At 38.5% G+C, this 72089-nt stretch overlaps 3 protein-coding genes across 3 annotated transcripts in view; 2 read left to right on the top strand and 1 right to left on the bottom strand.

The window, feature by feature from the left end:
- PIGR (polymeric immunoglobulin receptor) overlaps positions 1-3472 on the top strand; it is a 39762-nt gene extending 36290 nt beyond the window's left edge. Inside the window, exon 11 of the mRNA XM_074222545.1 lies at positions 234-3472. Within this exon, the coding sequence (XP_074078646.1) occupies positions 234-332 (99 nt within the window). The 3' untranslated portion in view covers positions 333-3472. The remainder of the gene's footprint in view (positions 1-233) is intronic.
- Positions 3473-12429: 8957 nt separating this feature from the next.
- FCMR (Fc mu receptor) lies at positions 12430-35694 on the top strand. Its single transcript, XM_074222544.1, has 10 exons — positions 12430-14690; positions 18738-19070; positions 20734-20832; positions 21578-21907; positions 23000-23101; positions 23896-24112; positions 25481-25608; positions 27291-27476; positions 29186-29241; positions 35398-35694. The coding sequence occupies exons 1-10, from the start codon at positions 14585-14587 to the stop codon at positions 35551-35553; spliced, it is 1713 nt and encodes a 570-aa protein (XP_074078645.1). The 5' UTR covers positions 12430-14584; the 3' UTR covers positions 35554-35694.
- A 2156-nt stretch (positions 35695-37850) lies between these two features.
- On the bottom strand, positions 37851-43363 carry LOC141511933 (interleukin-24-like). The gene is made up of 5 exons (XM_074220901.1): positions 43304-43363; positions 41349-41411; positions 39890-40048; positions 38586-38660; positions 37851-37937 (listed from the first exon to the last, which is right to left on the bottom strand). Exons 1-5 carry the CDS (start codon positions 43361-43363, stop codon positions 37851-37853), a joined length of 444 nt encoding a protein of 147 aa, XP_074077002.1.
- Between the last annotated feature and the right edge of the window lie 28726 nt (positions 43364-72089).

Below are 72089 nucleotides of genomic sequence, written 5' to 3'. Positions count from 1 at the left end.
CCCACTCCTCTCTGTCTCTATTCCTTCCCCCACCCCCTCACCTTCCATCAAGATTAGGGTAGAATAATGGGCAGAAAAACAACTACATTGGGTCTAATACAAAGATTAGGCAGAAAATGGTTGTGCCTCTCTGCACTTTGGAAACTGGGCAATGACTTCAATACTCCACTCTGCTCCCTCTCATTCTTGCCTCCCCATTACACAAAAAGATCTGAAACATGTTTCTTTCCCAGTCTTCCAAGGAAGAGGCAGATATGGCCTACACCGCCTTCCTGCTGCAGTCGAACAACATGGCCAATGAAATTCCCTTGGATGGTCCCAGTGATGCTTAACCGGATTTCTGTCTGCAACCTGTCTCCCATCATCCTCACTCTCTGACTCAATCAACCTATAGGGTCTCCAGGATCACCTATCAGTAATCCAGCACTCCCTCTGCTCCATGTGGTCTGCATATCTTCCTTCCTCACCTTCCTCTGACTTTATCTGCTTCCTACTCAAGGTTTATGGCTTGGTGACTCCAGGCTGGGGCTATTTTTTTCCCTCCTCACCTTTTTCTCTGAGATGGTAGAGAATCCAACAATTCATCAGCTTAGTTTCTGTTAAATTACTCCTTCCCATGTCCATGTGGAAAAGGAGGGAATTAAGAATTTGAAGGAATTGTTCTGCTTTTAGAGGGGCTGATAATTAAATCATTTCTCTGAACATCTACTCTGAATAAGCCAATGGAAACAAAGATCTTCCTTTCACACCAACATTTCACACTCAGTTGATTAAAAGGAATTTTTCCCCTCTCTTCTGTGGAACTTCATTCCCTAGAAGGTTGCTTCTCACAAGTCAAACCCTCACACTTTACTTACCCCCACACAATTCATATTTCTGTTCGGATTCAGGTAAATCTTGAATATTAGAGTTAGAAAGAACTTTAGGTATAAAGTCCACCCATAACATTTTACAGAAAAAGGAAACTGAGGTCCAATGAGAGACCTTTCCTAAGGGATGCAAAGCTGAGTGGTGACTAGAAGTTCCAGCTCTTTCCATTCTATCATTGCTGGAAAGAAGAGGGTGAGGGAGTAAGGTACATGTGCCACTTTAGAAAGAAGAAAAGAGAAGTGAGAACAGAGGCACTGAAAATACTATGGGATCTTCCCTGGGATTCTACTGTCCCTGGATATGGAACAAAGGAAGGGGTGGAGAAGGGCTAATGATTAGAGTGGGGAAGAGGATGATTTTCAATAAATGGTTTTGGGACTTTCCTTTGAACTCTCTAAGGAGAAGGAAATGACAAACCATTCCATCAGCTTTCCTAAGAGGACCCTAAATGGGGTCACAAAGAGTCAAGAGTCAGACACTACTGAAACCACTGAACAAGAACTAAAGGCAGAACCCATGGGGAGCAAGCTGATACTTCACTAATCCAAGCTACTGATTAAATATCATGATTGTCATTGTTCCAACTAAGATGGGCTCCTTCTCAAGACACTTATCTTTGTCAATCAGCAAAACAAAGCAAAACAAACCATTTGGGCAGTTAGGGGCCTTGGAATCAGGAAGAATCATTTTCATGATTTTCAAATCTGGTTTCAGACACTTACTAGTTGTGTGATCTTGGTCAACTCACTTAACCCTGTTGGCTCAGTTCCTTCATCTGTAAAATGATTTAGAGAAGGAAATGATAAAATACTCCAATATCTTCACCAAGAAAATCCCCAAATAGTGTCATAAAGAGTCATAACTGAAAACAGACATGTGTGAGGCAGTGGGGACATAAAAAGAAACAAAAAATAGTCCCTGCTCTTAAGAAACTCATTCACATTGACACTCCTAGAAGGGCCCTTGTGCTCTCCTCATTGCCCCTACAAATTCCTTTGCTATAGCTCCTCTATCCTTCAGGGCTGAATTTCTATAGTGCCTTCACAAGATTTCCAGTTCCCAGGGGCAGCTAGGTGATGCAGTGGATAGAGCACTAGCCCTGGAATCAGGAGGGACTTCAGTTCAAATCTGACCTCAGACACTTAATAATTGCATAGCTACGTGACCTTGGGTAAGTCACTTAACCCCATTGCCTTAAATAAATAAAAAGTTAAAAAATATTTCTAGTTTCCAAGGCCAAGAAAGAAGATATTCTAATTTACTCAAAATACATTCTGGGCACCCCCATTTTAAACTCATAAGACTCTGCTTGGAGTCCAATTAAATTGAGGCTGAATTAAGTTTTATTGAACTGAATGCTTCATGATCCCTAGTCAGTCAAGTCCTTTACATTTACAAGTTTCCATTATCCAAATTTTTTTCTTCTGGGACTAGGTTTCCTATGGGATAAGTAGAAGAGCCAAGAGTGTTATTTTATCCTTCTTCTACAAGAGGAACAGCAGTTTGCCTACAGTTGCACAAGAAGATAATGGTAGTGTTCTTTCCACTTCATCAGGGTGCATAAGTATCATATCTTTCACATTAATGGCTCTCATAGTGAACACCTGGCATCCAGGTAGCACAGGGAATATATTTTTGGACCTGGCATCAGTGAGTTCAAGTGCTCGCTCATATTCTTGCTAGGAGCATGACCCTGGGTCATGCTGGTCAAATCACTTAACATTTATCTATCTCAGTTTTCTTATCTGTAAAATGGGAATAATAATATCACCTATCTCCCAGGGTTGTTATAAGGCTCAAATGAGATAATATTTACAAAGTTTGGCCCATAGGAAGTGGCAGATATTCTTATTAGAGATAAAGCAGGACTAGAACCATTGTCAACCTTGATAGTCCCAACAGCCCCAATTCAATTCTACAAGCATTTGTTAAATTCCCCCTATGTATAAGAGACTGCATAGCAAAAGGAACTGGATCTTCAGTCTTATTGGTCTAAGGCACTCCTTATACCAGGATAAATTGGCATCTCTGAAACTTTTAGTCTTAGAGACTTTCTTAGATCAGTGAGACGTTAAGTGACTTTGCCTAATCGGTTTGGTCACACACTCAGCTTGTACCAGAAACAGAACCTGAAGTCAGGTTTTCTTCAAGCTTGACTCTCAATCCACTCCTCTATCCTACTACTCAGATTCTAGAACTACAACGTCTAAAACAAATGGTCTCTGCTCTCAGTCCCCAAGCTCTAGTGCTTGGACAAGATTTTCTACGAGTCTTACTTACGGCCTGGGTTTACATTCTATTAAGAGGAAAACAATCATTACACAAATGAGAATGATATAAGGTACAAGATGAAGATAGGAGGCCTTTCCTGGTCCTCCTCCCCAACCACCAACTAGACCCAGTTGCTAGTGTCATCCCTTCTAAGGTTATCCTCCATCTATTCTATAAACTATATCATATATCCCAATTCATATATGTTGTCATCTCCACTAGAATGTAAGCTCCTTTAGGACAGGAATTGTTTTACCTTTTTCATGGTATCCCCAATGATTAGTAGAAAGCCTGACACCTAATAAATGTTTAATAAATGATCATTAATTGATTGATGGATTGATAAAGGAAAAGAAAAGGTCTAGATTTATAAGAAACTTTGAGAAATTGAGAAATGCTTCTAACTGTCAGAGATGAAGGTAGGAAGGTGGGAGAGACTATTTTACTGAAATTGGGTGAGCTAAATAATAGAATTGAGGATCTCAGATATAAGACCCTGTCCCTCATCACCATTGCTGCCCCTGGAGTTTGAAGGTTCTGTCATTGAGATGAGCTATGGTCATACTCTGTACCAGGGCTACCCCTTTGTAAAATTGTGAAATAGATAAAATTTGATCCTTGGTTTCTGTCAGGGTAGGATGCAGCACTCATTACAAGCCATGTGATTCTCAGAATACCAGGGCACTTAGAAAAATGCTTCCCTATCCTGAAAAGTACAAAGAAGAAAGGCTTCCCTGGGCAGGTAGCTGACTCCTTTGGTAGAACTCCAGGTAGTATTTAGAGTTTCCAGGGTCTCAGTCATAAGTGGAATGTGTCTGCACTAGACTAAATGATTAGGCACTGAATTCTTTCCACAATCCATTTTTGTCTAATTGAATTAGAATAAACCAGGAAAATGCAGGACCTTGAGTCCATGTTATAGAAGAATCAGTTACAACCATTGGGCATGTTTACCCTGAAAAAAGAGAACAAGACTATGGGTATGAGCACTGTCTCCAAGAATCTGAAGGGATGACACATAAAAGAAGAATTAGGCTTGCTCTAAATTGGTCCCAGAGGGCAGAACCAGCAACAAAGGGTGGAAGAAGTGGATTTAAGTTTGATCTCAGGGGGAAACTTTCCAATAATAGAAGTTATCCAAAAGTGTAATAAGCTGCTTTAGAAAATGATGGACTCCCCCTCTTTACAGGTCTTCAAGAAGAAACTGGAAAACCATTTTGTTATGTTATAATGGGAGTTGTTATGGACTTGGATTGGATTGGATGCCTCTGAAAACCCTTTAAACTCTTAAATTCTATTATTTTGGGATGCAATGTGATTTTTAAATCTAAATTTCTGATTGGTACTTCACAGTTGCTGAGCAAGTTGATCATTTAACTACTGAATGTGCTAGACATAATAGATAGTACTCATCCTTGAACACCCACTGTAAGTCCCAGTCTTTCCACACTGCTACTTTAAGATGCTTGTGGTTTCAAGCATCTAGCCTCTACTTCTATTCTTTGCCACAAACCAGACAAGAGACCAGGTCTACAATTTGGAGATGGGGTGGCTATGTACAAAGAAACTGTACTTCAATTCTGCCCCAATCCCTAAAACTGGTCACAGAGGGGGGTGACTTTTTTTAGCCACAGAATCTCATGGAAGACTATCCACTAAGATTCATAAAATCATAGATTTGGAAGGGACTTAGGAGTCATCTGGTCCAGTGCCCTTCATTTTTTAGATCAGAAAACAGAAACTAAAACATTATACAGGTGGGGAAGTAGTGTAAGCCAGAATTCAAGCCGAAGTTTTCTAATACCATACACAACTCTTTTGCAGCACCATGATAGCCCATATACGCTCATAGAAGGAAAGAAAGACAAAAGTATTTATTGTCTACTGGATAGAACCAGCTCTATCCTGTGGATGACCAGAGCTGAACAGAGCAAGCTAGAGACAGGAGAGTCGTGGATGAAAAGCTTAATTTCAAAATGAAGAAAATTGCTTGCAAGCAGGGACACATGGACTGAGGCCCCACTCCCAATGGGGGGGGGGTCAATGGAGGACCCAAGGCATTGTGGGAGATTTCAAGGTTAACAAGTTTGATTCATAGTAGAACTTCACGATTGAAACGTGGACACTTGTCTAGTGCTTGTTCAAGCTCAGAGAACACCTGGTGCTAGTCAAAATAATCCAAGAGCAATATGATTTTGCCAGAGGGTGAGTTCATTCATAAGATCAGCACAAAGAATTGTTGTTATACCAAGCTCAGGATACAGTCTGCTAGCTGGATAAGCTCTGAAAAGGAGGGTGTCACCTAATATTTTTCTTTTCTTTTTCTATTTGGAAAGAAATGGGATGAAGTGACTCGTTCAAGGTCATACAGCTAACACGTATCAAGTGTCTGATATTGGATTTGAACTCAGGTCCTCCTGACTCCAGGGCTAGTGCTCTATCCACTCTGCCACCTAGCTATCCCATCTCCTAATATCTTGAAATTATTAAGTGCCAACAATGTGCCAAGCCCCTTCTATGTTTAGGCTATCCAAAATGCAGCCATGGGCCACATGCTGCCCCCAGTGCAATTTTATGTGACCCCTTGTGGGTTTATTAAATGCTTTTATAAACAAAGCTGAGCTACCCCAGAGCTCTCACTAAAGTGGCAAATCAAATATATTGAATATCTATAGTTTCAATGAAAAGTTTTAAAAGTAAGGCTGAACAGCCCTGTACTATGTCATCGTCCCCATTTTGTAGGCTAGCATTTGTTTTGCAAATATTATCTCATTTGATCCTCATGACAACTGTGGGAGATAGATGTTATTATTACATTTTACAATTGAGAGAACTGAGGCTAGTGAATAAGTGTTTGAAGCTGGATTCTAGATAAAATGCTTTATCATTTAGTGGAGAGAATAGCTAAGCTGACAAATTCATGGATTGTTGGGTGTTCATATAAGTATTGAGTTCCATATAACATGGCAGAATGCTAAACTTCAAATTATAAAGACCTGACATCAAATTCTGCCTCAAACACTTACTCTTTGGGTAATGCGACCCTGCGCAAGTCACAACTTCTATTTGTCCCAATTTCCTAAAGTATAAAATGAGAACAAAATTACCTTACGAGGTTCTCTAATGATGATGACAGTGATAATGATGTTGATTACAATGATGACAACCATCATGATGTGTTCACAAGGAGGAGAGGCAGCTTGGCATGATGGAAAGAGTACCAATCTTGAAAATGGGAAGACCTTGCTGCACATTGTTCCTGTGTGACCTTTTGTTTTCCCAGTTAACTCTTTTTTTTAGGGTTTTTTTTTTAGGTTTTTTGCAAGGCAAATGGGGCTAAGTGGCTTGCCCAAGGCCACACAGCTAGGTAATTATTAAGTATCTGAGACCGGATTTGAACCCAGGTACTCCTGACTCCAAGGCAGGTGCTTTATCCACTGCACCATGAAGTGCTCCCCCCACCCCAGTTAACTCTTAAAGTTAACTCTTTTTTTTTTAGCTTTTTTGCAAGGCAAACGAGGTTAAGTGGCTTGCCCAAGGCCACACAGCTAGGTAATTATTAAGTGTCTGAGTCCGGATTTGAACCCAGGTACTCCTGACTCCAAAGCCGGTGCTTTATCTACTACACCACTTAGCCGCCCCTAAAGTTAACTCTTAAAGACCACAAAGTACAGATGAATTGATGATCTTCATTTATGGTGGAAATTTTCATTCCAAAAGCTCAATATATCTATGGAGCAACAAGTGTGGACTATTCACAAGAAAAGAAGTAATTAACAGAAATATTAGTCTGGGTTCATAGTTAATTAAAATCATATTTTACAAATTAATACCAGTCAAATTGAATGGTTTCATGACTTTCTAATCTGACTAGATTTCTGAACTGACTTTCAATAGTTCTCTGGACCTTGGACTTTGCCCACATTCAGATGGACTCTCTTCTCCCTAGCGCTCTTTGTGCCAACATTGGGATTCATCCAGCCCAGGTCCCCTGGATAAAGTTCATTTATCTCTTATAAAACCTTCTGCCAAGCTTCAGCTTCCTCTTCTTAGTTGGCCTCTGGAGCTCCATCCCTACCTTCCTAATTAGTGACTCAACTCATTAAGTCATCCTTACAGTAGAAGAGAAACAGGAAGATATTTAGTCATTTCATTGTACACTTTATTTATCTTTCAATTTTTATCATTTCCCAATATACTTTTTCCTTTTACCCCCATTTTAAAGTCATCCCTTATAAAAAAAAAGAAAAAAGCAACATTTTGGGGCTAAGTTAAACAATGGATTAACCAAGTCTACAACTATATCCCACAGTGGGTTGGGAACTTTTTAAAAAGTATGCACTTTCCTCTCATTTTAAAAGATTAATTTCCTCCAAAGTACATGAAGATATATACTCCATTCATTAGACCCTCTGAGGTAGTTCCATGGAGGTCTTCTCCCATGTCCCTTGCCCTCTAGGGATACCGTCAAACCCATGATAAATTAGCTAGATTTTCCATTCACAAGCTAGAAGTAGACCTGGAAATCCCCCCAAAATTCTTCTTTATAGCTCAAGGTCCTTTGACTTTCCATCTGGGTAGCTTCTGGGGTTAAATTGCTCCTCTTACAGTGGCACACCAAGGTCAAAGGTCAAGAGAGTCCTCTTCTTCCCCTTATGACTACCTTTTGTTCTCCACTAAGCAGACTTAACCCTATGTGTAGGTTCTGTAGTATGGTTTTAACTAATAGTATGAATAATAATCATAACTATTCCTAGTTTTAAGGATCTTTATGGCTTATAAAACTTCTTCCACATTACAATCCTATAATTAACAAATGCTCATTGGATTGGACTGGGTTGGGTTGAGGCAGGCATATCAAGGCCCATTTTTCCTGTTTAATAAGATTAAGAGACAGGAGATTATTTTCTCAATCACAAATAATAGCAAATAACAAATAAATGAGGGAAATGGTATTGGAGATGGTATATTTCTCCTTTAATGAACCCCATGAAAGCTACTTCCAGATTCATGAGATGCCAGGATCAATATCTACTCAAAATTAATAACTCCAAGATCTCTTTCATGTGTTTCCTTTTTGAATCCTCAAGTATTACATGGAATTTTAGTGAGAATATCACAATTTGAATAAAATAAATAGTTTTGTAGTACCAAGAAGAAAATGTCAACTGTTAGGTTTTTTTTTTTTGCAAGGCAAATGGGGTTAAGTGGCTTGCCCCAGGCCACACAGCTAGGTAATTATTAAGTGTCTGAGACCGGCTTTCATGTGTTTCCTTTTTGAATCCTCAAGTATTACATGGAATTTTAGTGAGAATATCACAATTTGAATAAAATAAATAGTTTTGTAGTACCAAGAAGAAAATGTCAACTGTTAGGTTTTTTTTTTTGCAAGGCAAATGGGGTTAAGTGGCTTGCCCCAGGCCACACAGCTAGGTAATTATTAAGTGTCTGAGGTCGGATTTGAACCCAGGTACTCCTGACTCTAAGGCTGGTGCTTTATCCACTAGGCCACCTAGCCGCCCCCAAAATGGCAACTGTTAATAACTACTATATTGCTGCAGGGAGTTAGGGACATAGGAGATGTTGTGATTAGAAACAAATTTTGTGGAAGGAAAAATATTGTCTGTGCCTATCTGGGGAACTCTGCTATTCAAAGTGACTCCATTGCTGAAGGTGAATTTGTCAAGATGGGAGAGACCTCAGTTCATTCCCCTCCTCTAACTTCTGGTTTCCAGTCTACCTGACCTTGACCATCAATGGGTCAAGCTTATGTTGGTGTGACAAGTTGGACATAAAAGCCACACAACTTGGGACAAGAAAGACCTGCTTACAACTTGTCTATTGGAGAATACCTGGAGCCAGGTGCTAGACCACTCCCTAAGTGCCACCCTTGTCCAACCCACTATAGAAGTGCATTTTAAATCAACTGGAAGAGAAATACTATCTCTATCTCTTTCTTTCCAAGTTAGGTCATGTGCTCCCAGACTAGGCTCAATGGAGAACCATGAGCCTCTAAGCCAGCCCTTATAGCCATCTATCCTTTCCCTCTTAGCCAGGTCTCCTGGCTATTTCCTTTTCATTTTCTTTTCTTTCACTCAGACTTCCATAGCCTTTTGTTATTCTGCTCTCATGCAGCTTACAAACTACTTGCTACCTCTCCTGGAGGAGAAAAGATTTTACTCTGCATACTTTGCAGGCTTGTATAATAAATACTGAGCAGTTTTAATATCCCAGGGCTGTATGTGAATTCTTTCACCTTTCAAGGTCTCTCAGTCTTAAAATGGCAATACCAATCCCCCAGAAACAATATTACAAGGTCTAAACTAAGCCCTGGGGATTCAGAGAAAAAATAGTAACATACTCCTTACTCCCTTCTTATAGGGGAGAGAACTGGAGAACCATAGAAGGTTCAGAGGAAAGGCATTAATGAAGGGAAGAGGGAAGGAGAGGAAGACTGGAAAAGGCCTTCTGCAGAAGTTGAGATTTGATTTTAGTCTTGAAGGAAGTGATGGAAGGTAGAAGGTAGCAATGAGGAGGGAGAACATTCTAGGAATAAGGGGCAGCTAATGAAAAAGATACTCTGGTATCTTTGCCAAGAAAACCCCAAATGAGGTCATGAAGAACCAGATACAACTGAAAAATGACCAGACAAAAAGAGTATTGAACTTGATAATATCTATGCTTCTTTCCAGGGCTAAAGCAATGACCTTATCCCACTTCCTCTTCTTGTCTCATCTCTCAGATGACTTAGGCTATGAGATTTGGATTTCTAGTTGAGTCATTCCCAATCCAAGGTGACAGAGTACAGATGTGTAAGGTCTTGCCACAAATGAACACAAAGAGTTGTTTCCTGATGACTGATTTTGCTCTCACTTATTGTCACCAGGACAATAGAGTGGGAGTCTTCCCTGTGGGTGAGCTTGAGATCTCTGACCAATGGTAAGAGCTCAATCCAATTAATTGCCAAGCCAAGCATTAGCAGGACTTGTGAAACATCTGAAATGGTCGCCTCAATCCACAATATACCATCATGACAAAAGAGGAAATCAAATAATCCATAAAACCTCCAGTGGATACACAAGACACAACATTGTATTTTTTCTATCGATAGTAACCTTACCCAAAACTCTCTTCCAGTAACACATAGATGTATTTCTGAATACATATATGTTTGTATATGTGTATATATATATTTATGTGTGTAACATGAATGTATATTTATATATGTGTACCTACATGTGTATATATTCACATAGCTTTCTGGGTCATGGTGGGCCTCTGAGAAATTCCAGTAATAAATTCATTTCTCCTAATTCCACTATTTTCAGTGACATTACACTGCCCATCCTCATAGCACATCCCTTAAAATATATCCTCTACCTGCATGTGACATCACACTGCCCATCACAGTGCTTGACATTAATTCCTAAAATCTTAGCAATGGTAAACCAGTCTTTGGAGTTAAAGCTTTGCCCTCTCCTTAAGGATTAATCAATCAATCAACTAACATTTATTAGATGTTTGGTGACAAAAGAGGCAGGTAGGTAGTTCAGTGGATAGAGTACTGGGCTTGGATTCAGAAAGATCTAGCTTCCCATCTAGCCTCAGACACTTACTAACTGGGCAAGGCACTGCATTTTTGTGTCCCTCAGTTTCTTTAACAGTAAAATGAGAATAACATCAACTCCCAAGAATTGATGTGAGGATCAGAATAATATTTATGAAGATCTTGGTAAATCTTAAAGTGACATATAAATGTTAGCTATTATTACTATTTGCTTTTATTGGTAGTAATACAATGATATACCAGATATTGTGCTATGTATTGAAGATACAAAGATATTCATGAAATAGCCTCCCAAGGTTACATTCTCCAGGGGGAGAGACTATGTGCAGCACCTAAACATGTACATTTCATACTAGAAATCCCATTGAGATCTCAAACTCAATGTGACTAGAACAGAATTCAATTCCTTAGGGTTTGAGATCTTGATTTTGATAGAAGTTAATGAGAAAGCATAGGAATACCTGAGAAAAAGGATAGAAGACAAGATCTGGTGTCTGAGGGCTGCTAAAAAAGATAGAAGGGTACAGAAAAGGGACAAACTTCACCTGTCTTTGCCAAGGAAGACCCTTAATCCAGAATAATACTATTCCCACCTTGGGAGATAGCAAGAGAGAGAACATCCTGAATCTAGACTCAGAGATCCTGGCTTCATATCTTGACTCTGATGCTTTTGACCTGGGTGAGCTCAGAAAATACATTTCAAATCTTATTTCCTCATTTGTAAAAATGAAGGGACTGGACCAGATGACTCTTGTCTTACTCTTTTTCAGTCTATATAGAATCACAGAGCCATAGCTTTAAATTAGAAAGGATCTTGATTATAGCATCTTGAGGCTAGATTTAAGAGCTGGAAGCATCTAGTCCAGAGGTCATCTAGTCCAACCCCTTCATTTTACAGATGAGGAAACTGCAGTTCAGGCAGACTCAATGTCTTGCACAGAGATTGTCAAGGTCACATGACTAAAATGACAGCACTAGCATTCAAACCCAGGTCTTCTGATTCCAAATGTTGCATTTTTAATCCCTTGGGGACAGAGCAATGCCTAGGTCTGACCCTGACCAAAATATCTGACATCCCCTCATCTACTGACCTTGGATCTCTAGTTCTCCATAGCAAAGTCAAGATAACTGAGGCTTAAGTCACTATAGAGAAGGGACTAATGTTGTTTGTCTTTCATTCTCAAAGAAGACTCTGACATCAGAGAGGTGATGCTATGACAAACAACTAAATTGGATTTGAGTGAAGGGGTGCTGTGCTGAGTCATTTGGATTCAGTGGCCAGATATAGTTCAGGACAACTGGAGATGGCCCTGGATGTGAAACAATGAAGGCTAAGAGACTTGTCCGAGATCACACAGCTAGTAAGTGTCAAGGGTCTGAGGGAAGATTTGAACTCAGATCTTCCTGATCCTAGGGCTGGTGCTCTATTCACTCTAACACCTAGCATCATGGGTCTTAAATGTAGCTCCTACCCTCACTTGAACTCAGGCAGGGGCTCAAGATACACAAGGGAAAACTACTTCAGAGAGTGAGGCCTAAGGGTGTTGCTTCCTCTTCTGTGGTGAGGGGCAATGGGATGGGGGAGGGAAGTCTTAGGCAGGCACTTCCTTTGCACCTGCTCTGGGTCCTTCTCTAAAAAAATCATTGAGCCTCTACAATGTATGTTTTGATTTATTTAGACTAAGGCAGTGGGTGGGAGGGAACAGCAGACAAACATCTATCAATGACACCACCACGTAGAAGGCCTGAACACTGGACCCAACTCTAGCCTGGTCTTTGAAGAACTAAAGTCTCCCTCTGGCTCATGGAGTTTTGATAAGAAGTCACTGGACATTTACTACTTCCTCAGGAATATGGAAAGTTTCCTTTTGTGTGACCTTTTAAAAGTCTCAGGTACAACCTGAACTTTGTTTCCTCTTCTATAGAAAGAAGTTTAGAACTAGATGGTGATTGAAGTCCTTTCTTGGTTGGCTAGGTGGCTCCATTGTGCATAGAGCATCAATCCTGGAGTCAGATACTTACTAGTTGTGCGACCCTGGGCAAGTCACTTAATCCTGTTGCCTCAGTTTCCCCATTGGTAAAATGAGCTGGAGAAGGAAATACGGAAATAGCAATTCACTCCTATATCTCTTAGAAGAAAACACTCCCCCCCCCCAAAAAAAACTAAGTCACCAAGAGTCAGACACAACTGAACAATAACAACAACAACAACCAAAAAGTTCTTTCTAGACTCTCTGGGCCTATGAGTCATTCATTCTTTAATCAAAATAACAATGCCTGCATATTCACAGAATTTCCACATCTAAAATAACAATGAACAATGTTCCAAGCTCAGGAATTTAGTCTAGAATTTTGAGTCGGGCAACTGGGTTCAAATGCTAATTCTGATATCTCCCAACTATGTGCTATCATGGAAATTTACTGAATCTTCGATGCAAATATTTATACTACTTCCTTCCACCAATCAGATAATCATCTATAATTATTAATTATTATTTATCATAGTTATTAATTATTAGCAAAGAAACCACAATGTGCCAGCTCTGCCTAAGCAATAAGGAATTAGTGGCCTAGTTTCAAGAAGAGCAATGAGTCTGTTCAAATCCAGCCTTAGCTAGATCACTTGCCTTGCGCACCTTGGACAAGTCACTTATCCTGTTTATCTTAGTTTCTTTGACTGTAAAAATGGAAATAATAGCAACAACTATCTCACAGGTTATTGAGAGGAACAAATGAGATAATATTTGTAATAAAGCACTTAACATAATATCTAGCCTATAAAATGGGGATAATGATATAGTGATGTCATACAAATTCTTATTCACTTCTTCTTTTAACCTAGGGATATGCAAAAGAACAAAGGCATAATCCCTACTCTCAAGTAGTTTATAATCTATCTGAGGAGACAACATGAAAACAACTGTACGAGCAAGAAAAATACAAGACAATTAAAGATAATTTTATGGGGTGGGGATTGAAATTAAAGAGGAAGACTGGAAAATGCTTCTTGTAGATGGTGGAATTTTATCTAAGTTTTGTAAGACACCAGGGAAGCCAGAAGACAGAAATAAGGAAGGAAAGTTGTCTCACAGAGTTGTTAGTAAAATGAAAGTTTAATATAAATATATACTATTATTATCCGCACAACAAGCCTTGTGTCTACTTGGGGTAGCTATTCTTACTCTGATTTTAAGCTTGAGAAAACTGGGCCCCCAAGGAGGCTAAATGATTCAATTTGCAGTCATCCAGAATGTTGGTGCAGAGCCATGGTTAGAACTGTGGAAATATATTGAAAAGTTCCAAATGAAAATATTAAGAAATACATATTTTTCTAAAAAGTCTTTCCAGAGTTTGTCATTTAGCAAAATGTAGAAAAGGTCAAGAATGAGAAAATGAATGGAAAGACTGGTTAGCAAATGGTACCTTACCAACAAGACAGCAAGTCAAAGAGTCAGAATCAGGTTCTCAGATAATTCCAGAAGAGATAGGGTTTTGTACGTCAGTATCCAGTTGGATAGGAATAGATTCTGGGCCTAACAAGTATTGGACAATGAGGAAATGAGTTTAGGCCAGGTATGGAGTAGATGACCACTCGCTTGCCAAGTGTCTAAGCATCTGTAAAGCAATTCATGTTTCTCAGGGTAAAGGTGTTGAAGATCAGGTAAAAAAACATTATTACTAGAGACTACCACTTGCAATGAATTGACACTGTGCTCCTAGACCCTGTATTCATTCTTACTCCCCATTCAACCCCATGCGTGATTTTCTCTATGATCAGCTGATAGTTTTCTTTCTGCATGAAGGAGTTTGCACACAAGATTGTCTACTATTTCCTGGTTTCTGACCAGAAACATCGGTCTCAGAGAGTGAAAGTTTATGGGCTGTGTGTCTGCTCTCTCTATCCTGTCCAAGGGCTGGGATGGGATCTTTTCCTGCAAGGGAATCATGGATGTCTTCCTCTGGATAGTTTTCTTCTTACCAAGTAAGTGCTTCAGAGAAAGACAAGATCTTGGCTTTCTTCAGAACTTGAGGTGCAATAACAGAGGGTCCCCTCTTCTTTCTCTTTTAGATAACTTAGGAGGTAGCATAACTTTATGGATAGAATTAGAAAGACCAGGGCTCATAACTTGTTTCAGACAACTAACTAGTTATGTGACCCTGAGAGTAATTCACTTAATCTCTGTCTGCCTCATTTTCTTCATCTATGAAAGGATGAAAATGGACTTGATGACTGCTAAAGCCCTTTCTAATCTTAAATCTTAAAGATATTTTTTTCCACTCTTGAGAATTTGGCTTTCCTAATGAAATATTGTTGGTCAAAAATTTAAGAATTAACTCCAGTTTGACTTCTTGCCATTGTGATAGAAGTTTCTTGTCAACTGAAAGGTTTTCAGAACCTTAAGGAATTTAATGCTGGAATTTTAGGTGATAAAGATGGTTGATGAGGAAAAAGAAGATAATGTTAGTAGGGATTTGGGAATAGGGGTCTTCTCATATTCTTCAAATTAGAATAAATGACTTCTGAGGTTGCTTCCAGCTCTAAACTACTGATCTTGTGCCTTTCTACAATATAATATTCTATTTCACATGGAAAAAACCAGAGTGAGTTGAAAAGGAGAGCAATTTGACCTTAGCCTCGGGGTTAAAGAGGAGTATATAAAAGTAACGAGGAATATAAAAATAATTTTATATTTACAAGCATTTATTCTCTCTTTCTTCCAATGTTCCATCCCAAATTTTAAAAAATTGTAAAACTCAAAATCAAACAACACTAAAACTGTCCAGATAGGTAGTCTAGCAAAACTAAAGCCAACAGTGTCTGTATTCAAAACCATGTTTCATTCTGGATTTTAAGTCACTCTTTTTTTCTGGCAGGAGGTGGGCGATATATTTCTTCTTCAGTCTTATGGGCTAATGATTTATCATTGTATTCATTTGAGTTCTTAAGTTTTTTAAAAATATTTTTCATTTGTATAAATTGTTCACTTAGTTCTGTTCCCTTCTCTCTTTATCACATCATAGGGGTCTTCCCAATTTCCTCTGAATTGTCCATTTTATCATTTCTTATGGCACAATATTATTGCATTAAACCCACATATTATAATTTAGTTAACTATTGTTCAACAGTCAACATCCCTTTAGTTTCCAAATTAGGGTTACTAATATAAAGAGTTGCTGTGAAAAATAATGAGGCCATTAGTGGAGAGCTATTTTTTTCTCCTTACCTTACATAACACATCTTTTCTGCCATTATTTCCTCTTTCACTCCTTACATGAAGAGTTGGTCCTTCTCTTTGACATGATCTTCTACTTGAATATATTTGATGCCCTGTCCCCTTTATCATACCCACACATTTATCTTCAATCTCTCTATCTACTGATTGCTTCCCTACTGCCAACAAACATACTCATGTTTCACTCATCTATTAAAACACTCTCTTTTCATCTATCCATCCCTGATAGCTAGGCCTATTACATCTCTCTCTTCCCTTTTGTGGCTAAACTAAGAAGACCATCTACAAAAGACATCTCCACTTCCACTGTTTTCTTAACCGGCTTCCAGTTTCATCATTCAACTGCAAATGCTCTCTCCAGAGTTACTAATGAACTCTTAATTTAGTAAATAGTTAATAAAAAAGTGAATAGTAAGTACTTAATGAATGTTTATTGATTGATTGACAAATCTTTTGGTTTTTTCCTTAATCCTCATCCTAGACCTCTCTGTGACCTTTGAGGTTTATCCTGATAACCTCTCCTCTCTAGGTTTCTGTGACACTATTCTCTCCTGGTTTTCTTTCAATTTACCTAATCTGACTGCTCCTTTCAATCTCCTTAGACCTGGTCCTTCCCCCCCTTCTTTCCCTACTATTTCAATTGGTGGATTTTATTATCAACTCTATGCTGATTATTCTCCATTCTACTTTTCCAGCCTTAACCTCCTGGCTGATTTTCAGTCTCTTATTTCCAGTTGTCTATTTGATATCTCAAACTTAAAGTCTGGTAGATATCTTAAACTCATTGTATTCATAATTGAACTCAATATTCTTTTCTCCAAAACCCTTATCTCTTCCAAACTTCCCTATTACAATGGAGAGGGGCAGGTAGGTGGTGCAGAGGATAGAGCACTGTCCTTGGAGTTAGGAGGACAGGAGTTCAAATCTGACCTCAGACATTTGAGACTTATTAACTCTGTGACTTTGGGCAAGTCACTTAACCCAGATTGCTTCACATCCAGGATCATCTCCAGCCGTTCTGATTCATATTTGGTCACTAAATCCAGATGACTCTGGAGGAGAAAGTGAAACTGATTTAGCACAGCAACCCCTCACTTAAAATCCAATTCATATGCTTGTTATGGCATCAGTACATGATATCATGGTCTTCTTCAAGAATGAAGGACAAACATCATCATTACTATGGAAAGTACTATCATCCTCTCAATTACCTAGGTTCACAATGTAAGGGTTCTCCCCAAATTCTCACTCTACCTTATTCCTTATATCTAAACTGTTGCCAAAGACAGTTGATTTTACCTTTGCAACACATCTCATATATGACCCTTCTCTCCTATGATCCTATAATCTCCTATATTGCCATAGTCCAGGTTGGTCTCTCTTCCAAAAGTCTTTCCCTACTCCAGTCAGCTTCCATTCAGCTGGCAATATGATCTTCCTACAAGTCACTCTATCTCCCAATTCCAGGTATTATCACTTACTATTCCCCCATGTCTAGATACTCTCCATCATCATCACCTCCTGGTTTTTCTGGTTTATTTCACAGCTACACCAAAAATTCATTAGTACACTTGTTTTCCCATAATACTTCCACTTCCTCATTTATCAATCTGATGGGTAGGAAATAGAGACTCAGAATTACTTAAATTTATATTTCTTTAATTATTGGTGATATAGATTTTTTTAATATTACCATTGATAATTTGATTAGTTATTTCTTCTTTTGAAGGAGTCCTTAATTTAGCATAAAACTACTCATATTCAGCTATGTTATATACATGATGAATATGTGTGTGTGTGTTTATAGCATAGTTTATTGACTTTGGAGTCAGGAACACCCAAATTTAAATCCAGCCTCTAATACATAATAGCTATGTGGTCCAGGACAAGTCAAATAAACTCAGTTTTTAATTTAAATTCCAGTTTGAACAAAATCACACTTCCACCAGTTGTCTTCTTTCCACAGTCCCTGTAAGAAATGCAATTTTTCTCTTTGCCAATGTGATGATTATGAGGTAGGACCTTAGATTTTCTTTGATTTGTATTTCTTCTATTATTATTTTATCTATTTAGAGTATTCTTTTTTATATGGTTGGTGATAGTTTAGATTTCTTTGAAAATTGTTCAACTACATTCATTTTTTAAAAATTTCTCTTTTCCTATTTCATGATTTTCTTTCTTTTCCCTTAATCCTAATTACTCATACTGAACATGACTATTCTGTAAAAATGTTAAACACAAATGTGTATGAATAATATTTACCTGCCTATTCACCACTGAGGGGAGGGGGATGGGAAGGAATAGTGGAATGAAATTGTGCAATTTAAAAATATGCATTTGCATGTGGATGAATGTTGAAAAACTTTTATAACATGCAATTTGAAAAATAAAATAAAATATCCATTAGAAAAGAAAACTATCTGCTCACATCCTTTGTGCATTATTGTTGAGTTTAAATAGTATTCTACAGAAAGGTTATTGATTTTTTGAGAATCATTTTATATCCTGATACTTTATCAATTATTTAGTATCATAATTATTAATAATTCATTTTTAGTTTGGTCTTGAACTCTAAATATCATCTCACATTCATCATCATGTCATTTTCAAATATAGACTTTAATTATTATGTTTGTATTTATTCCATGGAACTTCTTCTTTGGAGTGCATTCTTCTTTGGGGTGAATTTCAGAAAGGTTCTACACTCCCAAGATTAATGTCTGGGCCTCTATGGGGCAGGACTGAGCTTGTGGTAAAACTAATACTTTCTTTATACTAATTGCCTTTCCCTGCAGTCTCAAAGGCTCTGATGCCCTTCAGAGAAATGGAGTTGTTTGGAGCACTGGGAGGATCCATTAACATCTGGTGTCCAATGAAGGGGTCATCAGAGAGGTATTATCTCTGTCGGAAGACAGAGTCCAAACTGTGCTCCACCATAGTGTCAACTACATCATTTGTGGCAGAAGACTATAAGGGCAGAGTCTCACTGAAGCTGCTCCCAGAAGAGAAAGTGTTCTTGGTAGAGATGAGGAAGTTGACTGAAAAAGACAATGGCAACTATGCTTGTGGGATGGGCAAGCGTACAGACAGAGGAAAGACCCTGAAAGTGGTTCTCACAATCTTTGATGGTAGGTGTCCTGGCTGGTTAGAACTCTGGTCTCTTTAAGAAAGAGAACAGTATCTCCTTTCCCACTTGGAAGTGTGAGGGCAACCAAATACTTGAATGAATTTCCTCATTCTTAGGGAGGGGAGCTAGGTGGCATAGTGGATAAAGCACCGGCCCTGGAGTCAGGAGTACCTGTTAAGTCTCAGACACTTAATAATTACCTAGCTGTGTGGCCTTGGGCAAGCCACTTAACCCTGTTTGCCTTGCAAAAAAAAAAAAAAAACCTAAAAAAAAAAGAATTTCCTCATTCTTCCAGATCAATGTTTCTGATGGATTCTCCAAGCTTCAGCCAGAAACAAATGGGGAATCTGGATGGTTGAAAATCACAGATAATCCACAAATACTATATCAGCTACCAGTTTCATTTTGTTCATAAGGAGCAAAGCATATCCCCCTCTCTCTCCTCTCTTTCTTTCTTTCCTTCTTTCTTTCTTTTTCTTTCCTTCTTTCCTTCCTTTGTTTCTTTCCACCCTCACTTCTTTCCTTCCCTTTCTTTCTTTCTTTCTTTCTTTCTTTCTTTCTTTCTTTCTTTCTTCCTTCCTTCCTTCCTTCCTTTCTTTCTTTCTTTCTTTCTTTCTTTCTTTCTTTCTTTCTTTCTTTCTTTCTTCCTTTCTTCCTTCCTTCCTTCCTTCCTTCCTTCCTTCCTTCCTTCCTTCCTTCCTTCCTCCTTCCTCAATTCCTCCCTCCCTCCCTCCCTCTTTTTTTCTTTCTTTTCTCTCTCCCCCTTCCTTCTTCCTTTTCTTCCTTCCTTATCTCTCTCTTCCCTCCATCCCCATTCCCATGCCTCCTTTCCCTCCTCTTTTTTAACTCATCTTTTTAGGGAAAGGCAAGTAAATAGGGAGCTGAACAAAGATGAGGTTCAGGAGGAAGAAGAGGAGGTAGAGGGGGATAGAGAGAAGAAAAGGGGGGAAAGGAGAGAAAAGAAGGGGAAATGAAGAGCAAGAAAAAGAATTCAGAGGAAGAAAAGGTCCAGAAGAGGATTTAACATGGGGGGGAGGGAGAAAAACAGAGGAAAAGATGAAGGAAGTGGTGAATTTAAGGAAAGAAAAGAAAAAAAAAATAAAAGGAGAGAGGAGAAAAGAAAGAAATGGATGAGAAGAGAATCCAGAAAAAAATACTATAATCCACAATCTAGACAATTAATCTCTAGAAAGTATAATTAGTGAATGGAGGGAGAGGAAGTGAAGAAAACACAGCAAGAAAAAAAGGATCACAAATCTGGTTCATTATTTTAGAATTTTGCCAATATGGATTTCATTTGTGTCCTGTGTCTCTTCTAACACCCCAATCCCATCCTGTCTTCTTCACTTCTGTTGAGAGCTGTTTGTTGATCAGCAGGAACTCCTCTAATCAATAGCCCTCCCTGTGATCTATTCCATTTTGTAAGGGATCCCCTTCCAAGAAGCCTCTTTCCTTATCCAGTTCCTTTTCTTCTGACCCTATCTTTCCTCCTAGTATATTTCTTTAGTTTCAGTAGGTTTCGCTCCACCCCCCTATCCTCTAACTCCCTCTTCTCATCCCCTGCCCTTCCTTCCAGATTCCCTTCCTTTCTCCCAGTGGAAATAAACAGACTTCATTCTCAAGTTGCCAATTTTCATTTTGCTCTCCTTTTTTCCCCACTACAGACTATGACCCATTTTGGGAGGAGACTGACTTCTATGAATTTCCACCTCCCTGGTTACAGAGACCTGATGAGTTTCTTTCTTCTTTGCCCACCACCCAAGGTCAGGTTTGTTAATATTAGGGGAATGGAGGGAGAAAGGAAGAGAATGAGATTGAATAAAGATGGGTAAAGGAAAGGAGAAGAAAAAGGGTAAGAGGAAGCAGGATTGAAGAGGCTTAAGACAGAGGAGGGGAAGGAGGCATGGTAATGGGGATGGGAGGAAAGAAAGAGAAGGAAGGAAGAAAGGGAGGAGGAAGGGAGGGAAGAGAGAAAAGATGGAAGAGAAAGAAAGAAAGAGAGAGAGAGAGAGAGAGAGAGAGAGAGAGAGAGAGAGTGAGAGAGAAAGGAAGGAAAAAGAATGTTGTAGTTTCATTCATATAAGTCCTAGGAGTGTCTTGGTAGATGGACTCTCAGATACTTTATTCATTCTGCAGATAATCTGAATGTGATTTCTTTTTTCTATATTTTATTGTTATGTTTAGTATTCTACAGAAAGGTTATTGATTTTTTGAGAATCACTTTATATCCTGATATTAATCAATTATTAATAACCTTAGTTCATTTTTGATTTAGTCTTGAACTCTAAATATCATTTGCATTCATCATCATGTCATTTTCAAATATGGACTTTAATTATTATGTTTTCATTTATTCTAAGCCACTTCTTCTTTGGAGTGAATTCTTCCTTGGGGTGAATTACAGAAAGAAGCCTAAACTCCCAAGATTAATGTCTGGGTTTCTGAGAGGAAGAACTGAGCTCGTGGTAAAATTAATTCTTTCTTTACACTAATTCCTTTTCCCTGCAGTCTCAACGACTCTGATGCCCCTCAGAGAAATAAAGTTGTTTGGAGCACTGGGAGGATCCATCAACATCAGGTGTCCAATGAAGAGGTCATCAGAGAGGTATTATCTCTGTCGGGAGACAGAGTCCAAACTGTGCTCCACCGTAGTGTCTACATCATTTGTGGCAGAGGACTATAAGGGCAGAGTCTCACTGAAGCTGCTCCCAGAAGAGAAAGTGTTCTTGGTAGAGATGAGGAAGTTGACTGAAAAAGACAATGGCAACTATGCTTGTGGGATGGGCAAGCGTACAGACAGAGGAAAGACCCTGAAAGTGGTTCTCACAATCTTTGATGGTAGGTGTCCTGGCTGGTTAGAACCCTGATCTCTTAAGAAAAATATTAAAAGTGTGAGGGCAACCAAATGCTTGGATGAGCCTCCTTATTCTTCCAGACCAGCACTTCTGACCACTTCTCTGAGTTGCAGCCAGAAACAAATGGAGAATCTGGATGGTTGAAAATCACAGATAATCCACAAATACTATTTCAGCTACCAGTTTCACTTCATTCATAAGGAGCAAAGCATATCCCCTTTACTGCTTTACTCATTTTCTTGGGGAAAGAGAAGTAAATAGGGAAGTGGACAAAAGTTAATGAAGAGGATGAGGTTGAGGAGAAAGAAGAGGAGGTAGAGGGAAATAGGGAGAAGAAAAGTAGGAGAGAAGAGAAGGGGGGCAAAAAGAAGAGCAAGAAAAGAAAATCAGAGGAGGAAGAGGTCCAGAAGAAAATTTAACATGGGGGAAGGGAGAAGTCAGAGGAAAAGATGAAGTAATGTCTTTAAGGAAAGAGAAAGAAGAAAAGAAAAGAAGAGAGAAGAAGAGAGAGAAAAAATAGGAGTAGGAGAAGATAATGCAGAAAATACTACAATTTATAGTCTAGATAATTAGCCCTTAAAAATATAATTGATGGTTATAGTGGGAGAAGAAGAGAAGGAAGCATAACAGAAAAAAGTAGAAGAAAAATATCCCATATCTGACTCATATATTAGATTATGCCAATTGTAGGTTTCATTTATGTCCCACAACTCTTCTATCATCCCAGTCCCCTCCTGTCTTCCTCACTTCTGTTAAGAGAGGTTTGATGATCAGAGGGAACTCCCCCAATCAACAACCCTCCCTGTATTCTATACCATCTTGTAAGAGATTTCCTTCCAGAAAGCCTCTTTCCTTGTCCAGTTCTTTTTCTTCTGACCCTGACTTTCCTCCTTGGACATTTCTTTAGTTTCAGCAGGTTTCACCCCCCCCCACACACACACACAGTATCTTCTAACTCACTCTTTCCATCCCCTGCCCTACCTCTCAGATCACCTTCCTTTTTTCTACCCAAAATAAACAGGCTTTATTCTCAGGTTCCCATTTCTCACTCTGTTTTCCTTTTATCCCACTACAGATTATGGCCCATTTGGGGAGGAGTTTGATTTCTATGAACACTTGCCACCTCCCTGGTTTCGGATACCTGATGAGGATCCTTCTTTTTTGTCTACCACCCAAGGTCCGGTTTGTTAATCCCAGGGGAATAGGAGGGAGGGAGGAAGAGAGTGGGGATGGATAGAGACAGAGGAAGGAGAAGAGAATAAAAAAGTTAAGAGGAAGTAGGAGAGGAGAGAGGAGGGCTGAAATAGAGAAGGGGAAGGAGACATGGGAATGGGAACGGGATGGAAAAATGAATGTAGGGAGAGAAGATGGTGAAAGGAAAAGTAGGGGATAAGAACTAAGGGAAATGATAAAAATGTGGGGAAGAGGGAAAGGAGTAGAAATTAAGAAGAGGCAAGGAGGAAGAGAAAAGGAAAGCAGCAGGAAAGAAGAAAGTAGTAAAAGGGACTAGAAAAAGTAGACTTGCACTCTCCCAATTTCAAGATCTTGTAGGGATCAGGAGAAGCAGAAGCATTGTTTCTCAAAGGGGCCTGTAAGAGACAGTTGAAGCATTGATAGATCTTTCCCTTACATAATGATAGCCATCTCCCTTAACCCTCCTGTTCATTGTTCACATTTCATAACCAGTCATTCCCTAATTGCAGTGACTAGATATCAACACTAGGGGGTGGTGAGTGAGCGAATTAGGAGCACCTTCAGCAAATGGTGTTGTTACTTTGAATGAATGATTGAGCAGAACAAAATAAGGACAGACATGTCCAATCTGGACCTGTGTCCTTTCCTGCTTCTCCCAGTCCCCTACAGAAATCATTTGTGGCTCTCCAAGGATCTATAATTAGACTTTTGTGCCATTGGACCTAGCATGTAAAAATAGCATGCTTCCAACTCACTGTCATTTCCTTCATCTCCCAGCACCAAGTACTTCAGCACCAAGAACCCAGCCAAGGCAAACCCAACCACCCTTGGAATCTTCTCCCACCAACCCTTTCCTGCCTCAGAGAACCACTTTAGTAGCACCAGTCTCCTCCCAGACCTCCTTATCCTCAGTGGTCAAGACTCTACTTCTAAGTAGATTACTCAAACCCTCTACTGTCAGTTATTCTCATCACACCAAACTCCGGGGTGAAAGGTAAGCCCTGACAGTGCTTCTGAAAGCAGGGTTGGGGCCCTATGTGATTTGGGAAACATCATAGAAAGATCCCTTCACCTGTTCCAGTGTTTCACCCTCTCCCACAAAGTTCACTCTGTTAAAACTGTCTCCAGAAGGTCACCATTGAACAGGGAGCAAAATGATGATGACTAATGATTTACATTTGAACCCACTTCATCATTAATAAAAATTATATTTCTTGTTCCCTAAAAGAGTGCCTAGAAGAGACTGAGGGTAGGACCAATTTCCTTGGGTGGGAAGGAAAGAAATATCTACCATGTGACAGGCACTGTGTTAAGCACTTTACAAATATTGTCTCAAACATTATTTCCTTGAAATAGATCTGGGAGGGAGGTGCCATTATAGCAACCATTTCATAGTTGAGGAAACTGAGACATATAGGTGAAGTATCATACAACTAGTAAGTGTCTGAGGTCACATTTGAACTCTAGTCTTCCTTAGTCAGGCATGATGTTCTATCCATTGTACAACCTAGCCGTCTCTGGGTGGAGAGGAGAAAGGAAGGTCAAAAATAGCAGAATGTCAGAGATAGAAGAAAACTTAGCTTTCCAGAAGGGCTCTCCAAAGAAAAGAAAGGCATAATATGACTCCAAGAATGACAAAGCTTTACCCCAAAGGCCCTATGATCAACCATTCAGAGGGTGGGAAAATGGGTCAAATTCCATCCCTTCCAGGTTAGCAAAACATGGAATCTCTCTCCAAATCAACCAAGCTAATCTTCTACTCCATTCCTTCCCTCTGCTCCTTGAGTTCCCAATCTTATCTCTTCTAAGACAGCCACTCAGGGCAATTATAACCTAATCCCAAACTGGGTACCAATCATAGCAGGAAGGCAGACTCCATTCTGTCCCCCACTAGCACAGCCACAAAGAAAAATATTTTGATGGGGGACAAGTTCAAAAAAAGCATGAAGACCACTGATCAAGGACTTTTTCAAAGATGGAAACTAAAGCCCAGAAATAAGAAATGATTTGCATAGGGTCACATTAGGAGAATTTAGCAGAACTGAAGTTGAAATCTAGGTCATTTGATTCCAAATTAAGTACTCTTTCCATTCCACCAGGTCAAGGCTGTCTAGAATTGGTGAGATGTATCAGTGGGGGAACACTGGGCAAAAAAGGTGATCAATGAGAGTAAACATATCACAGAAGGTTTCTGACTATTGGATTATGTAGAGATTATGGGAATAGTGGGGGGGGGGTGAAATTCTACCCTGTAAAAAACTCTTAATAATTGTTCTTAGGTCTTAATGACATCCAATATTCATTGTTTAAACCATCTGCTTCTCAATAGTCTCTTATCTACCACTTTTCCTATTCCCTCCAGTGCCTCCTACTTTTCATCATCTGTGAAGAAGGATGGGGGCTTTCACATGCTAATCCTTTCCACTCTGGGAATTCTCTTCATGATACTGCTAGGCATGGTGTTGGGAAGATCACTGCAAAAGAGGAGAGGTAAGAATTCAAATCTGATTCCTGAGGGAGGCAGAGTTGTAGCGCCTGAAGACACATTAGAGTACCTTCTTCCTAGTCAAGGAGTTATGATGGATCTGAATTTACTATTTATTACGTGTCAGGCTAATTTCTAAGGATTGAAAGACAAAAATAAGCTAATTCTTCTCAAGTATCTTACCTTCTAGAGTGAAACTATATATATATATATATATATATATACATATATATATATATATATATATATATATATATATATATGAACTCTAAATCCAAGGAATTTAGGAACTTTGGAAAGAAGCAAAGCAATGATGAGAGGATGATGGTAGGGAGATACCCAGAAAAACAGAAGATTGAATTTTGAAGGAAACTTGGGTGAAAGGGATAAAGGGAGGCAAAAACTGGAGGAATTAGCCAGAAAAGGAAGAAGGAAGAAAAATTACCTTCTGAATCTCCCCTACTTTTTCCACCTTTTACCATACTGAAAGGGACCCCAGATTAGTAAAGGGGCTCTTAATCTTCTTTGTCATTAACCCCTTTGACAATCTGAGGAAGCTTATAGACTGCTTCTCAGAATGACTTTTCAAAATGGATAAAATTGGCAGGATTCCAAGGGAACTATATTAAAATGAATTATCAGAATATTTTTGAAAATAAGTTCACAAATCTCAAGTTAAGATTGGTACAACAATGGGTCTATCCTCAATGGCCTTTTGGTTTGGTAAGATCTGACAGAGCTTGTGTTCTGTCCTTTGAAACCTCTGATCCACCTCCTGGTCTTGCTGAGGCAGTGGAAGAGGTTTTTGGTGGGAGAGGTGACTATAGTGGGCATTATTATATGTCAAAATCCTTAGATGGAATAAAACAAAATGCACAGAGAAGGTCTGAGGGAGGCTTGATGAAGAATGAGCATTTGAGTTAACTAAAGTTCCTTGATGTGTGTCATGGACAAACATGTCCATGAATTTCTTTGCGAGTCATGGAGCCCTTTGACAATTTCTTGATGTCTATAGAAATTTTTCATAATAATGTTTTTAAATACTTAAAATAAAATATGTAAGATTACAAAGGAAATAAATCATATTGAAATAAAGATGCAATTTTTCCTATCTAAATTCATAGACACCCTGAAATTTATCCATGCATTGCCATAGATCCCAGTCTGCTCTAAAGCTTGGGTGAGAAATCAGCATACTGCGGTCAAGTTCCTTTTCATATATACCCCTACCTTGTACAACTGTGTTCAAATGGGTTGAGCAAGGCCAAAGGAGGAAGGAATTTGTAGAATCTGAGGTTGACTTTATTTCTGATTATCCCCATTCCTTAAGAGCCCTTGGAAGACAATGGGAGAAGAGATTGGCATCATCAACTCTTAAACATCTACCAGCATGAGCAAGGCCTGTCAGCCATTTACCTGAGATAAGGCCAAATGGTTAAGATCCTTCTTAGGAAGGGATGTCTAGAGACTTCCAAAGCTATTGATCTCTTTTCCTCTTTCTCCTCTGGTAAATGGGCTCAAATTTTAACTCTGTTACTTGAAATCATTTTGGCCATGGGTAAGTCATTTAACTTCTCTGGACCTCAGTTTCCTCCTTTGTAACATGAAGGAGTTGAACTAGATATTCAACTTAGTCCAAGAGACTAAGTTCTAGTTCTATGACCCTTTGATCTTTCTTCCTGAGAAGCTCTTTCCAAGAGGATCAACAGACTGACTATGAGGATGGGTGCTCTGGAGGCCTCCCAGAGAGTTCATCCCCACCTGCACCGTTCCCATCAGAGGCGCCCCCACCGGCCTGTCCCTAATAGACTTCGTTCTCAACTCAACATCTATAGCGCCTGCCCACGACAAATTCAAACACCTGATCATAATGGTAAGAAGGGATGGGAGGACAATTTTAATGCCCATGGTAAATAGAGTGAAATTTGGTCAAGAAGAAAGGAAGGAGAGCCTGGAACAATAGACTCTGTGGGGACTGGGGAGGTTGCCATTAGGGGAAAGAAAGAAAGTAGGACAGGGCTGAACAAGTGATGAACTCCACTGGGATCATTCATAAAGAAAGTAGGGAGGAAATATTGGTAGTTTCCCATTTATTTTATATTATTTTACTTTACTTATTTAATTTTAAATTAATAAACACCAAATAAAGAGGCAATTAGAAAGAGACAGAGAAAGACTTTTCATATACAAAGTAGAACAGAAAAAGGATTATGTAAAATATAGTAATAAATATTGTATAATATATGTAATAATAATAATAATAATGAATTGATATATAACACTGATAAAATACTTTAAGGTTTGCTTTGTACAAATATCCCATTTGACCCTCACAATAACCCTTCATTTTAAAAAGATGCTTCAATGACCCTCATGTATTTCTTTTCTTCCTTTTACTATACTATCATAGTCTCTCCTTTCACATCCAAATTCCTTACTCTAAATGAAATGATAACTGCATATTTTAATTAAGTTTCCAGTTAGGATGCTGAGAATTTTATATTATACATATTATAGTGGACAGAGAGTCAATGTCTGGACCAGGAAGACCTAGGTTCTGGTCCTATCTCTGACACATTGTAGAGATGTGACCCTGAGCAAGTCACCTTCAGTGAGCTAGATAAATAATGCTATTAGATCATAAGTTACAAAGAAAGCTTCATTTTGCAATGGTATAAGTATTTCCTCCTCCAGGAATCCTGTATAAGCATAAAATAGCAGCTGCATTATCCTTCTCTCACCAGGTGCTTAGATGAGTTCTTTCTATACTGGAGGAAAATGGCTACCAGTCCTTTGATCTTTAGTGTACTGGGATGAAGTGTACTTGCTCAGTCTGCTCTAATTAAAGTTCTTACAGAAACATCTCACGATAATAGAGGTTAGTTAGGAACAGGTGAAAATGAAGAGAAGTGTAGACAGTTCCCATGTCAGAAATTCAACCTCTATGCTGCTTAACTCTATCTTCCATCTACCTCAGACTCCATTGAAGTTCTCCTTCTGGTGCCTTGGCTTTATTTGGCAATTAACAAGAATTTAGAAAAAAGAGATTGGGGCAGCTAGGTGGTGCAGTTCAGGGAGGCTAGGTGGTGCAGTGGATAGAGCACCAGCCCTGGAGTCAGGAGTACCTGAGTTCAAATCCGATCTCAGACACTTAATTATCTAGCTGTGTGGCCTTGGGCAAGCCACTTAACCCCATTGCCTTGCAAAAACCTTAAAAAAAAAGAGATTGATGTAAGGGTTACACAAATTTAAAAGAGCTACAAAAATGGAAGCAGTATTATTATTATTATTAATGATTTAAGTGTCTCCCAAATGCCAAACATACTAAATGTTAAAGCTACAAAGATAAAAATGAAACATTTTCTGCCCTCAGGAAATTACATATCCATGCACATGCTCATACATACATATTCATGCACACAGTGGACCCCAAGAAACTCTTTCTGCTGTCATCTACTTCATTCCCTTATGAGCTAATAAAGTTTTATCCCAACACAGATTTGGGAGGAGGGACTGGCAAGAGTCAGGAGCAATCAAGAGATGGAGTAGACATTTCCTCATTTCTATTCCATTTTCCTCTAGGTGAGCAAACATCTACCAGAAACCCTGAAATTGCAGAACCTTCTACAACTACCCAGGTGAGCTCTTTACCTTCTCTGCTAATGCTTTGCACCAACAGAGAGCCAACATATCCTTTATCTCATAGAATCTTCACAACTTTATTAGGCAGGTTTTTTTTGTTTGTTTCTCTTACACTTAGACTTTTCTTAAGCTAGTAAATGCCAATTGTTGGGATGTTAATATTTGTAAAGTGCTTAGCACAGTGACTAACATATAGTAGATGACATATAAATACTAAATAAAAATCACTCTTATTAAGCATTAATTTTGAAAATTGGAAGGGACTTCCATGATCATTTAGTCTACACCATATTGGAAAGAATCCTACTCCAACACCTCTGATAAGTAAAGGGCTCATTCAAGCTCTTTTTGAGCTTGGGCTGCCTCAGGAATTGGTAAGTTCTCCTATAGGAGAACTTACCAATTCCTGAGGCAGCCCATTCCACCTATTGAGGGAGCTCTATTAGGTCTGGAGTGAGGCCTTGTTGAGTCCTTTTCATGGCTGTTTATCCACCTAACTGTCACTTGTTCCAAGAAGCTGCAGCATATGCAGCAGCCACACCCCAATAAACCTCCTCTGCAGACAAGCCAAATCAGGTTAAGATAATCCTCAAATGCATCAGTGATCTATGGGGCTATCTATTCTAAACATGTGAAGTCTTCCCATGGCAGAAATGGGGATGACAATAATTTATTCCAATGACCATGAAGATATCAGAGGCACTGTGGAGGTTGATCAGGCATCAAAGACACCAAGGTCTGCATCCTGGGTCATCACCAGTTGTCCTGACATTTGTCAGACTTTGGAAGAGAGAGGGAGGCTGAAGACTTTGTGCAACTGCCTTGGTTAAATCCAACTCATGAGCAAGTCAAGTCATCAACCCAAGATATTCTTCTTCAAAAATGAAGGATGAACATGAACAATGGCTCTGATTAATTGTTGGGGAGTTGCTGGGTTTTGTTTTTTTGTTTTTCTTGATGTCAAGGTTCTATTTGTCTATCTAAAATTTTTCTTCATTCTTTTTGGCTTTTTCCTCTGGGGACAAACAAGACTAATCAAAAAGACATCCAGCCACGATATGCAGGTGAACTGGTAGTAAATAGAAATGAAGAGGGTCTACAACCTTTAGCATATCTAGAAGTCATGTAGACAGCTCTTGATATTTCCAACTCAAGGCTATTTGAACCTTTCTTTCTTCTCTCCCAGACCACTATGTCTGGTGCCTTTGTTCTATATGGCAACCAATCCACAAGCATTTCTATAATGAGACAATATAAGGTTCTGCTCAAACTTTAAAGATATCCTTAGATGCCTGAAGACAACAAGCATGTCAGATTCAGTGTCCTTGACAGGTTATCTTGCCATCCTGTATCTTAGAAAACTGTCCAATCAGAAGCCTCAGAGCCAGAGCACCCACATATTCCACATGAGAAAACTGAGGCCCAGAGAAGTGATTTGCCCAAGATTACACATTAAATTCATGGCAGACATAGTATTTAAACCTGGTTCTCCTGATGCCTACCTAGACCAGTTTACTGAGTTTTCAAATATTCTCTCTCCTGGTCCTCATAGCAACCCTGGGAGTCAGTTGCTAATATTACCCTCATTTAACAGCTGAGGAAACTAAGGTAGATGAGATAAAGTGACTTGCCAAGGGTCAAAAGGCTTACTTACTCAATGAATTCAGAAACTAGAGGATGTCAAGTTAAAAGTAAATCTGCTCCACTCTCTTACCAGGGCTGGAGGTTGCCTGTCCCTCCCATAGACTATTCACACTGACTAAGGAAGTGTGAAGTGAGTATTCCACTCCCTTCCTGCTGGGATTCAATGAATAGTATTCCTACCTTGATTGGATGCCCAAGTCTGTCCTCACCTTGAGCTCATATACAGGCTGACTCAGGCAAAATGACCAAGTGAAATTTTTTCTTCAAGCACTCCTACCTCTCTTTATCTCTACCTCTACTCTTACTTTATTCCAATGTTACTGCCCTTTATACTGAACAGAGACCTTCCATTTTGGGACCTTCTGTAGTCCATCCTTCTCTACATGGTCCCTGGGATATTAAAACGTATGATTCCTTAATACTAGAACCTTTGGGAGCCATAACTAAACTGACTTATGGAAGTATAGGGACAGCTAGGTGGTACAGTGGACAGAACATCCAGTGGACCTAAGTTCAAACCTGACCTCAAATTTAACCTGGTTTGTCTCAGTTTCTTCCTTTGTAAAATGAATTGGGAAAAGGAAATGGCAAACCACTCCATCATCTCTATCAAAAAGACCCCCAAAATGAGGTAACAAAAAGTGGGACACAACTGAACAGCAACAAATTAAATTGTGAATGACTAATAACTGAAAATGTTTGTGAACCCAAGGGAAATTTGCATTTTTAAAGAGGATATCTCCTAACACAAAGACTGTCATAGACCAGTGGAGAGCATTTTTGAACAGGGGGATTGCCTTGGCTGGCCCTCCAGATCACCTCATTTACTGGACACCTGTTTGTTCTATTTACACATGAGGCAGACCCTACTGGGAGCTGTCCGGAAACTGAAAGAATGAACAGAAACAGTTTGATCTGTATTTGCATACATCTGTTGACCTCTTTAGTGTGTTGGCTCTGGATCCAAAGCCAGATTCTACCACTTATTACTAATGTGATCTCTATCACTTTATGTCTTTTTACCTCAGCTTTCTGCTTGTACTCAATGACCTCTGAAGTCTCTTCTAGCTTTAAACCTATATTCCCATCATCTCTTAAACTTATAAAATCTTAGACCAGAAAGGTTTTGATGAACTGACCTCCTTAGTTTTCAGAAGAAGAAATTGAGGTCCAGAAAAATAAAAGTCTTCCCAGAAATCACATACAAAGGTGATGGCAGAACAGAATCTGAACTTGGGTCTCTTGGGTCCTAGTGTTCTTGCCTCTCTTTTCAGAGTTTGTGAATGTCCTGGATTTAGTGTATCTGAGTTGATTTCCAAACTTCCAAGAGTTGAAGCTGTTTCTTCTCTCATCCCTAATGGGCTGACTCTTGGCTTCTGGTTAGATTCTCCCTACAGTAGTCTCAAATTGATCATGTGCTCCTATAGTTACCTGGGAATAAGTCAGGCCTTTGTTCCCTCCTTCTTTTCTCTTTCTTACATTGTCTGTCCACAACCAACAAAGAGGAAACACCCATGAAAACCAGGCACAGATTCAACTTGAAAGAAGAAAAGTCACCTGATTTTCATTGTGGTTGATATGTTTCTTTTCTTTTCTAAAATTCTATCTTTTGTTTTGCTGTCACCCCTATTTCCCAATATATCCCTCCCCTGATCTCTCCCAAAGAGCCATTCCAAGTAACCAGAGGACTGTTAGTAGACTTTTATCAACTGACTTTCTAGTATAGAAATGTACATATGATTTGCTTTTAATTTAAATCTACCTTATCAATATTTTCCCCATAACTTTCTTGAGGCTAAATGGACAACAAAACAAAAAACTAACCCATGGTTTGTAGCATTTGCCAATTTCTAAGGTATAAATGCTCACAAGAAAATTTAACAACCAGTTCTCGTGAGTCAGAACAAGTTGGTTCCAGCATATTCCTCCTTCAATCAAAGAATAATAAAAGAGAAGAAAACAGTTCAGCAAAACTAACCAATACATCAACCAAATTTGATATTATATTTGACATTCATAATACCTCATTGTCTCCATTTCTGTGAAGAAGGGAGAGAGGTACACCCTCATTATCTTTTCTGTGGTCAAGTTTGATCAATGTAATTTTACAGCATTCTCTTTTGAGTATTTTCTTATGAGCACATTTCTAGCACACTGAGGCTAGTGGTTTTCTTAAGGTAATTCAACTTCTTAGGGAATCTCCTGACTCATCCTGGAAAACCAATATAAATTCTCTTTGTAAAAAGGTGTGATATGTTCTCAGTGCTCCAGGGAGCTCCCTAAGTAGAAGTTGTCCATGATGACTACTTCCAGGAAGCAAAGAAAAGCTCCAAACTAAAGGGATTACTAGCAGAATAATCTCTGAGGCAACCACTGCCCAAAATATGTAACACCCAACTGAGATGGGAATAACTAATACATTCCCTCAAATCCATTGTGTAATTCATGATGAGAAAATAATACAGGAAGTCATTAAGACAAATTCACTTGATAGGGAGGGAGAATTAGCTAACTATATTGTCTTTTAGAAGCTAGAATTCATCATTGGAAGAGGCCTCAGAGGTGATTTAGTTCAACCCATGAGATTTGGGATCCCAGGTTCCTTCTAGGTGGTAAAATTAATAAAACGTTGGGCCTGGAGATTTGATTTCAAGTGTAGACTCAGAAACTTGCTAGTTGTGTTACTTGGGTAAATTGTTTAATTTGTCTTTTCCTTAGTTTCCTCATCTTTAAAAAGAGAATAGTAACAGTACTCAACACTAACAGATAATAACAACCCAGTGTTTTTGTAAAGATCCAATGAGATAAGATTAGTAAAGTACTTAGCATATTCTCTGGCACATAGTAGACTATATAAATGCTAGTTTATTAATTATATGCCCCTGAGCAAACTCTTAATCACCCCAGTCTAGTTACAGTTCTGTCCCAGATATATATGTATTTGCATATCCTGGGAACAGTTTAAAGGGAAACACACATGTGATGAAAAAGATACTATCTATTAATTATAGTTTCCCAAACATCAACATCATCATCATCATCATCATCATTGTCATCATCATTGTCATCATTATCTTGACTTTCACTTTTCTATAAACTTCTCCAGTACCTGACAGGTAACAGGTGCATAACCCACACTTGTTGCTTGATTGATCTATAGAAGCACAAGTCTTGCCCATGGCTGGATTGTTGAGTACCTTACCTGTAAGGAATTCACACTGATTCCATCCTTTGGGACCTGACATTCTAAAGAACTCTTAGGCAATCCAATCCAATAAACATTTATTAAGTGCCTATTGAGCCTCTATATGTTGCAAGTGGCTAGAGCTATAGACCTAGAATCAGGAAGACTCATCTCTTGAGTTCAAATCCAGTCTCAGACACGTACTTGCTCTCTTACTCTTGACAAGTCACTTAACCCTGTTTGCTTTAGTTCTTCATATCTAAAATGAGCTGGACAAGGAAATGGCAAACCACTCCACTACCTTTGCCAAGAAAATCTCAAAGAGGGTCATGAAGAATCAAACATAACTGAAAAATCAGCTGAACAATAATAATAACAAAAAACTCCTACTTTATTTCCAAGAGAGAAATGCTGTCTTTTCTTTCTATCTCTCCCAGGGTCTCTGAAGCCCCCTGAAGCTATCATTGAGTCTTTGGCGGGAATGAATATCTGAATAGCTCATTTCCTAACACACTATACCATATCATAGGAAAGGCGGGGTCTGACTCAGTCCAATTTCCTAATCACTCCCCTAGAAGATAGATATTTGAATCATGTGTCATGTAATACAGCCCTGAAGGGATAACTCTTTCTTTGACTCTTGTGTCTAACAGTCTATTTAGAAACCAGGCTCCTTTTAAGGCAATCTCCTCCCTGATTGGGTTTATATGTTTTCTGGATTCCCAGAGTAGGATAACTTTCTCTGAAGCAGATGCTGGAAATCCCCAGGATATCACTGAGCAGAGAAGTCAATGAAAGCTCCTCATTTTCTGGAATTAGTCAAGCATTCAACAAAAATTTATTAAGTGCTTCATATGTATTAGGCTAAGCCCTGGAAATATCATATATGCCCACACAAACTCACATACACATACACGCACACAAGCAAAAAGAGTTCCTTCCCTTAAGGAGTTTGTGTTCTAATAGGGGAGAGTACATATGTATACAGAATAGAAGGACACTAGCTCTAGAAGAAGGTACTAGCTGTAGGATGGGGAAAGTCTTCCTACAAGAGATGTCTTTATTTTTTTTTTATCACTTAAGGCAGTGGGGTTAAGTGACTTGCCCAAGTTCACACAGCTAGTATCTGAGGTCTGATTTGAACTCAGGTTCTATTGACACTAGGGCCTGTGCTCTATCCACTTTGCCACCTAACTGCCTCAAGAGATTTCTTTAAATGGTAAAAAAATTCATAGTTCATGGCCATGTACTCTATTGCCCTCTAGGAAAACTGAACCTCTGTCTTCCTACTCAATCTAAGTCATAGTTCTTTGGTTGCTCTCAGGTTTCTAAGATTGTCCAGCTCCAGGCACCAGTCCCCATGAAGAATGAAAACATGAACACCTATCACTTGTGTCTTGCTGAACCAGAAGACTCTGATTCCCATGACTACATCAATGTTTCCTGCTCATCTCAACTACCCAGCTGCCTTCAACCCTAGGATTCTAAGCCAACAAGGTTCTACTCCTGGAACATCCCCTATGCCCAACCCTGATGGAGACAAGAGTTCTATCTTCCCTGAGCATGCCTCATTCATACCCAAAGCTTTTCCTACTCAACTCTGAATGTCACTTTGCTTCCAGGGAGGTTGGCAGTTAATAAACAATTATTAATTGTCTACTCTTCTTGGAATTGCGCTAAATTCTAGAAATATATACATACATACATATATATAAACATATATATATATGTATATATATATATATAGTCAGTCAGGGAGGGGATGAGGATGATGAAGGAGATCAAAGTAGTATAACCCCATGGAAAATGAAGAGATACTTGGTCAGGGCACCCTCCTTAAATGAAGGTTTTGGGAAGAGTTCTTCTCTCCATCCTCCATTCAGAGAAATTCTAGGGGTAGAAGGGACAGATAAGGTATGAGAACTGCTGAGAAGTTCTTATTAATGGATCCTTTCTCCAGACTTTGGGTTTCTCCAAACTGAGTCCAACCTTGGAAATTCCCCTCCCTACCTTAATCATAATCTCTTTGGCTCAGTTGACCCCCTCATATTATAACTTGAATATAGCTCATGTTCAGGTCTCTACAGATATAGGTAAAAAGGGGCTCCAGATCCTATATAGTAACAAGGAATATTTGGATCCAAACCAATTTTATTCTGCCTCCACAATCAAAGCAGAAAATGAATAAAAGATTCTGAATAGCCCATAAATGATGGGTTTCTCCCCACTCTCTGGTGGGTCCAATCTTCCCTCAGGGTCCTATTCACTCTCCCAGGTTCATACTGCCACTCTATTAACTGTAGAACCATCAAAAAAAATATGAACTAACTTGAGTATGTTAAGCAGGCAAGTTTTCGCTATGTCCCCCGAACCCCTCTACTCACCCAGGCACACATACATATATACAAACAAATATATTCTGAGTCATAATTTTTACCCCAGAGACTCAAAAAAAAATTCAGCCTTTAGAGTGTTCTGTTATTGTTGTTTAGTCAAGTCTGACCCTTTGTGATCCCATTTGGGGTTTTCTTGGCAGAGATGTTAGAGCAGTTTATTGGAGTAGTTTACTATTTCCTTCTCCAGATGAGGAACCTGAGGCCAACAGGGTAAAGTGACTTATCCAGGCTCACCTCAGCTAGTGAGTGTCTGAGGATGAAGTTTAAACTTAAATCTTCCTGACTTCAGGTCAAATGCTCTGTAGTCTATGGCATCACTCAGCTTCAGGACCATGGATCATTAAATCGGGCCTGTGTCATGATAATGTGAGAACAAGAAAGTGTTTTAGAGATCATCTAGTGCTCATCCAATTTATTTATTTTATAGGGAAAGAAAAAGGGAAGATGGGCCGGAACACATGATTTAAATATTTGAAGGTCTGTCAAAAAGAAGAGAGGCTAGAATCCAATTGAGAACAATGCAATGTAAGAAGTGTGCTAAGTGTCTAGCAGCTACAAGACTGGACCCCTAGGTGGCGCCAAAGTGCACTATTAGTTGAGTTCCCATAACAATGAAAGCTGGAGGAGTTGGGGCAGAGAAGAAAGAGAAGAAGAGGGGGAGTATGACATGGATTAGGATGATGAAGATGACATTAAGGAGGAGAAAGAGGGAGAGAGGAGGAGGAGGATGAAGAGGAGGAGGAGGAGGAGGAGGAGGAGGAGGAGGAGGAGGAGGAAGACAATGAAGAGGAGGAGCAGCAACAGGAGGGGAAAAAAAGAGTCACACCTTCAGTTTAATTCAATATTTATTGAGCAACTCCCTTGGATCCCCCAGCACTGTACCAGAAAATACAGGGGACACAAGAGAAATAATTAATCCATAGATCTGAGATCCAATTTGAAAGGGACCTCAGATATCATCTAATTCAACCCCCTCTTTTTATAGGTGAGAAAATAGATCCAGGGAAGTTAAGTGACTTGCCTAAGGTCACACAGGTGCTAAGAATCAGAGGTGGATTTAGTCCTCATATAATCCATACATATAAATAAACGGGGCTTACAATCTCCTCATATAAATAAAAATAAGTTATTAAATACATCTGGAATAAATACAGTTTACACTTAGTTAGTGCTTTGTCATCTGCTTTGAGAATTATTCACAGCAATTTAGTATGGCCTCCCTGAATAGACTAGTTGAATTGTAAAAATTGGAATGTAGAGATCCAGGAGCAGTTCAAGCATAGGATATCAAGGGCAAGAAGAAATGATACATAGAAAAACTACTGGAAGTGACACATGATTGAAATGGTGAGGAATGTTAGGTAGCAGATGAGTTGTAGCCTCAATGAGGACGGAAGTCTGTCTTCATCCAGCCAAAGAGAATGTCCAATTCTCCCACAGCCTTTGTCAGTCCCACTTCTGGGTTCAACTAAAGAACAAGAGAAATTAGGTATAATTAGCCGAGAAGAGTGGGTGGTGCTGACTGCTAAGTTCTGTTCTGAATCTTGTTCTCTCCATCTATAAATAAAGGAATTGGACCACTCTAGCTAAAGGATACCCTTGCAACTCTTAAATGCTGTCTATGAAATGAGAGATGACAAGGCCTGGAGGAAGAAAAAAAGAACTGGGAAGAACCACAAAATAATCAAGTGTAATAATAGCCTATCAACTGGGAAAGAGATGGTAGATGAGACAATCACACCCTGTGGAACCCATGATAAATATAAATCAAATGCACCACCCATTACCCTTCTGATAAATCCTGGTATAGATTTGAAGTTGAAGAATCTGGGTTTGAATTCTGCCTAATATTTTCCAGATATGTGGCCTTTGGCAAATCCCATATTTAACTCAGTAGACCTCATTCTTCTTTCCTATAAAACAAGGGTGCTAGACTAACTCTGGACCTAATTTTATGATTTCATGTATATCTTGCAATGATACTAAGGTTCCGCCTGCTCTGAGCTCTATTAATAAGCTTTTCATTTCACAGAGGCTGATCAACATCTAACTACCAGGCTACCAAATCCTGGTTTCTTTCTCTATACCCTCCCTTCAGTTCCCCATTCAAGCTTACTTTTTCAAATTCTTGCTTGAATATGCAAAACTTGCCTTTGGAACACTCAACCGCAGACAGCCTTTTCTGTACCTTCTGGATAAAAAGAACAATAAAATTGGAGTCAGTCCTCAAGTCTCTTCTCCCTCAGTCCTAGAGAAGGCCACTCTTTTGGATGGAAGCCAACCAATACATTCTTTGGGGCGGGGGGGGGGGGGGGGGGGGCAATGGGGTTAAGAGACTTGCCCAAGGTTGCACAGCTAGTATCAAATGTCTGAGACCAAATTTGAACTCAGGTGAATTGAGTTCACCCTGGAATTCACTGACTCTAGGGCCAGTGTTCTATCCACACTGCCACCTAGTTGCCCCAACAAACAGGTTCTTAAAAACACACAATGAATGGTATTGTGGTCTCTGTTCTCAGTGCTTTTCTGAACAAGAAGTTTCTTAAAGATGCCACCTCCAGAAGCAGTGTGATACATTGGAAAGGATACTGTTTTAGTTCAGAAAGACTGATTGAAATCTTGATTCTAGTGCTTACTCCATATGAAACCTTGGGCTAATCATATATATTCCCCAAATCTCATTTTTCTTGCCTATAAATTAAGTGACATAGTGACACAATTGGATTAGATGACTGGCCTGGCGTCAAAGGATCTGAGTTCAAATCTAACCTCAGACATTTATTAATTGTATGACCCCGAGCAAGTCCCTTAATCTCTGCCTGCCTCAGTTTTCTCAACTATAAAATACGAATACTTATTTTACCACATCCCTGGGTTGTTGAGGGCTCAAATGAAAAAAAATTTTGTAAAGCACTTAGCTCAATGTTCATCTCAGAGTAGGTATTTAACAAATCCTTGATCTCATTCTCGCCCCCACCCCCCTAACCCCAGCATTAGAATGCAAGCTCTTCTTTGAGGGTAGAAATTGGATTTTTTTTGTTTGTATTTGTGTCCTCAGCATATAGTATAATGTCTGGAATATAATCAATGCTTAACAAATGCTCCTTCTCTCCCTCCCTTTCTCCCTCTGTCTCTGTCTGCCTGTCTGTCTGTCTGTCTGCCTGTCTGTCTGCCTCTCTCTCTGTCTCTCTCTCTGTGTGTCTCTCTCTCTCTCTCTCTCCCTCCCTCTGCCTCTCCCTCTCTCCCAATCTAGCTATATGCCCTTTGTAGAGTGAGTGCTGAACAGGGGAAGAAGTGAGACCAACTCCTCTCTGTCCAAGGTACTGTACCCACTAAACACCAGGTAGTTGTTTGTGTCAATGACAGTCTGGAGAAATAGGTACACTTGACCCCTATCCCCTAGCCCATGGCCTCACTCACACAATGATGAAGGTTCTGAAGAACAACCATGAATCTGTTGGCCAAAGTACTGAGTTGTTTTGAGATCCCAAGTTCCTCTGCCTTTGTACAGTACTCTTTGAAAATGTTGCTCAAATAAAAATCCACTAGGCAGTAGTGGAGGTGATAGCGTTCAGCACACTGGGGAAAGAAGGATGATTAATGCCAAGGTTCTCCATTCTACATTTTTTGGTCCCGAATGTTTTTCCCTCTTCAGGTCATTTCTATCCCCATATCCATTAGATTGGATAGTAATTGCATCATATAAAGCAAGAGATGTGGAAAGAGGACATCTGAATCTTGAAGGCCCATGATAATCTTCTCTATCCAAGGAGAGGAAGCTCAGGGAAATATTTGGGGGTGTTGTCATTTTTGAGTGTGTAACTGAAGAAATAAGTGAAAGATGAGAGAGAGAGAAAGTATGGAGAAGAAAAAGCTTTCATTATCCTTGCATTCTCTCAAAGGTCCAGTACTTTGTACATTGTCAGCATTTAACAATATGAGAACTAGTCACATAAAGCGATAGAAAAATTTTATTATAATTTCACTCTGAAATAGTTTTCACTTTATCTATTTTCTTTGGCTTATACATTTTTAAAAATGCACTATTAAGGGGTAGCTAGGTTGCACAGTGGATAGAACACAAGCCCTAGAGTCAGGAGGACCTGACTTCAAATTCAACCTCAGACACTTAATAATTACCTAACTGTGTGACCTTGAGCAAGTCATTTAACCCCCATTGCCTTGCAAAAACTAGAAAAAAAGAGGAAGAAAATGTATTATTAATTGATGTGGCTTGTTTCTTTGAGGCATTCTCAAATTTTAGCCTTTCTATCAATAAATGTTTGTTGTATAATGAATTAAGAGAGGATGAAAGAGGTGATCAAAAGAGAAAGAAGGAAGTGATAAAGGAGGAAAAAGGAGGAGACAATAAGTTTCTTGAGGATGGGGACTATGTCTCATTCATCTTTCATGTATTTCCATAGTATCAATAACAATGCTTTGCACATTAATGTTCATTGAATGAATGAGTGAATGAATGAATTGATGGAGAAAAGAAGGACCAGAATGAAGAAAGAAGTGATAGAGGAAGTGGAAAAGAGTTTGGGATCATGATCCAAAGCAGGCACAAGGGTTGTCTATATTGAAAAAGATGAAGGGACAAGTTAAGATCATTTTCTAGATGATGTGGGTAGGATGTTTGTGGGCCTGAGTTCCTATCTGGGTCAACTTCAGTGATTGAATTCTTCAATCTCTGCTCTATCTGTAAAAAGTTCATTTTCAAAAAAGTTCAGGTGATGACTCTTCAAAAGACAGATCAACCTCTCCTGCACCCCCAAGTCAGCCTGATGTATACCAGAACCATGAAGACAAACCCTGGGCAAAGAAATGTGATGACTACTCCATCCTTCCCACTCTCCATCTTGAATGACCCATTTACCGAGGCATTCCGGTGAAGCTTCTGCTGCAGCAGCCTTATGTCTGTATTGTGGTCCATGGGTTGCTTAAAGAACAGAAAGAGAAAGTCATGTTGGAGAGAGTAAATAGGGTAGGGCCCAAATTTGTAAACAATTTGCCATACTCTTTCAGCAGTTAATATGCTACTCAACACATCCAATGGAGAGAGGTTGATCTAAGAAAGGGAAAGCCTATGATTCATATCATGAGTAGGAAGTCTGAAGGGGCTTTTCTTGTGTTTGCTAATACAAAAGACAATTGCTTCTGGAAAATGAAATAATGAGGTGATTTCTGACCCTGAGCAGAATCTATCGAACATTTCTCCACTATTTCCCTATTGATCTAGAGTGAAAGATCCTAGAATCATTCAGTTTTGAACTGAAAGAAGCTTCAAAGGTCATCTAGACCAAAGTCTTCATTTGTGTTTGGAACTACCTGAATTTTCTGAATCTTCATTCCCATTTTTGCTATGTTTCTGACTCTCAGGACTTTACCATTATGCCTCCATCATCCTTCCTTCAACTCTTGGAACATTCTCAACCTGAAACGTGCTTCAGACTCTCTAGCTTCCTTCTGCCAATGATAACTTCTTAAAAAGACCTCGATTATGGGTCAAACCCAAGTGGCCATGCTTCATTCCCTCTTAACTCTGCTACTGACTCTCTAGACTTTGTCACCATATCTTGTCATTGCTACCTTCCTAATCTTTCACCCCTTGAACTTTGCAGTTCTCTTTTGTGTTGTCATCCTCAGTTAGAATATAAGCTCCCTAAGGGTAGGATCTGCCTTCTTTGTCCTGTATTGCTATCCCCAAATAGTACAGGGCCTGATTCATTTTAATTTTAATAAATATTTAACACCTTGATATGCCTGACCTACTTCCAGCTCATGGAGATTTCATTGACCCATTCTTTGATGAGAACATCTTAACTTTGTAGGTTATTAGAACTGAAAGGGATTGTAGAAACTACCTCCTTGACCAATATGATCCTTTTACAGATGAAGATACTAATATGGAAGACTTTGCCCAAAATCTCACAATTAGTGATGGAGTTGAGACAGCCTAGTCCAGTGTCTTTTCTATGACATCACATTTCCTCTCCCTTCCTTAGTATTTCCCATTGATCCCCCAATCAGTGCTACTTTTTTCCCTACCCCAAGTGTTTATATTTTTATTTAATACTTTCAACTAACTCCCTGGAAGCTCAGGAGAAATGTACACTTAGATTTTGACATATACTCATGGTTTTTGTACATCTCAGGTTAGCCACCCCCATCTTTTCTTGACTCATAATTTAACTGCATAAGAAGGCAGGAAGCAGCATGAATCTAAGAAAACAGTGAGATCCTAGGGAATTGAAAATGGTACTGTACTCCCTATCCTCCTCCAACAACTTCTTCTTAAGTAACTAAAGCCTAGAAAATCTGGCTCCAGTCCTTTTGTGTTCTTCTTATATCAACATAGCTCATAGAATGGTAGATTTAAAACAGAATCCATCTAGTCTTTAATTAGGCAATTGGGGAAACTGGGGTCCAGTTAATGGTTGAACGATTTGTCCAACGTCATACAGTATCAGAAACATGCTTTGAAAACAGGTCATCTGAGAGTGGAACCAATTATTTTTCTACTATGTGACTGAGCAAGTCACTTAGATTCTCTCTGCTTCAGTCTCCTCAAATATAAAATGTGGTTAATAATAAAACCTAACTCCTAAGGCAGTTGCAAGATCAAATGAGATAAAATTTGTAAAGCACTTAGCACAGTGATTTAATAAATTCTTATTCCCATCCTCTTTTCCCCTACCACATCAGCCCTGTTAGGCTGGGGATAGTCCCTTTGCTTACCACAATGTGTATTATTTCCTGGACAGAGCTCCCTAAGTCTTGAAGAGTCCTCCTATGTAACTGACAGGATCTCCGGTGGCATTCTCCTCCAACCTCTGTACTCCACAGAAAGATGAGCAGAAACAGGGAAGAAGAGAAGACAACCATCTGCATTCCTTCCTTATGCTCTAGGGAAATAAAGTATTCCTGTCAAGATCAGAGGGAGATGTCGTGGTGTGATTGAGGCTATCATTCAATACCTTCCACTAGTGAAATCAGGGAAAAAAGCTCCAAAGATGTAGGATCTTTAGTCCCTGGAACTGGAGCCTACCAAAGGTACCATCAAGACTACACAGAAGCCACCACTATGGGAAATCTTTATGATGAGGAAGTCTAGAGCAGTGTGTCCCAAATTTGATCACTTGGTGATTGAACTTATGAGTTCTCTGAGGCCCATCCCCCCCTTTCTTTCCCCCTCCCCTGCCCCAGAGTCATAACTAGGCAAATTGATACCTAGAGCAATGAACACAAAATTACCTTCAAGTCAAGTTTTTGAGAATTATATAAGTAACTAGGAGAGAAATTTAAGTCCCTTCTATGAAGAAACATAAACCTTGGACTACGTGAGTTTAGTTATAGTGAGATGGAAGAACAGTTGAGCTTGGGCCAGTGAGGTGCTCATGTGGATTAGTGGACGAAGTGGGTAAGGAAAAAGGAAAAGTTTATCTTTAGCTTCCTATTTTAACTATTTGTTCATGCTAAAACTGTACTAATAGTCTTTTTTTTTCCTGTGATGCTGAAGGAATGCATGAACTTTAAACACCTAAATTTGGGTATCCTGGGACAAAGCCCTAGTCATTCCATCCTGATTTTAGCTTTTTTTCCCTTCAATCCTTAGTTCATCAATCTGTCTCCATAACTGAAACTCTCAGCCATTGTATGATGTACTTCCATGAAGAGATCTAATCCTAAGGGCCATTGAAGCCTGGATAAAGTGAATATTTGCCCCTTTAACTTGCAACTCCAAGACAAACCATTTCTTTAAGGTATGTTGATGGATGCCTTCTTATAGAAGACACTGGAAGCTAGGTGGTGCAGTGAATAGAGAACTGGACTTGGAGTCAGAAGGATAGGAGTTTGAATCTAGCCTCAGACACTTATTTACTAGCTGTGTGATCTTAACCCTGATTGCCTCTCATCCAGGACCATCTCTAGTTGTCCTGATCCATATCTGGCCACTGAACTCAGATGGCTCTGGAGGAGAAAGTGAGGCCAGTGACTTAGCACAGCTCCCCCTCACTCAAATCCAATTCATGTGCTTGTCATGGCATCACCTCCCTGATGTCATAGTCTTCTTTGAGGATGAAGGACAAACCTCATTATAAGACACTCTAATACTTTATTCACCACATGCTTGATCAAGTCTTGTCTATGAATACATTTTGCTCTCCTCCCTCTTTTCTTTACCATAATTGTTCTTATCCTCTTACTTTTATCACCATTCTATTTTCTGTGTGACAATGGCAAGTTACTTTCCGCTCTCAGTCTTGTTTCCTCATATATAAAATAAGGGAATTGAATGGATCTTATCTCTAAAGTTCCTTCTATCTCTAGATTTATGATCCTATGACCTCCCCTGGTTTAAAAAAAAAAGTAACATGGCACACAAAATCATTAAAAGATGTATATTGAGAAATAGAGATCTTGAGGCTTGAAATCTAAAGTGGGTTTCAGGTCCCTTGGTCTCTCACCCATGGCTCTACCTACAAGTACATCTTTTTCCTTCTCTAAAGATTTATTTTCCTCAACTCTTACATAGAGAGAATCATTCCTACTAGGGTCTCTGAAAGCAGGTACTGAAGCTTTAGCTTTTCTAGAACCCTCATACAGTGCTCAAGTAGACAGTAAATAGCTAACAAATGGGTTTTTTTTTTAAAATTTCTCTTATTTCTTCATCCGTAAAATGGGTATGTTCCAGTAATATCTACCTTAAATGCTTATGGGGAAGTTCAAATAAGATAATGTATAGAGAACACTTTGCCAAGTTTAAAGAGTCATCAAAATTCCACATTAAAAACAATCCTGCCTTTGAGAGCATTGGGAGAAGTTAAAAAGAAAAAAAAAGAATTCTCTGTCAGAGAATAGGAATGGGTAAGAATGTAAGGATTACATACCCCTACTGCCACCCTGACTCAGTCTAGACTCCAACAATCAGTTTTCCAGGAAAGAAAGGAAGAAGCCGAATTTTCAGATGAGTCATATTAAGCTTTCCCATTAAAATTTACCTCTTTTAATAAAGTACAAGAGAAGGACTGAAATTGTTAACAGAACAGAACATAGAATCATAATCTTTCTGCTGGAAGGTATTTTGGGGATCACTTTAGTCCAACCCCTTCACTTTACAGATGGGAAAATTGAGACCCAGAGAGATAAAATGATTTGACCAAAGCTACCTGGTAATAGGAGATAAAGATCAGCCTTGAACTCTTTTGTTGTCTTTGGACTCTAAATCTAATGAACCTCCTGCTACATGATACAATCTCCAATCTCTAAAGCCAGGTAAAAATACAAATCATTTTCTCCCACTCTCAAAAGCAGAGGAGAGTTTTTGAATATCCAGTCTTCAATCTTGGCAGAATGATCATATACATAAAGATGTGTGTATGTGTGTGTGTGGATGTGTAAATACATATGTATTTATAGATAGATGTGTGTGTGTGTATATATATATATATATACACATATGTGTGTATGAGTATATATACATACCTCTCTATACATATAATATATATATATATATATATATTATATGTAACAGTCATGAGTATCTCATATAGACTAGATCTGCACAGGTCATTGGGTCCTTTACCTCACAACCCCCTCAAATATTACCCTTTTCCCTTCTCTCCAAAATCAATTCATGATCTCTTTACTCTCCTATTTTGGGTAAAGTTTCCTCCAGCACCATGCTAGGTTGAATGTTTCTATGTAATACCTTTGATTAGATGCTTCTTAATTTCATTATATCCATAATTGCCCAGCTGTGGATAACAATGGAAGCAAAGTCAATGGAACTGTTGCTTTTCCCCTAAAGTAAAATATTCACCAAGGAAAATAATGCCCATTCCTTACCTTGAACTTGGAGAAAGTGGGACTCAAAAGCTTAGTGTCAAACCAACTCTGAGAATCTGTGATTCTCTGTGACCTTCGCTGTCTGATTTTATAGAGGAGGAAGGACGAGCACTTTTCGTGGTGGGTACCTTTGTACCTATCAGGGATGTATCAGTAGGTTGGAATTCTCACCTAGGCCAATTGAGAAGTCCTTTCAGGAGTTTGTGTGTGCATATTTGTGTGACTATTAGTTTGGGGGTGGGAAGAGGGGTGTGTGGGGAGAAAGGTCTCTCAATCATGATTAATTGGAAAATTACTTCACCACCTAGTAAGTTCTCACTTCCAGGCACCTGGGGCATATTATTTTTTCTTTTACAGTAGTGCAATAGGGGAGGGCTCTGAATAGGCAGGATATCCAGGAAATTGTTCATGTTCAGGGTTTGAGAAGACAAAAAAAGACTTTAGTTCCAATATATCTCTGAAGTCATCTATATGGTCTTTGCCATCATGGAGGAGGATTAGGGGAAGTCACTGGTCACAGGCTCATAGATTTAGAGCTAAAGGGACCATATTGATAAACTAAACTCATCCCCTCATTTTACGGTGGAAACAGAGTTCAAGAGATTTTAAGTGACTCATACAAGGTTATACTGCTATTACATGACAAAGGATCAGCATCTAGAACTTTCCATTACAAACCCAGTGTCCTTTTGTTATAAAAACATTGCCTCTATCCAATTCCCTCTTTTTATAGATGACACATTTGTGGCCCAGTGTGGTTAAGGCTTAATTCCTGTTACTCCCTTAATCCACTCTCCAAAATTGTCTGCTATTCCCTGAACTCATTATACCATCTCCCACCTCCATACTCTTTTTTGCCCAGACTGTACATCATTCCTGGAATACTTCCTCATCACATCCCTCTTTTAGTTTCTTGATCTTGCAAAAGTCAGTTCATGAGCAAGCTTCTATGGGGAATTTTTTTTCTTATCTTATCAGTTATTAATGTTTTCTTTTCTTGGCAGAAGGGTAGAAGGGATGAAGATGAAGATGAATAATTCCAGTGAATTTTGGATTGAGAGGTTTAGTTGCTTCCAGGCTAGTGTCTGCTGGTCCAGTTTTGAATGTCTACAAAGGATGGTATAGGATGATTCAGTGGAGATCTCATGTCATGAGAGATCTGGTTCCTATATGCCCAACAGGACTACTATAAAATTCAACCATTCTATTGATACTGGATCAGGGATTGGGGTAGCCTACTTTAGTGCCCATTTTCTTGTCTTCAAAACCCTTCAGATCAAGATTATTGGAATATAACTTATCCATATTCCCATAGTTCAATTTCTGAAGTAGGGGTGCAGGAGTGGGGAAGAGAAGTTTATGTAAAATTTGGCTAGTACATGTGCTTCAAGAAGACAGAGGGCCCACTGACTCCCAATAGACAACCCCAAAACCCTTAACTGACATAGTGAATTTAAGCAGCAACACAGTAGATAGAATGATCATTTATTAAGCACTTACTTCATGCCACGACTGTACCAAGCACTGGAGATAAAAAAACAGAAAAGAGAACTATCCCTACCCTTAAGGAGCTTACATTCTAATGAGGGGAAGTAATACTTAAAAGAGAACTGGAAAGTAAATTGGATGAGAAGATGTTGACTAGTGGGCAAAGGTACTGGGAAGAGGTATAAATATCCAGAAAGTGACAGGAAGGAAACAAAGAGTGTAGTAAGCATGGATGGTCTGGGTGGTCCATATCGGAGACCAACTAATCAGAGAAGGCCACAGGGCTAGGAGCATCTTCAGAGTGAAGATAGGTCAGCCATGCCTACTGACTCCTGGATCCCAAATATTCATCTTGAATCATTCCTCTCTTCCGGATACTGTCCAACTGTCTTTCTTCATACCTTGTTACTTTCTTCCTACAGCAACTTAGATTTTACTACTTACCTATGTGACTCTGAGCAAGTGAAGCCTCCTCCCTGCACCTCAGTGTTCTTTGCCAGGACTTCAAAGACTCTTCAAAGAAAAAGCCAATGAGCTTTTTCATCTATAAAGTGAGGAGTCCGATTAGATGACTTCTAAGTTCAGTTTCAGAGCTTCCAGCTCAGGATTTGTCATCCAATGAAATTTTAATTCTTTCCCTGAACCTGGTATATTTGTTTTAGGAAAAGTTCAGTTTAGTTTCCTTCTTCCTTTCTTTCCATAGAGGGAAATCTCAATGCCTTTTTTCTTTTGCTTGGGGGTGCAGTAGATAAAGCACTAGTCCTGGAGTCAGGAGGACCTGAGCTCAAATCCAGCTTCATACACTTGACATTTAACTAACTATGTGACCTTGGGTAAATCACATCCAGGACCATCTGCAGTTGTCCTTATTTATATCCACTAATGGATAAAGACGGTTCCCAAAGAGAAAATGAGGTTGGTCATACCCCCTCACTTAAATCCAATTTCATTTGCCTGTCATGGCATTACCTCCCTGATGTCCTGCTTTTCTTTAAGAACAAAGGACAAAAACATCTTTTGCATCTCTTGCATAAGCTGAGAGGAGGATGGGGAAGAGAGAAAAATTCAACTCTTGATGAAACTCTATTTTAAGCTATTGTATATTACTTCAATATCCATCTCTGTGTTCTATATAATTTGATACTGCTAATAAATAACATGTTCATTAATACTGAACTGTTAAAACCCGTGAGTTACAATGATCTGTAATACTGTGTGACCTTGGGCAAGCCCATTGCCTTGAAAAACTCAAAAAAAGAGATTTAGGAAAATATGAAAGGGAAAAATTGTGACTGAAGCTAATGGAGAAGAAAGTAGCAAGAGATAAATGAATGCTCGTTGATTGATCAAACATTTCACTCATTACTGGAATCACTTTGCACAATTTTTCTTTTTTTTTTTTAGTTTTTTTTTTATAAGGCAATGGGGTTAAGTGGCTTGTCCAAGGCCACCCAGCTAGGTAATTATTAAGTGTCTGAGGCCAGATTTGAACTGAGGTACTCCTGACTCCAGGGCCGGTGCTTTATCCACTGCACCACCTAGCTGCCTCTCTTTGTGTAGTTCTTTCAGCTTCTGTACTTTGGGTTGTACCAATACTGTTCCCTGATATATTCTTCCAAACATCATTACCTGTTAAAATATTATTCTATCTTTAAAAATTATATCAAATACTTCTGTTTTGTTTAGTGATCCTATTTGGGGTTTTCTGGGCAAAGATCCTGGAATAATTTGCCATTTCCTTCTCCAGTTCATTTTACAGATGAGGAAACTGAGAATAGCAGGGTTAAGTGACTTGCTCAAGGTCATACATCTAAGTAAGTATCTGAGGCCAGATATGATTTCAAGAAGATGAGTCTTCCTGATTCCAGTTCAGGCTGAAAACTTTGTTCAGTGCAAAATGTGCAAAATGGTTCCACCTAACTAACATTTATCAAGTGCTACCTCTTTCTTATGAGTCTCTCCCTCCTCTAAATTCTCCTAATGCTTTATAAACCTAAAGCACTATTCTAAAGGTTTGTTATTATTGTTATTAGCAAATATTCCTTATGACAACTATGACAAGTTACTGTGCCCAGACAGCTGGGCAAAGTATTTATGTAAATTTATTTTGCTTGACTGTTTTTCTTTATTCAAGAATGGGCATCCAGTAATAATTAGATAGATGGGGAATATACCTGGAAATGGTTGTGATAGCAAAACTGCATCAATAAAAATTATTTTTTAAATATTCATAGCCTCCCTGTTTGTGGTGGCAAAGAATTGGAAATTAAGTGAACGTCCTTCAGTTGGGGAATGGCTTAACAACCTGTGGTATTTGTATGTGATGGAATACTATTGTTTTATTAGAAACCAGGATGGATGGGAATTCAGGGAAGCCTGGAAGGATTTACATGAACTGATGCTGAGTGAGATGAGCAGAACCAGAAAAACATTGTACACCCTAACAGCAACATGGGGGTGATGAACAACATTGATGGACTTGCTCATTCCATCAGTGCAACAACCAGGGACAATTTGGTGCTGTCTGCGAAGGAGAATACCATCTGTATCCAGAGAAAGAATTGTAGACTTCAAACAAAGACCAAAGACCTTCAAATTAGAAAAAAAAACCCGTTATCTTATTATGTAATTTTGCTATCTCTTATACTTTATTTCTCTCCCTTAAGGATATGATTACTCTCTCATCACATTCAACTTAGATCAATGTATACCATGGAACCAATGTAAAGACCAACAGACTGCCTTCTGTGGGGGGTGGGGGAAGGAAACAAGAATGGGGGAAAAAATTCTAAAACTCAAAATCAATAAAATCTTTCTTAAAAAAAAGGAGGTACAATACAGGTAACTGAGAGTAATCCTGGTAACTACTCTCAACTATTATAAGAATTCTAATGCTAGGGAGAAGTAGTTGTTTGAAGCTAGCAGGTCTAAACTTGCACTGAATTCTTGAGAATGCTTGGATAAGAGGTGGGTGTAACAGACTCATGTGTGATGCTTATAGTCCAAGGGATGGAGTTCTTTAAATCAATCTTGCTTTCAATTTCTGTCCTCCAGCTCAGGGTCAACCACTAAGGTAGTCAGATCCCTGCTTGGACTTGGACTGAGATAACACTGCCTGGTACCAGACTCAGATCTGTTTCTGAAAAAAAAATCACCCAAGTTTTTTTTTTTTTTCCAGAGCATCAGCAGAGCACAAAGCAACCAAAGAAGAGAAGGTTGGGTGACTAGGTGGCACAGTGGATAGAGCACTGGCCCTGGAATCAAGAGTACCTGGGTTCAAATCCAGCCTCAGACACTTAATAATTAGCTAGCTGTGTGGCCTTGGGCAAGCCATTTAACCCCATTGCCTTGCAAAAAACTAAAAAAAAAAAAAAAATGAAAGAAGTAAAGGTTCTGCTTTGAGGAAGAAGGGTGGGGACTTTCCCAATCAAGAATCTTCAGCTTCTGAAATCTATTAGTCATAAAACTCAAAGAGAGGGTGGAGGCATTTCCTTCTGAAATTATTTTCCTTGTTGTAAAAAAAAAGGCCCTTAGAGAAAAGAAAGTCTCTTCTCGGCTTCAACTTGGAACTTAGGAATCTTTCTCTCCCCAGTGGCCAAAAGACTAACCTAGAGGACCACTCCATATTTTAGCATTGTCTCTGGCAGATATTAAGCACCTAATGAATGCTCATTAACTGTTCACACAGTTTAAGAGATGATATAGTGAATGGAATTTGGGGCTTGAAGCTAAGATGTGTTCAAATCCAATCTCAGATTCTTACTAACTGTCCCTGGACAAGTTACTTAACCTGTCATTGCTGTGGTTTGAAGACAGCTAGATGACTCAATAGATAGAACACTGGTGGGGAATCAGGAAGACTCAGTTTTCTGAGTTCAAATCTGACTTCAGACACTTGTTGTAAGACATGGACAAGTGACTTAAGCTTGCTTGCCTCAATTTACTCATCTATAACATGAATTGGAGAAGGAAATGGTAAATTACTCCAGTATCTTTGCCAAGAAAACCCCTAAACGCCTCCACCCTCTCTTTGAGTTCTATGAGTAATAGATTTTTTTAAGACTTATTTTTTTCAGAAGTTGAAGGTAGATTCTTGATTGGGAAAGGCCCCACCCTTTTTCCTCAAAGCAGATCTTTCTCTTCTTTTTTTTAAATTTTTTTGCAAGGCAATTGGGGTTAAGTGGCTTGCCCAAGGCCACACAGCTAGGTAATTATTAAGTGTCTGAGGCCAGATTTGAACCCAGGTACTCCTGACTCCAGGGCCAATGAAGAGTTGGATCCAGTGGAAATGACTCCACAACAACAGCAGAAGTCTCAGTCTATAACTATAAAACTATAAAAAGGGGATACTTTTTTAGGGTTGTTGTGAGGATCAAATGAGATAATATTTAGAAAGCCCTTAGGACAGTGCTTGGATGCTTAATAAATGCTGATTCCCTTCATTTACCTTTCCAGTACTATGTTCAGAAGGGAAGGAAATGGAAAATGTAATAATCTCTATCATTCAGGGGCACCAGGCCTACTACGCCCCCATAGCATCTCTTATCTCCATTCTCTTCTCGCCTCACACAACTACTACCCAATTTCAGCACCCACCTATCTATCACCTGGTCAATTCTTATCAATATTTTTCTAATCAATCTCCCTGTCCTAAGTTTCATCAATTTATTCTCCACAAAGTTGCCAAAGTAACATATTAAAGCAATGGTCTGATCACCACAGATCACCCCTGCTCAGTCAACTTCACTAGCTCCCTTTTGATTGTCTCAAAGATCAAATGCAAACTTGTAAGGTGCTTAAATTTTTTTACAATCAGAAAAAGCCATCTTTCCAGTTGGAAGACATATTCATTATCACATACTTGCAAATGAAAGTTGAGTTCCACCTAGTCCCAACCCCTCCTGTTAAAGAGTATAAAATGAAGGTTAGCAGTTACTTGCTCATGGTCACACAGATAGAGCAACAGGCAGAATATGACCCCAGGACTTCATGGTTTCAAATTCAGTATTATGTCATAGTGGTCAGTGTATAGGACTTGGAGTTGGGAAAATCAATCCTGCCTCAGATTTTATGTGAATCTGGAAAGTGCTTAATATCTCAGCCTCAGTTTCCTCATCTATAAAATGGAGATAACAAAAACACCCTCTTCAGAAAATGATTGTGAGTCTCAAATGAGATGAGTAGGTGGACATTTTATAGACCTTAAAGCACTATACAAATATTAGATGTCGTTTTTTTAAGAAACCGAGGGAGAGGGAAGAAAATACTCAGAAAAGTAGGCTAGCTTTTCTTTATGTTTTGCAGTTCTTTGAGCATTTCTGAAGCCAAATGACTATGTGTCCAGTATAGGAATATCAACCCATTTGGTTTCTTTGTTGCACCAGGGTATAAAGGCTTTAGGAGTAATGGAAGGAACAGGCAGTAGTTTACAAGTAAAGAGAAATTTATATGTAAAGAGAAATTCCTCATTACAAAACCTTATCTGAGATTTGATTCTATCATGGAATTGAATTCCCAAGAACAAGGTCTTGAGTGAAAGTTGCCTCATGATTATATGGGTACTATTATTATGGGAAACAGGAGCTAAGAGATTGATTCTCCTTCCTATCTCTCCCAGTCAGGTGTGTGCTGGAGCCAAATTCAACCAGTTCCCAAAAAACTGATTATTAATTTGAACATTTAAGCTGCGGAAATCAGGAAACCCTGCAAATCAGGACTTGATTGATTGTTTTGTAGATCATCTAGATGGAAGAAAGCAATGGAGAAAATGAAGATTAAACTTAAAAATATGCATAATGTACATAATTTTTGCCCATGGTAAAACATTTACCAACAAACCACTGCTCCCATTAGAGGCAAAACTGGACTATGCCACTAGTTCCTCATAGAATGAGAAAATGTTGAAGATGAAGGGATCTTGGAGATCCTCTTGCACAGAGGTTTTTAACCTGAGGTACATAAACTTGTTTTTAAAAAATATTTTTATAATTTTTACATTATTGATTTTCTTTATAATCCTATTTTGGGAATTTAAAAATTATTCTAAGATGGAATCCATAGGCTTCATTGAAATTCAAAGGACCCATTACAAAAAAATGATTAAGAACCTCTGATCTAGGGGCAGCTAGGTGGTGCAGTGGATAGAGCACCAGCCCTGGAGTCAGGAGTACCTGAGTTCAAATTAGACCTCAGACACTTAATAATTACCTAGCTGTGTGACTTTGGGCAAGTTACTTAATCCTAGTGCCTTATTAAAAAAAAAAAAAGAAAGAAAGAAAAAGTATGAACCTCTGATCTAGCATGATACTTTATTTTTGCAGATAAAGAATCTGAGGACCAGAGGACCAGTTATTTGCCCATTTCTGCACAGTTAATCAGTATTTACACACCTCTTGTGGCTTGGACATTTTGTGGAAAATAGTTCAGCACCTAGGGAGCAGCAAATTAAGTAGAGATAATTTTCTGTTAAGTAGACATTAAAATAATATTTCCATTCTCAACATCAAAAGTTGCTGCTATTATGGGAATAGTTTGATATAATGGACAAAATGTTTGGTTTAGCCAAAAAAAAGATGAAATTTCAATTTCTCTCTCATTTGATTCTCACAACAACCTTGTGTGAGGGGTGCTAAAACTATCTTTGCATGTATTTGGAAACACCTCTCAGTTTTTTGACCCTGGGCAAATCACTTGATTACTATAGACTTCAAGCAACTTCTCAACTATGTGACCTCTCCTTTGGTTTTCAAAGCGCAGTCAAGGTTCATAATCATATTCTATACTATACAGGCCTTCATACCACCATCTGACACAGTGGAAGCTAAAATTTAGATTAAAAAATGTTTAACCCTTAAGAATCTTATCTGTTATACATTATTTATGGTTACATAAATTTCATGTTATGAAAAGTAAATATTGTCTGAAATATTTATATTGAGAAGTTAACTCAAAAGATTATTGAATTCTAGATTACTAGGAAGAAAACTGTTTTGCATGCTACCAATTTTATTTTGTATTCTGAATTTTATGATTCATTTTATGGTTATTGTGTTAGGAAAGGTAAATATCATCAGAATTAATGTTCTGTGATAAAGAATTGTATGCAAGAAAGAGTATTATCAACAATTTCTAGTAAAAGAATACAGTTCATGGTAGTCATGAAAATCTAACAACTCTATTTCCCAGATGTTTAATGTATCAGCATTTTTAGTTTTTACTTTTGCACCATTTTCTGGAATGTTAACACCTTGAAAGTTGAAAAATGATTATATTTATATTCCTAGCACTTTTTACATGGTAAGAGTTTTAATCAAGGCTTTTTATCCATTCATTCATTCATTCATTCATTACAGGGAATTCTCCTTAAAAGTAAGATGCTCCTTCCTCAAACTCTTCCTTTCTATTTCCATGGGGCCAAATTTTTCAAGGTTGTCAGTAGAACAGAAAGATACATCCAATTAAATGGTTCTAATTAGAGAAAAAGGAGACGGTGAGCAGAGAACCATAAAATGGCAATATAAAACTGGGAAGCTAATGCATTGTTAGTGGAGTGTGAATTGATCCAATTACTCTGGAGAGCAATTTGGCACTATGCACCAAAAAGTAATCAAACTATGCCCCACCTTTTTTGAAAGATTTTGAAAGATTTTACTTATTTTGAATTTATTATGCACTTTATTTTGAATTTTATAATTTTCCCCCCTAATCTTGTTTCCCTCCTCCACCCCCCCACAGAAGGCATTCTGTTAGTTTTACATTGTTTCCATGGTGTACATTGAATGTGATGAGAGAGAAATCATACCATTAAGGAAGAAAAATAAAGTATAAGAGATAGCAAAATTACATAATAGGATGATGTTGTTTTTTGGGGGGGTCCTTTTTTAAATTTATTTTTATTAAAGATATTATTTGAGTTTTACATTTTCCCCTAATCTTGCTTCCCTCCCCACTCCCCCCACAGAAAGCACTCTGTCAGTCTTTACTTTGTTTCCATGTTGTACCTTGTTCCAAATTGGGTGTGATGAGAGAGAAATCATGTCCTTAAAGAGAAGTCTAAGAGGTAACAAGATCAGAAAATAAACTATCTGGTTTTTTTCCCCTAAATTAAAGGGAATAGTCCTTGCACTTTGTTCAAACTCCACAGCTCCTTATCTGGATACAGATGGTACTCTCCTTTGCAGACAGCCAAAAATTGTTCCCGATTGTTGCACTGATGGGATGAGCAAGTCCTTCAAGGTTGAACATCACTCACACGTTGCTGTTAGCGTGTACAGTGTTTTTCTGGTTCTGCTCATCTCACTCAGCATCAGTTCATGCAAATCCCTTCAGGTTTCCCTGAAATCCCATCCCTCCTGGTTTCTAATAGAACAATAGTGTTCCATAACATACATATAACACAGTTTGCTAAGTTATTCCCCAACTAAAGGACATTTACTGGGTTTCCAATTCTTTGCCACCACAAACGGGGCTGCCATATATATTTTTGTACAAGTAATGTTTTTACCCTTTTTCCTCATCTCTTCAGGGTATAGACCCAATAGTGGTATTGCTGGGTCAAAGGGTATGCACATTTTTGTTGCCCTTTGGGCATAGTTCCAAATAGCTCTCCAGAAGGGTTGGATGAGTTCACAGCTCCACCAACAGTGTAATAGTGTCCCAGATTTCCCACATCCCTTCCAACAATGATCATCATCCTTCCTGGTCATACTGGCCAACCTGAGAGGTGTGAGGTGGTACCTCAGGAAGCTTTAATTTGCATTTCTCTAATAATTAATGATTTAGAACATTTTTTCATATGGCTATGGATTACTTTGATCTCCTCATCTGTAAATTGCCTTTGCATATCCTTTGACCATTTGTCAATTGGGGAATGGCTTTTTGTTTTAAAAATATGTCTCAGTTCTCTGCATATTTTAGAAATGAGTCCTTTGTCAGAATCATTAGTTGTAAAGATTGTTTCCCAATTTACTACATTTCTTTTGATCTTGGTTACATTGGTTTTATCTGTGCAAAAGCTTTTAAATTTAATGTAATCGAAATCATCTAATTGGTTTTTGGTGATATTCTCCAACTCTTCCTTAGTCATAAACTGTTCCCCTTTCCATAGATCTGACAGGTAGACCAGTCCTTGATCTTCTAATTTGCTTATAGTATTTTTTTTTTATGTCTATGTCCTGTAACCATTTGGATCTTATCTTGGTAAAGGGTGTGAGGTGTTGGTCTAATCTAATTTTCTTCCATACTAATTTCCAATTTTCCCAGCAATTTTTATCAAAGAGGGAGTTTTTATCCCAATGGCTGGACTCTTTGGGTTTATCAAACAGCAGATTACTATAATCATCTCCTGCTTTTACACCTAGTCTATTCCACTGGTCCACCACTCTATTTCTTAGCCAATACCAAACAGTTTTGATGACTGATGCTTTATAATATAATTTTAGATCGGGTAGGGCTAAGCCACCTTCTTTTGCACTTTTTTTCATTAAGCTCCCGGCAATTCTTGACTTTTTATTTCTCCATATGAATTTACTTACAATTTTTTCTAACTCATTAAAGTAATTTTTTGGAATTTTGATTGGTAGGGCACTAAACAGTTTAGTTTTGGTAGAATTGTCATTTTTATTATATTAGCTCTCCCTATCCATGAGCTGTTGATATTTGCCCAGTTATTTAAATCTGATTTAATTTGTGTGAGAAGTGTGTTATCATTGTTTCCAAAAAGATTCTGAGTCTGTCTTGGCAAACAGACTCCCAAGTATTTTATATTGTCTGAGGTTACTTTGAATGGGATTTCTCTTTCTAGCTTTTCCTGCTGTTTCTTGCTAGACATATATAGAAAAGTTGAGGATTTATGAGGGTTTATTTTATAACCTGCAACTTTGCTAAAATTGCTAATTGTTTCCAGTAGTTTTTTAGATGATTTCTTTGGATTTCTAGGTAGAGCATCATGTCATCTGCAAAGAGTGAGAGTTTTGTCTCTTCCTTCCCAATTCTAATTCCTTTCATTTCTTTTTCTTCTCTAATTGCTGCTGCTAACATTTCTAATACAATATTGAATAGTAGTGGTGATAATGGGCACCCTTGCTTCACCCCTGATCTTATTGGGAATGCCTCTAGCCTCTCCCCATTGAGTATAATGCTTGTTGATGGTTTCAGATAGCTACTGCTAATTATTTTAAGGAACAGTCCATTTATTCCTATACTCTCTAGTGTTTTTAATAGGAATGGATGCTGTATTTTGTCAAAAGCTTTTTCAGCATCTATTGATATGATCATATGATTTCTGATAGGTTTGTTGTTGATATAATTAAGTATGCTAACAGTTTTCCTAATATTGAACCAACCCCGCATTCCTGGAATAAATCCTACTTAATCATAATGTATTATCCTAGTGATAACTTATTGTAATAGTTTTGCTAAGATTTTATTTAGGATTTTTGCATCTATATTCATCAGGGAACTAGGTCTATAATTTTCTTTCTCTGTTTTAACTCTTCCTGGTTTAGATAACAGCACCATATTGGTTTCATAGAAAGAGTTAGGCAGAGTTCCATCTTTCCATATTTTTCCAAAGAGTTTATATAGGATTGGAACCAATTGTTCCTTAAATGTTTGGTAGAATTCACTTGTGGATCCATCAGGCCCTGGAGATTTTTTTTTAGGGAGTACAATAATGGCTTGTTGAATTTCTTTTTCTGAGATAGGGTTGTTTAGGTATTTAATCTCTTCTTCATTTAACCTGGACAACTTATATTTTTGTAAATATTCATCCATTTCACTTAGATTATCATATTTATTGGCATAGAGTTGGGCAAAATAATTTCGAATTCTTACTTTAATTTCCTCCTCATTGGCGGTGAGTTCACCTTTTTCATTTATGATACTAGCTATTTGGTTTTCTTCTTTCTTTTTTTTAATCAAATTGACCAGAGGTTTATCAATTTTATTGGTTTTTTCATAATGCCAACTTTTGGTTTTATTTATTAGTTCAATAGTTTTTTGCTTTCAATTTTATTAATTTCTCCTTTAATTTTTAGAATTTCTAATTTAGTACTTAATTGGGGATTTTTAATTTGTTCTTTCTCTAATTTTTTTAGTTGCATGTTTAGTTCATTGATTTCCTCTTTCTCCAATTTATTCATATGAGCATTTAGAGCTATAATATATCCCCTGAGAGTTCCTTTGAATGAATCCCATAGGTTTTGGTATGTTGTTTCATTATTATAATTATCTATAATAAAATGGTTAATTCTTTCTATAATTTGTTTTTTGGGCCACTCATTTTTTAAAATGAGGTTATTCAATTTCCAATTTGTTCTGGGTCTATATCTCCTTGGCCCGGTATTGCATATGTCTTTTATTGCATTGTGATCTGAGAAAGATGTATTCACTATTTCTGCCTTTCTGCAGTTGATCATTAGGTTTCTATGTCCTAGTACATGGTCAATTTTTGTATAAGTTCCATGTACTGCAGAGAATATATTCCTTTCTATCCCCATTCGGTTTCCTCCATAAATCTACCATATCTAATTTTTTAACAATCTATTTACCTCCCTGATTTCTTTCTTGTTTGTTTTATGATTCAATTTATCTAGATCTGATAGTGGAAGGTTGAGGTCTTCCACTAGTAGAGTTTTGCTATCTATGTCTTCCTGTAATTCTTTCAGCTTCTTCTCTAAGAATTTGGATGCTGTCCCACTGGGTGCATACATATTCAATATTGAAATGACTTTATTGTCTATGGTACCTTTTACGAGGATATAGTTTCCTTCCTTATCTCTTTTAATGCTATCTATTTTTGCTGCTGCTTTGTCTGAGATAAGGATTGCTACCCCTGCTTTTTTTACTTCAGCTGAAGCAAAATATATTTTGCTTCAACCTTTTACCTTTACTCTATATGTATCTCTCTGCTTCAAATGAGTTTCTTGTAAGCAGTATATTGTAGGATTTTGGTTTTTAATCCACTCTGCTATTTGCTTACGTTTTAAGGGAGAGTTCATCCCATTCACATTTAAGGTTATAATTACTAATTCTTTATTGCCCTCCGTGCTATCTTCCCTCTGTTTGTATTTTCCCCCTTTTCCCCCTTTTATCCATATTCCCCAGTCTTTTGTTTCTGAAAACCACCCCCTTCAGCATGTTTGCCCTCCTATATCACACCCTCCCCTTTCTTTCCCCTTTCCCTTTTTCCCTCTTCCCTTCCCTTCCTTTTATTATTTCCCCTTATTTCCCCCACTCCCCTTCCCTTTCTCTGTCCCCCCTCCCCTTTTTCCCTTTTAACACTTGAAAGGTAAGATGTTTTATAAGTTAACTGAGTATGTGTAGGTTGACTTTAAGCCAAGTCTGATGAGAAGAAGATTCGGGTGTTTCTCCTCTGCTCCCTTCTTCCCCACTATTACCATAGGTTTTTTTGTACCTCTTAGTGTAATGCGATTTACCCCATTCAATCCCCTCCTTCCTCCCATCTCTTTCCTGTCCCCCCTTTTTAGGGCAGTAGTGTTTTTTTTTAGATCATTCTAAGTCATAGAAAATTCTGAGTGTCTGACCCTTCTAGTTCTGTATATTCTATCAAATAGAGTCTAAATTCCTGAGAGTTATTAGAGTCTTTCTCCCAAATGGGGTTAAAGCCAGTTACATCCCATTAGATAGTCTCATGGATAGGTCATGAATGTCCATCATTTCTGGCAAGGTGTATTCTCTCTGTTAGAGTTACATTTATTGCATTTTTTTTCTTTTACTGCCCCCCCCCTTTTTTTTACCTTTTCATGTGTCTCTTGAACCTCCTGTTTGATGTCCAAATTTTCTGTTTAGCTCTGGTCTTTTCATCAGAAATTTTTGGAATTCTTCCATTTCGTTAAATGTCCATCTTTTCACTGGAAGAGTGGGCTCAGCTTTGCAGGAAAGTAGATTCTTGGCTGCATTCTAAGCTCCTGTGCTCTTTGAAATATCTCATTCCAGGCCCTTCGATCCCTTAATGTTGATGCAGCCAGGTCCTTCGTGATCCTTACTGTGGCTCCTTGATATTTAAATTGTTTCTTTCTGGCTGCTTGCAGGATTTTCTCTTTTATCTGATAGTTCTGCAGTTTGGCCACAACATTCCTTGGTGTTTTCATTTTAGGATCTTTTTCTGGTGGGGATCGATGTATTCTTTCAATAACTACTTTGCCCTCCGATTCCATGATATCAGGGCAGTTTTCCATCACTAGATCTTGCAATATTAAGTCCAGGCTTTTTTTCTCTTCAATGTTTTCAGGAAGTCCTAGAATTTTCAGGTTCCCCCCTCGATCTATTCTCAAGGTCAGTGGTTTTGTTGATGACGTATTTTACATTTGCTTCTATTTTTTCTATTTTTTGATTTTGTTTAACTGACTCTTGCTGTCTCATGGAGTCATTAGTTTCTGTAGACTCCATTCTTTTTTTGGGGGGAGGAGTTTTCTTCATTAATCTTTTGCAACTCCTTTTCCAACTGGTCAATTCTACTTTTGAAAGAGTTTTCCATTTGACCAGTTGAGGTTTTGAGAGAATTAATTTCTTTTTGCATTTGCTCATTTGAGGATCTGAGAGAATTGTTCTAATTTTGTAATTGTCCAATTGGTGATCTGAGAGATTTATTCTCCTTTTGTGTTTGTCCAATTGTACTTTCTAAGGTTTTGCTTTCTTGTTGCAAGGTATTAATTGTCTCTCCCAAATTTTTAAGCTCCTTCCTTATTTCTTTGAGGAAGTCTTTCTGTGCTGGAGACCAGATTGTATTCTCCAGAGGTTCCAGGTCTCTCTGAGTTGGGGTCTTTCCTTTCCAGGAATTTTTCTATGGATCCACCTTTCCGCTGACCCTTCTTCCTTATGCTAAGACCTTGAGTGGGGGGGGGGGGGGCTGGTTCACCTGGGCTTGGGATCGCTAAAGGCTTTACTGAGTGCAGTTTCTCTGGCTGGCCAGTAGGAAGTGCTGGTTGCCCTCTCTGGAGTTACTGTGACCTGGGTTGAGAGGCCTTCTCCCTTTGCCAGAAGGGAGGAGTTGGAACTATTGAATTCTTTTGCCTTCAATCAATGGTGGGCTTTACCCTGGCCTGAGGTCATTCCTCAGCTGGGCTGGTTCTTCGGCTCACACACCTGGGCCTGAGGCAGAAGTAGTTTGCAATTGTTTGTTTTGGAGGAGGCATCAGTGCAATGGAGGCGTGGGTTCAGAGTTTCTCAGACTGAAGGAGCCCAGCGATGGTATCTGCAGCTCTCCTGCACCAGACCTCTCCTGGCAGCCCCTTCCCCAAGCTCCAGGGTGACAGCACCAACACCAGCACCTCTACTTCCCCACGGACCCAAGCCCCTTTCGTCCAGCCCCACTGCTGATCCAGCAGGTCCCGCTCTCCGGCCCTCAGACTCCCGGTTCCAATTCAGCTGTTACTCTGGCTTATCCAGGTCTGATACTCACCCGCCCGAATTCTACCAAAGCTGCAGAGGGAGACAAATCCTGAGGTAGATGCTCTTTCTCCTGGCTTCTCTCTCTGGGTTCCGTGAGTTGTACTTCCTCTAAGAGGTTTGTTTCATGTGATAGATGGGGAAGAGATCAGGAGACTCTAGAACTGTGCCTGTTTTCTCTCCGCCATCTTGGCCGGAAGTCTGTTTTTTTTTTTTTAATTAAAGGTGATAGTCTTTGGTCTTTGCTCAAACTCCACAATTCTTTCTCTGGATTCAGATGGTATTCTCCATCTCAGATACCCCAAAATTGTGCCTGACTGTTGCACTGATGGAATGAGCAAGTCCATTAAGGTTGATCATCACCCCCATGTTGCTGTTAGGGTGTACAATGTTCTGGTTCTGCTCATCTTGCTCAGCATCAGTTCATGCAAATCCTTCCAGGCTTCCCTGAATTCCCATCCCTCCTGGTTTCTAATAGAACAATAGTGTTCCATCACATATATATGCCACAGTTTGTTAAGCCATTCCCCAATTGAAAGACATTCACTTAATTTCCAATTCTTTGCCACCACAAACAGGGCTACTATGAATATTTTTGTACAAGTGATGTTTTTACCCTTTTTCATAATCTCTTCAGAGTACAGACCCAGTAGTGGTATTGCTGGATCAAAGGGTATGCACATTTTTGTTGCCCTTTGGGCATAATTCCAAATTGCTTTCCAGAAAGGTTGGATGAGTTCACAGCTCCACTAACAATGTATTAGTGTCCCATATTTCCTACATCCCTTCCAACAATGATTATTGTTCTTTCTGGTCATATTGGCCAGTCTGAGAGGAGAGGGGAGGAGGGAAGGGAGGATGGTAGAAAAATAGTGGAACTCAAAAGTTTGCAAAATCTTGTATGTAATTGAAAAAAAATTAAAATAATTAAATTAATAAAAATATACTTGGAAAATATTTTACAAAATAAATTAAGATATAATACAAAAAAGTCAATTTGTGAAGAAACCTTACAAATTAACTAGTTCAGGCCCCTATTCAAAGTACAAATTACCTCCTCTACAATCCTCCAAAATGCTCTTCTTATTACTTAAAAACCTTTGGTGTAACCTGGAGGCTAGATCATAACTCACCTCAACCCGACAAATGAGTTTCTCTCCTCTATTTAAGACTTTTGCAGACATAATAGAAGGTCTTTTTTTAAAAAACGATTTAAGAAAAGGATTTGGTTTTTGTCTTTGAATTCCCAGGACTAAGTGGTCCAACATTAGAGTTCTGGGCCTTGAGTCAAGAATACATAAGTTCAAATATAGCCTCAAATATTTACTTGTTGAGTGATGATGAACAGGTCACTTACATTTTGTCTTTAAATTATTTTCTTCAACAGTAAAATGGGGTGTTAGCAACCCACACACAAGGTTGTTGTGAGAATCAAATGAGATAATATTTTTTAAAAAAATTTGGCCACTGTCTGGTACAGATTGGTACCTAATAAATGCCTCCATCAAAGTAGAACTCAATAAGCAATTCTCATGTCTTAAATTTTTACTCCTATTCTATCTGGGTTTTTTTAGTTGGGGGGGGTTGTTTTTGTGAGACAGTGGGGTTGACTTGACCAAGGCCATATAGCTAGTAATTATCAAATGTCTGAGGTCATATTTGAACTCAGGCCCTCCTGATTCCAGGGTCAGTGCTCTATCTACTGAGCCACCTAGCTTCCCCTACTCATATTCTATCTGACACATACTTGGCCCCTCCCCTCATATTGGGTTGTCCTTTTTCACTTACATCTTGTTTTTGTCACAATTCTCCCTCCCCCATCCTTCCCACATATAATGGTTAATATTCCTTTCACATGGTGACTTTTCCTATCATGATGATATCTTGTGGGTTGGCATAAGAAATTAAATGGGAATTTGGGGGAAGTTTTGTAGAAGCCACAGATGACACATTAAGCCCAACAGCCAACACAGAAAAAGTTTAGAAAGTCAGAAATGCATAAAATAGATTTATAGTATTATATAAAATCAACATATTTTTTCTTTTAACACCATAAAACTTTAGATTTCTGCTCTGGTACAAAGGAAAGGCCAAAAAATTTTATAAGGCATTTCCAGTTCACATGGGTTTTATGTTCCTAATCCCTAATCCTAAAGGATAGCTGTATACTATCACTCTTCTCATTCTTCCATACTCCCAGCCTTTCCATCCTAAGAATGAGTTCTCTTGGAAAGGACCATTGTGTTATGATGGATGGATAGCTGGCAACACAAGCAGAAAGTCATGGTTTCAAGTCTTGTCTCAGGTACATAATGGCTGTAAGACCTTTGGCAGGCCATTTAGTGGTCTAGGCAACTCCCAAAAATGAAAAGTTACTGAAAAATTACTGATCTGTCTTATTAGAGGGAGTTTCCTTACTTATGGTGCAGTTCATAGAGCTCTGGCCTTGGAGTTTGGAGGAGGATGGAAGTTGAATCCAGCCTCAGACACTTGATACTCACTAGCTGTGTGACTTTGGGCAGGTCACTAAACCCTGATCGCCCTACATCTAGGAACATCTCCAGTTGTCTTCATTTGTATCTGGCCAGCCATCTGATCCAGATGGCTCCAAAGGAGAACATTAGGCTGGTGATTTAGGACAGCACCCCCTCACTCAAATCCAATTCATATGCTTGTCATGGCATCACCTGCCTGAAGTCATAGTCTTTGAGAACAAAGGACAAAAACATCATCACTCCCTATTACAATGAAATGACAAGCCCCATCCTTATTCTACTATTTGAACAATTTCTCTAGATTTTAGGATGATTGATAAAATCTCTTATGCTTTTCTTGTGTAGATTATGAATATGTGTGTGTGTGTGTGTGTGTGTGTGTGTGTGTGTGTGTGTGGTTGGTTTAATTTGAAGAATGCTGAAATTATTGAATGACTGATGTCAATAGTCACTAACATCATCAGAGAAGGAAGTTTCCAGTGCAATTCTTGGTCCTGGGCTATTTAGCAATTTTTATCAATGACTTGACTAGATTCATAGATAGGATACTTATCATATTGAAGATGATACAAAACTAAGAGATAGTCAAAATGCAGAAAGATGTTGACAAGTCAAAATTCTGTACTAAATTTAATAAGCTGAACTGTATTAAGGATAATTGTAAAACCTTATTCATGGGCTTGATAAATCAATGTTGTATAAGATTAAGGATACATGGTGAGCTATCAGTTTGTCTGAAAAAGATCTGGAAACTTTAGTGGACTGCAAGCTAAATGAATCAATGGTGTGTTATAGAAATAAAACAAGCTAATGCAATCTTGGGCTACATTGAGATACATAACTTCCAGAAACATGAATACAACAGAATTTGAGAAACAGATCCTAAGTCTGGAGGGACCTCAATTATCCAGACATATGGTGGGATTTGATGTCTTTTCTTTCTTTGTGCCATAAGCAGGTCAACAAATAATAGACAATAACTGTCTTCAAGTATTTGAACGGCTGTCATGTGGAGAAGGGATTATACTTAATTTCTTTAGCCACAGAAAGAAGAAGCAGGATTAACAGATAGATATTGCAAAGAGGCAACCTTATACTTAATTGAAGAAAAACTTCCTAATAATTATAGTTCTCCCAAAGTGGAATTCAGTTTCATTCAATAAGTATTTATTAATCACCTATTATATGCCAGGCATTGATAGGCATTAGTTTTGCAAAGGCAAAAATCAAACTATTAAGGAACATTGGGGATAATAAGATTATCCATCCATCCTTCCATCCATCCATGCATACATCCATCCATCCAGATGTCTATCTCTATCCATCAGTTCATCATCTTTCCTTCCTCCCTCCCTCCCTCTCTTTCTTTCTTTCTTTCTTTCTTTCTTTCTTTCTTTCTTTTTTCTCTTTCTACCTATCCATCTATATATAATGAAGTACAAAATGTATTTCTGGGATAATGAGTGAAGCCATGGGACAATGGATTAGTATTCTCTTTCAAATAAGAGAATAGTAATGTTGACTTAATTAGTAACAATCCTGAACTAGAAATAAAGAAAAGGTGATTCATGTTTGGCAACTGGAAGACAACAAGAGGAAACCTAGTCTTGTCTGGTGTCTTAGGCAGTGGTCAGTGGAATCCTCAGGTTTGCCTAGTTATAAAGGAGTGACAAATATTTGAGCAATTTTCCTGCCATTAGCTACTTCCAGAGGTAACTGAGTTCCCCCTTTTTGGAAGGCTCCAAATAGGTTAGATGATATGTCATTTTGTTAATGTTTGGCAGTGCCTGATACAACATAGGTCTTAAATGTTTACTGAATTGAATTATTGAATTGTTGATATGAGACAGACTGTATGACCACATTAGAATGATATTATTTGGGGGGTATGGATTGAACTAGATGTGCTTTGAGGTTTCTTCCTAATCTGAAATTCTGTGATTAATTATGCAGTTTCTGACCATGGATCTGACCCTAAATATCTTCATGCTCCAGGATCTCCCTGATTTTGATTAGAGGGATTGAACTAAATGATCTCTAAGGCCCTTCTGGCTCTAGCATCATGCAATTGCATATTCCAGACTCTCCTATCCTACCATTCCTGAACATAAAACTACAGAGATCCCAGATACCCTTGATTTAAATATACTAAACTCAATTGATACTAATATGAAGTTGTTGGGCTTTCCTTATGACCTCAAACCTCTTTTCTTTGGCCCATCTTCCCAAAAGAAAGAGTCAAATCTACATTAATCCTAACTTACTTCCCCCACCAAAAAAAAAGTATCACCTGACCTGGGGAGCCACACCCTTGGAACTCTTGCCCAAACTAATAACACTTCTCTCCCTTTCCTTCTTTCTGCTGTGACATCTGGAATTCTCCTCCTGTTGTGATGCAATGGAAAGTTGACTCAATTTAGAGTGAAGGGACCCAAACTCAAATCCTGGCTCTGCAATTTATTATTTCTGTGAATTTGAGTGTGTCATTTCCTTGTTCTGTTGCCAGTCATTTCTTTCAGGCAACAATTGGCAGAGTAGAGAAAGAGAATACCCTCCCTCCATTGATCAACTCTGAAGTCTTGGACTTTTTCCTAAGTCCATTAGTGAAAGATCTCACATCTAGTGCCAAATGAAGGAGAAAATCTTCATTTCTTCCAACTCAGACATAATCAGAAGATTTATATTTGTCCGATGTGAACAAAACAGTTCCCAAGTAAAGGACTTGTTAGCTCTAAAAGTCAAAATACTCCTCTCATATGCAAATTGGATGCCGGGAAATAGAAAGATGCAGTCATTCTTGTCTCAGCAAGCTGCTCTCAAGTATTTTTTTTAAATATTCAACTTCATTTTTGTTATTGCTGTTTTCACTTAGCAAAACTGTCAAAATCTGAAAGAGGCATCCATTTACACAAATCTGAGGTCTATAAGCCCATGTTGCTTAATATTTTCCTTTCACATTCCTTCCATTATCTGGTGCTCACTGAAATATAACTATCTCTTTCAACATGCTTTTTGAGGGTGGTTGCTCCTTCATTCAACTGTCTCTGAGATACTGGACCAGAAGGAGGCTATGGTATTCTTTGGCTTTCACTTTGAGAAACACTCACCCACCATCTCTAAGCCATCACATCTCTTTCTTTTTAGTTCATCCTACCCCATCCAGATCCTTGGTATTGTCATCTATTGACCTCTAGGTCATGTTTCCTTTACCATTACTAGTTCGCATCTTCTTCACCACAAGACTCACCCCTTAAAAATACACTGAACTCCTTGTTCTTCAACTTTCATGACCCCTGTTTACAGCTTTCCAGAACAACACTCAGAGTAACCATACCCTAGATGCCTAGATGCCTAGATATCCTGGATCAACTGAATTTGTGTCAGGTGCCAGAATTCCTACTGATATCTTGGGGCAGGGATGATAAGGTGGGCATCATAATGAAGTCACAGTTTTTCCTCCATGCTCAAACTCTCAGCTATCTTCCCTTTGCTCTGTCACTCAGGTCAAATATTTTGCCTCAGCTCCCAGCCTCTATGCTCATATTCTGCCTCACTGACTATCTCACCTGCTAATCTCACTCCAACAAGTTCACTCATTGTAACCTCAGGCTATCTTTTTTCTTCCTCTTCTTCCATGCCTTCTGATATAGCATGCATGTTTCTAGGTTCTCAAATCACCAAGCCATATACCAGTCCTGATGTTACTTTCAACCTGCAAATGTCTGTTCTAAACCTTACCTCCATCCACCCCAGGAGATGGAAAAGGAACCTTCTGCAAAGACATGGATCATCTTCTCTTTTTGCCTCTCAGCCTCACAGCATCCAAAGCTCTCAGTATTGTAAGAAAAGAACATTTAATGGAAAGAATTACTGTATTCCCCAGAATTCCTAGACCCAGAGCTTTGTCACACATACTTCAAAAGAGTCTAAAACTAGTTCCAATAAGAGGGGATGCCTGGGTGAAGAGTGATTACATTATGATATCAATATTCAGGAACATACATACAATAAGCTCAGCGTGTGCCTATATGTACATGACCAGTTTGTGAGGAATTTCACAATCAGAGGTGATGCAGCTCCACCTCCTCTGCCTCACCTCACTGTACATCCCTGAATTCAATGGATATCATAAATTTCAAAGAAGAGGGAAGAGAGATAAATTGATAGTATTAAAATGACCATGACCTGAATACCAGAGAGCCCTTGAGACCAACCAAGTTAAAAACTACACTGAGGTGGAGAACAAGTATTATTCACAAGAATGAATCCTGAATCTGAAATAATTTTAGAAAGAACATTATTAGGTCATTTGGTAGAGAGATGGAAAGATGAGATTACTGCCTCTCCAAATCTTTGTGAAGTTACAATATAAAGTATTCAGACAAAGGCATCTTTTAACATACATAATTTCTAAGAGAAAAGCAGCTTATTGGGGAATCTAGGTGACACAGTGGATAAAGCACTGGTCCTGGAGTCAGAAGGACCTGAGTTCAAATTTGACCTCAGACACTTCATAATTACCTAGCTGTGTGACCTTGGGCAAGTCACTCAACCCCATAGACTTGCAAAAAGAAAAGAAAACAAGAGAAAAGAGAAAAGCAGCTTGAGGTGTATTTCAGCAGGTAAGTCAATCACATTTGGGGAACACAAGCTTTGGGTGGAGACCTTGAGAAGACCCCAAACAAGTTCTCATTGGGATCTAAGAATTTCATCCACCTTCCCTATAGTATTTCTAAGTTCAACCTGATCTCTACAATAAATAAATTTTGGGGGGTTCATCAATTTTCTAGCCACATAAAACTATGTTCAAACAGTATTAATAAATGACAAATAATACTCTGCACAAGTATGCTTGTTACAGGTATCAATTGAGATATATACTAACAGAAACCTCTTTTAGTAACACTTTTTGAGACATAACAATAAAATTATCTTTGCTCATGGTTGAAACCCTTTCCCCACCCCAGAAATTTACTTTAGAGTAAATTGTTTCCAAAATGCTGTGGTAGAAATGAGGGTGGAATTCCACTTATTCAGGTACTTTATTTTGCAATTCTGTCTTGATGAAATATTTGACTATTTCAATGACATTGCAACTTTAATACTATTAAAATTCCTTGCCTGATTTGTAAGTATAGCAAAAAAGTAATGTAGTACATGTTAGAAGTTGCCACCAAAACTGGTGGGGGTATGGAGTAAGACAGTTCCAGTTGTCTGCCAGTTGAGTTAAATTATATTCATTTAAAATATTCTACCATCTGAATTCTAATTCATATAAATCTAGAACCGAGTTGTACACAGATTTTATTACTCAGCTATGAGCCAGTACTCTGATTGTTTCTATTGGCAAATAAAGAGATTTATTTTAAAAGTCGAAAAGATTTCAAAAAAGATGAAGTCACAGAGGATTTAAGAAAGATCTTTAAAATCACAAATGAGAAATTATTCACCAAATTTAAAAAGTCAACAAACACACAAGGACAAAGGGCTTTTGAAATTTAAATAAGCTAAGTTTAGACAAATGGAAGGAAGCATACAAAATTCATAACGTTATAATCTCAAGAAAAGCTAAATAAATGAATATATGACTAGTAGATTCATGAATGACAAGGCCATTAATTGTTTCTAAGAGAACGTAGGATACACTAAGATTCAATTCGAAGAAGATACAACTATATCATTTCAAGTAATATCCCTTTTCAGCAATTCTCTGTACAGTATCCCCAGGAAATGACTCTCCAGTGTCTAATGAGATACTTCTAGAGGTGAGAAACTCACAACCTCACAGTGCATTGCTGGGCAGTTCTCATTAGACTTTTTAAAGGGGATTCTTAACATTTCATTGAACAAGGACCCCTTTAACTATCTGGTGAAGCTCATGGACCTGTTCTTAGAATAGTGTTTATTTTTTAAATTTTTTTTATTTTTTTTAATATGTAATAAAGTTATCTTGTAACTTTCTTTCCCCCTCCCTACCCCCCAACCAGAGATGGCTATAATGTTTTAAAATGAAAAAAAGTAGATTATATAAGAGATAGGGCAGTAGATAGTGTGAGGCCTGAAGTTGGGAAGATTTATCTTATTAAGTTCAGTTCTGGCCTCAGATACTTACTATGTAACCCTGGGCAAGTGACTTCATCTTAGTTGCCTCGATTTCCTCTTCTATTTTTTTTTTAAAAATTTATTTATTTAAGGCAATGCCCAAGATCACACAGCTAGGCAAGTGTCTAAGTCCAGATTTGAACTCAGGTCCCCTGACTCCAGGGAAGGTGCTCTATCCATTGCACCACCTAGCTGCCCCCCAAATTATTTCTTTTTTTTTAATTCTCAGTTTCCTCTTCTATATAATGAGCTGAAGGAAGAAATGGCAAACTACCCAATTATTTTTGCCAAGAAAATTTCAAGTGGGTTTCAAAGTGTCAGATGTGATTGGAACAACTAAACAACAATAACACAAATAATAATAGCTAACATTTATATAGTGCTTATTATGTTCTAGGAATCATGCTAAATGCTTAAAAATATTATCTCATCAATTCTCACAAACACCTTGGAAGTTAGATGCTATCATTATCCCATTTTACAGATGAGGAAATTGTCCAGAGTTTAATTGCTTAGAGTCACACAGCTAGTAAGTGAGGTCAAATTTGAATCCAGATCTTCCAGAGTCTAGGTCTAGCCTTCTCTGTGCCAGCATTATGTTAAAATAAAGATATCTGGGGGTTTTTTCCATCCAAATTTACAAACCCACTGAAATCTATCCATAAATCCATGACAGGGTGGGGGCAAAGTGTATGTGGCAGGTTAAAAACCACTGTCTTAAGGTGCTACCCATCTTAAGTAAAAAATTTACATGAAGGCTGAAGGGCGGGGGGGAAACTTTTCAAGACCAAAAGAAATCAATCTTAATGGTGGAATTATAACACTATTCAAGAGCATGGTAGGCTCCTAGTGTTCCTAAAACCTGTGTCAGACTCAACAAAAGAGCTTATTCAGGAAGCAGGCTTATGCAAGGAGGCAAATGACAGCTAAAAATTAATGATGTAGTAGAGAGTTCTGAAGGTCCTGAGGGATCAAAACTGACCTACTTCTTAAAAAATAAAGGAAGACACAGAGGATACAAACTAGAGTTGAAAAGAGACAGTGACAGAGTTATACTTAGCATTTTTGCTGCTGGGGCAAACATCACAAAATGGAAGTTGCCCTTGGTTCAACTTTTTAAGACTAATTAAATGGGAGGGTAAGAAACTTCTGGAGACAAGAATGGAGACTCTTAACTCCACGTGCTGTCAAGGTCACTGATAAGGTGGCAGTAAGAATGGACCAAGATGGAAATGATCTCACAAAGGGGTGGGGAAGTCCTACTATCTTATAAC

This window comes from Macrotis lagotis, chromosome 2 (assembly GCF_037893015.1).
Source record: "Macrotis lagotis isolate mMagLag1 chromosome 2, bilby.v1.9.chrom.fasta, whole genome shotgun sequence".
Lineage (NCBI taxonomy): Eukaryota > Metazoa > Chordata > Mammalia > Peramelemorphia > Peramelidae > Macrotis > Macrotis lagotis.
This window is presented reverse-complemented; position numbering and strand designations above follow the sequence as displayed.

Coding starts and splice junctions, on each gene's coding strand:
- FCMR (XM_074222544.1), top strand. CDS start 14,585: ATGGGCTGTGTGTCTGCTCTCTCTATCCTGTCCAAGGGCTGGGATGGG. Junction 21,908..22,999: donor GGTTCTCACAATCTTTGATG/GTAGGTGTCCTG, acceptor ATCCCACTACAG/ATTATGGCCCATTTGGGGAG. Junction 29,242..35,397: donor AACCTTCTACAACTACCCAG/GTGAGCTCTTTA, acceptor GGTTGCTCTCAG/GTTTCTAAGATTGTCCAGCT.
- LOC141511933 (XM_074220901.1), bottom strand. CDS start 43,363: ATGCAGATGGTTGTCTTCTCTTCTTCCCTGTTTCTGCTCATCTTTCTG. Junction 38,661..39,889: donor TTCAGAACCTTCATCATTGT/GTGAGTGAGGCC, acceptor CTTTTTATCCAG/AAGGTACAGAAAAGGCTGTC. Junction 37,938..38,585: donor TCAAGCAAGAATTTGAAAAA/GTAAGCTTGAAT, acceptor CTTGTTCTTTAG/TTGAACCCAGAAGTGGGACT.